At 37.2% G+C, this 72,089-nt stretch overlaps 1 protein-coding gene across 1 annotated transcript; it reads right to left on the bottom strand.

Moving 5' to 3' along the window:
- Positions 1–7,832: 7,832 nt before the first annotated feature.
- ICOS (inducible T cell costimulator) lies at positions 7,833–40,111 on the bottom strand. Its single transcript, XM_069075115.1, has 5 exons — positions 39,929–40,111; positions 14,825–15,163; positions 12,427–12,536; positions 11,115–11,205; positions 7,833–9,738 (listed from the first exon to the last, which is right to left on the bottom strand). The coding sequence occupies exons 1-5, from the start codon at positions 39,984–39,986 to the stop codon at positions 9,725–9,727; spliced, it is 612 nt and encodes a 203-aa protein (XP_068931216.1). The 5' UTR covers positions 39,987–40,111; the 3' UTR covers positions 7,833–9,724.
- Between the last annotated feature and the right edge of the window lie 31,978 nt (positions 40,112–72,089).

Consider the following 72,089-nt stretch of genomic DNA (forward strand, 5'->3'; position numbering starts at 1 on the left):
AAGAATGTTACTAGTAAACAAGAGGAAATGGAAGAGAACAAAATCCTAACAAATGAGTTTACAGAGGAGAGATTTCTATTCCTGAGGTAACTAAATTCTAACCACAGATTGGCTTAGTTGACAGCATTAGGAATACTCAATATCCCAGACTATTCCATGCCCCAGTTCTGACTCTAAGTATTTTCATTTCTTTTTTTAAGCTAGCCATACAGTATTATGACAAATACTGTCATCCTTGGGATTTTTCTACTTTATGTTAGTTCCTTCCTAGGACCAAGAATAGACTTTCTTCTTTTTCTGTTTCAAATCATACACACACACACACACACACACACACACACACACACACACACATTGGACCACCTCCAAAATTCAAGTTTCTGTTCTGAAGATGACTTCCAATATAATATCAACAGAGCAGAGATGATTGTCATACTCTGACCTCACTAACTGATCAAGCTGTTGCCACAGCCAGGAAGGCAAGAGCAATTGACCTGAAGGGCAGGAAGGCAGCAGGAGTTGCCAATAACCATGATGAGGGCATCAACTTCTTCTCTGGCCCCTGCTGAGGCAACTTGTGCCATGCTATAAAAGCAAAGCTAGCCCAAGTTTCTGGGCCAATTTTTATGCTGCAGAACTGACTATGTCAAGAGATGATAAGGTAAGACCTGTATGTGACAGATCAGTTTAGTTCTACAAAAATATAGGTAGCTGGTTAGCTCCTCCTGTTTGCTGGAATATAATGTTCTCCCTTGTGGTGCACTAGGACCCTTATAATCTCACAGAACTTTCTGGTAAGATTCAATCCCCTTACAAACTCCAAATCAAATTAGCTAACAGTGATACTGAAGGTTTCTGGGTAAATGAAGAGTGAACCCCAGCCCCTACAGCTAAAAAGCTAGTACAAACTAAGCATTGCCTAATTAATATCCAAAAAAAATCATCTAGGAGAAATTCTATGACTGTGAGAACAAAAGTCCCTAGTCCACCAGTAACCATCTTCCAAGTAACTGCCATTCATTATGCTACCCTGCATCTTAGGAGCTCTTGGTCTGGTGTTCTTTGACTGATTGTCCCTTGGCTTCATATCTTGTTTTCTTACCCATTTGGCTCATTTTTGTCCTAAAACTTGCCAAAGCTTTTCCTGCTTGACTTCAACAGATAGAAAAGAGAAGCTATCTAGTCCTTATTTTGTTTCTGTCTCTGTCAAGGAAAGATTTTTCAAGTTACACAAGCCACCTTTTTGGTGAACCCATGGCAGAGAGAGTCCCCTAATTCTATGGAGATGTGGGACTGACTACCTATGAGCCAGCAGGGAGCCCTTAGGCACAGAAGACTTATCACAACCATGCCAGTAAACTTTTCAAGAAATACAGATAGGAAGACAGGTTTATTTCCATTTTACTCAGTTCTTTAGGACTAAGGGCTAAAATTATTCCTCTTACTATACATCTATTATGTGTTCTATTAGTCCTTATTACAAAGGTTATTACAAAGTCCTTATTACAAGATTGACCTTGACCCAAAACTATACCCACGAATCTGTGTTCCAATATTGTTAATTGTGAAGAGGCAAGAAATATGCATTGTTGGGTTTTGGTCCCAGGGAGGCAGCAGCGGCCAGAGCAGACTTCAGGAGAGTGAATCACCAGCAACTGTGGTGGTTTCCAGGCTTTTTAACCCATAAACACCAAAAAGAAAGTAAAAGGTCAGTCAGAACTCTGTTGGAAAGGAAAGGTGTGGTCCAGCCCCTGCCTCTGGGGCAAGAGGTGGCAGAGGTCCAGTGGCTGCAGTGGCTGCCACATGGTTGCCTTGAAAGCTCCTGGCCTACAGATCGTTGAGGGACCAAGCACCCATTCAGAGGGTAATTGCTCTTGTTTTGACCTACTTCAATCTGGGTCACTTTCTTGGGCAGTGGTCCTGGGGTGAGAAACACCAGTTTTCAGTGTGGTGTTTATAGAGAGGGTGCCCTCCTCAGACCTCTGACAACATTTGAAAAACTCCCAGTGATTTGGGACAAAGTTCTCCTCTCTGGAAGCAGAGTTCTACCATGGCAAAGAGCTCAAAAGTCAAGCAATTGACTGGCAATATGAGCAAGCAGAGGAAGCACAAACAGACCATAGAATCCTTTTTGGGGGACAAAAAGGATCAAAGCATGGAATGGGAGGAAGCCAATGAAGTCAAAACTCCTGCATCAAAAGCTTCCAAGAAAAATATGAACTGGTTACAGGCCATGGAGGAGCTCTGGAAGGATTTTGAAAATCAAGTAAGAGAAGTAGAAGAAAAACTGGGAAGAGAAATGAGGATGATGCAAGGAAATCATGAAAAGAGAGTCAACAACCTGAATGAAGAAAATAATACCTTAAAAAATAGACTAACTCAAATGGCAAAAGAGGCCCAAAAAGCCAATGAGGAGAAGAATGCCTTAAAAAGCCAAATTTGCCAGATGGAAAAGGAATTTCAAAAACTCACTGAAGAGAATAATTTCTTCAAAATTAGATTGGAGCAAATGGAATCTAGTGACTTTATTAGAAATCAAGATACTATTAAACAGATCCAAACAAATGAAAAAATGGACGGCAATGTGAAATATAGCATTGGAAAAAAACCACTGACCTGGAAAATAGATCCAGGAGGGATAATTTAAAAATTATTGGGCTACCTGACAGCCATGATTAAAAAAAAAGAACCTAGGGGCAGCCAGGTAGCACAGCGAGTAAGAGCACCAGCCCCAGAATCAGGATGACCCGGGATCGAATCAAGACTCTGATACTTAGCAGCACACCCAGAAATAACTGACCGTGTAACCTTGAGCAAGTTACTTAACCCCAATTGCTTTAAAAAAAAAAACCTAGAAATCATCCTTCAAGAAATTTTCAAGGAAAATTGCCCTGATATTTTAAACAGGGAAAAGACATCATAAAGAAATTACTAAAATCTAACTATTTACATTCCTACATGGTAAAACAATAATTGTAACTTATGAGACTTTCTCAGTATGAGGATAGTTGATGGGAATATGTGTGTGTGTGTATATATATATATATATATATATATATGTGTGTGTGTGTGTGTGTGCATGTATACATACATATATGTTTATATAGGAGGGTATATGTGCATATAAATATGTATGTAAGTGTGTGTATATATGTGTACATGTATACATAGACAAAGGGCACAGGGATCAGTTGAATAAGAAGGGATGCTATCTAAAAAATAAAATTAAGAGGGGAGAGAGGAATATAATGAGAGTAAATAGGGAGAGATAGAATACGGTAAATTACCTCATATAAAAGAGGCAAGAGAAAACTGTTACAATGGAGGGGAAGAACAGGAAAGCAAAAGGGAATGGGTCAACCTTACTCTCATTGAATTTGGCTTAAGGAGTGAATAACATACACACTAAATTGGGCATCTTACCCTACAGCAAAGTAGGGGGGAAGGCGATAAGAGGGTGGGTGATAGATAGGAAGGCAGATGGGGGGGGCGGGTGATGAGGGGAGAAGAGGGGGGGGGGGGGGGGGGGGGGGGGGAGGGAAAGTCAGTTAGAAGTACAAACTTTTGAAAAGGATCAGGGTCAAAGTAGAAAATAGAATAAATGGGGGGCAGGATAGGATGGAGGAAAATATAGTCATTCTTTCACAATATATCTATTATGGAAATGTTTTACATAACTTCACATGTATATCCTATATTGAATCACTTTTCCTCCCAGTAGGGGCGCGTGATGAGGGGAAAAGGGAAAGAATCTGGAAATCAAAATTTTAAATGTTTATATATATATATATATATATATATATATATACATATAAATTTTTACATGCACCTAGGAAATAAGACATACAGGCACTGGGACATAGAAATCCATCTTCCCTACTAGAAAGTCAGAGAGGGGATAAGGGAGGATATAAGAGAGAGTAGATTTCGGGAAGGGGTATTCAATAGACTTGCTATTTTGGGGTAGGGGATAGGGGAAAGATGGGGAGAAAATTTGTAACTCCAATTCTTGTGGAAATGAATATTGAAAACTAAATAAACAAATAATAAAAATAAATATGCATTGTTTAGGTGATGGTTGACTCAAAAAGGTAACAAGACTATGTCTAATATCTAGTCGAGTGGCAGAGGTATAGCCTGAAATGGATGACATAGGAGTCAACATGCCCTGAAGTTGGCAGAGGCCTCAATGATCTCCTACCAGGTCCTATATTCAGTATTTACAGACGTGTCATATGGGGAGAAATGATGTTTGATTGCACAGCATCACTAGCCCAGCTGAAGCAGAAATGGAAACAATATATTCATTGGTCCATGACTACACTGACCAAGAAAGTTTAGGTGAGGGAAAACACTGCTTTCATAAAATGATGATTATGTTAGACAAGTTCTCTTTTAGGAGGCAATCTTGGTAACATGAACTCCTTATATCATGGTTGCCTCCTATTCCCCTATAAGTGTGATGACAGGACATTGGAGTAACTTCAGTGTTTTATGATATGATCTCTTAGTGTGGTTTTATTCACCACCCTGAAATTTGATTTTTATTGCTTGTAAGGATCAGTATAACATGAGTACTTCTTCTCCCTGCCAGCATCACATACAATCCCTTCTTTGGTCCAGTCTTCTTAGGTTCATATATTCCCTTGTCAGAAACAGTTGTCATGAGGGTCTTACGATCAAGTAACTTTTCAAGTTTCCAGTGAAGCAAATCATAGTTTCATCTATATGTTCCTTTTGAATAATATCAGGATTCAACTTCTCAATAAACATACATTCTTATCTAGTTTCCCAAATATCTTTGACAAATATTCCATAGAAATCCCTCTTGTGTCCAGTGGAGTCTATCTCTAAAGGACCCTCCTACATTTAAGTGTTCCTCAGAAATTCTCATTCTTGGCTAAGTCCAGCCTTTTTATTACTCACCTATTGTATGTAAAAACTTGGGACATAGCTTTCTTTTCCTTGCTGACATCCTCTCAAGTCTAGTGATTTGTTCAATCACTGGCATATGTAGAGTGCATTTTGCAATCTGACATATTTTCCTTTTTTTTTAACTTTAAAGTTCTAATCCACAGAATCTTCTTCACTCTGGAAACTCACTTCACCCTGGAACGTATTTCATCACTGGACTTCTCACATGGGAAATAAATTCCATCCCAGTGGCATCTTCCTATAATTGAATGGTTCCTCCTAGAACCTCCGTTTTATAAAGAATGTCCAAGCCAGACTTGTCTTCATTACTCTCCAGGCTATACTTCTGACTCTATGAACCTTCTCTACAATGCCCCCTTCATCTCACCACACACACACACACACACACACACACTTTTCAGCAGCCTTTTTGTGTTGTATCCTTCCGTTAGAAGGTAAGGTCCTTGAATGTAAAGATAATTGCTTTTTCTGTTTATAATTGTATTCTCAGTTCTTCGTACAGGACCTGGAACATACTGTGTGCTTAATAAACCTTATGGATTTGTAGATTTAAGTATATAAATGTTAGCTATTAAAATGACATTTAGGGGCGGCCAGGTAGCACAGCGAGTAAGAGCACTGGCCCCAGAGTCGGGATGACCTGGGATCGAATCCAGGCTCAGACACTTAGCACCCACCCAGAAACACCTGGCCATGTAACCTTGAGCAAGTTACTTAACCCCAATTGCTTAAAAAAGGACATTTAGACTAGTAGCTTAATGGAATGTCCTAGACATAGCATATCTTCATTTCATAAAGCATTTGAAATTGTTTTTCATGATGTTTGGGGAACTAATATCAAAAAATGTGAACTAGATAACAGTTTGATTAAGTGATTTTGTGACTGACTTATTAGAGTCAAAGAATGCATATTGTCAGATGGATGTCAACTCATTCTTTTTTAAAAAATTATTTGAGTAAAGATAATAAAGTATATTATTTATATATATATATCATATTTATAGATTACACAGAGCTGAATGGGCTAACTATAATGTTTGAATCAAGATTTTGAAACATGTCAGTAGCCTAGAACAATGGGCTAAGTAAGATAAGTCAAAATTTATCAGGGATAAATGTAAACTCCTGTACTTTAGCTCGAAAAGTCAGCTGGATAAGTAGAAGATTTAGGAAATGTGGGAGGTTTATTTGATACATATGAAAGGTCTCAGAGTTTTATCTGACTCTAAGTTCAATACGAACCACCAGGAAAACATGGTTGTCAAAAAAGCAAGTAATAGAACCCAATGATATCTTATATTGAATACATAGAAGCATAAAGTATAGAGTAGGAAAGCATAAAGGGGATAGTCACTGATCAGCTATAGCATGTCTAAAGGAGGTAAAATTAAGATAACAAAGAGTCTGGAAAATTTGTCATATGAAAGGTGGATTGAAAAGAACCTGGAGATATCCCTGAAAATGAGAAGACTTAGTGGAAACATAATTATTGTCTTCAAGTTTGTTCTTTCATTTATTCATTCAACAAATATTTATCAAGTTCTTCATCAGGTCTTCATGATCTCACATTTGGGCTATTGCAATAGCCTGCTAGTTGATGTCCTTGCCTCAAGTCTCTCCCTACTACAATCCATCTTCCACTCAGCTGTCTGACCATGTCACCTCCCTCTCTCCATTCAATAAACTCTAGTGATTCCCTATTGACTCCAGGATAAAATATAAAATCCTCTTTTGGGCTTTTAAATCCCTCCATAACCTGGCTCCTTCCTACCTTTCCAGTCTTCTTATACTTCCTTTCATGTACTCTGCTATCTACTGACTCTTACTTCCTAGCTATTCCTCAAACACAGCACTCAGTTCCCAACTCTGAAAGATTTTACTGATAGTCCTCCATATCTGAATTTTCTCCTCATTTCTGCCATTTAGTTTCCTTCCAAGTTTCAACTAAAGTCCCACCTTCTAGAAGAAGCCTTTCCCAGTTCTCCTTAATCTTAATGCCTTTCCTTGAAGTATACCTATACATATATGTGTGTATATATATATGTGTGTGTGTGTATGTATGTACATATATACACATGTGTGTTTCATGCATAGTTGTTTACATGCTGTTTCCCCCATTCAACTAAGAACTTCATGAGAACAGGGGGTGTTAGGTGATATAATGGATAGAGAGATGGGCCTGGAGTCAGGAAAACTTGAGATTAACTCAAACACTTACTGTTTGACCCCTGGGAAAGTTACTTTGCCTCTGTCCACATAAGTTTCCTCAATTGTAAAATGGGGATAATAGCATCTACCTCACTGTAAAGATTCAAGTAAAGTTCTTAGTACAATATCTGTCACAAGTACATGCTTAATAAATAAGTGTTTCCTTGTCTTCCTTCCCTTTATGTCCCTAGAGCTTAGCACAGTGCCTTACATATAAGAAGCACTTAATAAATGTTTGTTGAATCATTTAATTATTGAACTTGATTGTAAGTTAAGGGCAAAGGAACTTGGAAACTTGCTCTGCCCCTAACTGCCTGTGTGACATTGGGCAAGTAATTTCACCTCCCTGAACCTTAATATCTTCAGAGGAAAAATGAAAGGGCGTATCAAATGATCTCTAAATACCCTTCCATTTTGAACATTCTGTGATTCTGATTCAAGTGCTGACAAGGTAGCAATAATCTGAATTTGAAAAGTCAGGGACAGAAGTTGCTGCACTCTTGCCTATGATTGCCTCTATCCTAAAATGAAATGGTGGTGGATAGATCATAAGTGAAATAAAGATTCCTTCCCTGTCACCCCAACCCAGTCAGAAAGATACTTTGAGGGGAGTATTCCACACCCAAGAAAATAAGAAAACTGCCTAGAAGATAAAACAAAAAATAAACAAGAAACAACCTTTATCTTTATTACTTTTTAATTCATTTGAAAATCTGGTGACTGTGGAACCAAATTCATTTCACAGGAATTTTGCCTTTTAATAAATTTACTTTGAAATGTTCAATGCTGTTGAGAGAAAGATCATGTATTAATATGCCTGTTGACCAAAAGGCCAACATACTAAAGTTCAGCCTGTCTGTCCACTCTCAATGTCTTTAGTCAAAAAAAGACTCACAGAAAAATCTCTTCAGGACTAGAGAGTTAGTCCAGGTGAGTTGAAGGCAGTGAACATCAAAACTTGATTCAAATTACAAATTCAGTATTGTACTGTACAAACTCAACACTATGTATACTTAAAGCACATAGGTATACATAATGATATTTTTGATAACTAAAACATTAAAGATTCTAGACTATCATTTTGTATACTACTAGACACTCATTTCACATTAGAGACAAAATAGAACATACACAAATTTTTGTAACTTGGAGGCTGTGATTATGTTAAAAAAATAAAAGGGGATATTAGAGTCAATGATTGCATTTTAAATGTATTGCTGACAAAGGAGACATCAAAAGAACTATCTCCTTTGATAAAGAATTTGTCAAAAGAAATCTCTCATTCTATTCTAAGTAGTTAGAACACCATCATAAATGTGGAGTTATTCTATGGTCCTGTAAGAAACTCAGAGCTTCCTAGTTAGTTCTAGGGTGAACTGGTCTAGCTTGAGGTCCCTGTGACTCCTCAAGTTGTTTGCAAACCCTAAGGCAAAAGGATCTGGAGTTAAGGCATACCAATGGAAGTCATTCAACTTTTACAATAAAGATAGACCTCTAGTACTTATTCCAGGACCACGTGGGCTATAGTAGGTTTTTCCACCTTAACTCCTTGAGTCTGGGAATTCTTGGAACTCCTCTAGGATCTAAGGTTCAAATAGCAGTTTTATTTAGCTTATTGGCCATTTAGCCAGCCTAGAACTTTTCAAGCAAGTTACCTCAACTAGGAGTCCTCCACTTGGAGGGCACCACATTGCCACAGAAAATCCTCTGTTGGATCTATGGAAATGATATTGACTGGTAGCCACCAAATACAACTGTATCAGAAAGCTGATAATATTGGAGGAAGCCATAGCAATGCTGAGTAGTATTTCCTGTCATTGATGATACTGAAGTAGCTGATATGATTAGGTAAATTTGAAAGAACAAGATGGGGTTCTGTGACAGATCACTTGTTTTAGGGAAGACATTATATTTATCAAGCTCTCAATGTACAATATAGTATTTTTGAGCTTCAGACAAATATTATAGAAATATCCCCTTGACTCTGCTTGATAGACAAATAGATACATTGAAGGAAATGAGTAAACAAGAGAGTTTTAGAAGAAAATAAAAGATATTTAAGCTCTTTCTGAGCTGCATCCTGGAGTTCCTGAGATACTTGAAGTCAGAATAATACTGTAGCACTGCAGCACTGCCCATATCTTCAAAGTCCTTAGGTGTAGTTCAAGTGTTTCCCCCTATTGTCCCATGGGTATATTTCAAGTTTCTAGGGTGTTTGCTAATTAATGGTAAACTGGACTCCATAGAAAAGAAGAGGTAGTCTGTGAAGGATGTGAGGATGAGTGCTAGATATTTTCCTTAGAAGAGATTCCATAGCATTGGCTTCATTCTTTTCTGAGTTTCGTTTTTTGGATGTGTTTGTTTTTGTCTGGGGCCAATGTAGATAAACTGTATATTGACTCTGAGCTGGGCCCAACTATCCCAGCCTGTTTAAAAGTCATTAACAGATATAGTCACTGGGATCCACGTATAGTATAGTCAAATGAATTCAAAACCCTGGTTAAATGAGAAGCAGAATATCGAATTCCAAGTAGAAAGAATTGACTTGCATGCTTTCCAGCCTGGACGCCTGAGCTTCAGATTATGTGCTCATACCTGTGATGCAAATTTAAAATTAGTCATTAAGATTCCACCATTTGCCTCACCTTCTCTTAATGAATTACCTTTTAGAACGCTCTTTTCTTTCCTCTCCCACTATCAAAATCCTACCCATTCCTTCAAGATCTGTCTCAAATCTGACCTCTCCATTGATTCTAAAACCATTAAGGCTAGAAGAAACCTTTAGTTTTATATAGTCCAACCAGCTGCATATTACAAATGGGGAGACTGAGGTCTTCAAAAAGTCTTCCCCAAGCAACCCATTCCACATTTCTTTTACTTATAATTTTTGAAATTGCCAATATCTGTGCCATTCACCTGGCATTTAATGATATATTGACCAAAAGAGAATGTACGAGTCCCCCTTGAGGAGAGGGACCATTTCATTTTTGTCTTCATCACCTTAGTACCTAGCAATATTGTAGGTTCTCAGTAAGTCCTAACCTATTTTTAATAATATAATAATAAATTTAATAATAAAATAACAAATAATAAATATTATTGACTATTTATTATGATAAATGCTTATCATAAAAGCTTAACAAATGCTTATTTATTATATATTAAATGATTGATTGCTAGTTATATGACTTCTTCCAGGCCTGAAAGGAACTGTCCTAGGTGCTCTTCAGGACTAAGCAGAACTATATTTCCTATTCTGAAGAAGCATATATTACATTACCTTCTTTCAAAATTCTTTCATTCTTTGTACTTGTGTTCTCATTGCCTAGCATAGTACCTGACACATAGTATGTATTCAGTAAATATTTTATTTATTTATTGAAAATAGATTCTTATTTGAATCTTCATTCAAGATATTTTTTCTTTAAAACTCAGATGATACAGTGCCAACCAGTGATTATAAGTAGCACCTAAATAGAGTTGAGTCTAGAGTACTCATGGTTGAGAGAAAATGCTTATTAAATGAGGATATTGGAGGTCCCTTCCAGTTCTAGGTCTATGTTCCTATTATTTCTAAGGTTCTTTCTCGACCTATGGTTTCATGCTCATGTCCCTTTCCCAAAGTCAGTAGGATAGTTGCAAAATGCAGTGGCCCACAGTATAGTTATAACTCTCCTCACTATAATCCTGGAGATTTCTAAGTTTTTAAACTAATAGTGAGCTGCAAAGAACTAGAATAGGCAAATTTTCTGAGCTCTAGTTTTTGCATAGTTAACTGATTAATTTTTCTCACACTGGCGTTTTTTCTCAATGTACCACAGTGAGAGCAAACTGCACTCTGAATGTGAAAATTCTTGCTTCTTTCAAACAAACTAGAATCAAAGAAGAAAGTGGCCTTTACCCTTAAAAGAAAACAAATATATAGGCTCTAACACTCCCATCATTTATTAAAGCCCTGAATTGAGACCCACCTTTGAATCCGGGGTTTTTAGCTGCAGTCACTGCTGCCATAGGCATGTATTCACTATTAGTTTCATGCAAACTAGATTGGCTTTGGCTCATCTGAAAAGAAAGAGCATCCCATGAGCAAGGTGAGTCAGTTGCTCTCTGTTTCCTAACCTCTGTCTGCCAGCTTTGTTCTCTACTGTCCTTTTCCTATTCTTTGTTGGAAGTCCTTGCGAGATTCTGAGCCAGGGAAAATAATTCATTCTTTATGTGCTACATCAATGCCCTTGGCTTTTTCTAAGTCATGTTGGTCTTTGGGGTAGAAAAAAAGGGTGTTTCCAACAGGTAATGAAATCTCAGAACCTTCTAATGGGTCCCAGAGTTTTAAGAAAGCATCAAGTTAAACTTTTAGAACTTATTTACAGCAGAAGCCAAAGGGAGTCAGTAAAGAGGATGTGGAAAGAGAGTTTGGAGCCAGAAAACCTAGGTTTTAGCATTTGCAACTTGTGTGACTTTAGGTAAGTTATTTAACATCTCTGTTCTTCAGTGTTGTTATCTACAAAATAACAACACTCTTGCATTTATAGATTTCACAGAGGTTGCACTCAATTGCCATTAAGGTTTCTTCCAGTTCTGTATCTATGATCCTATATATCTGATAGTAACCCTTAAAGGAAGAATTTCCTGTATAAATATCATGCCATTATATCTTTTTTTTAAGTTCAATTTTCCTCATTTTCCCTTGGCTCCCTCTCCACATACCCTCTCCTGAAGTTTTATCCCACCCTCTCCTTTTTTCTCTTCTTCAAAATTTAGTCAATCATGGATTCTTTCATTTCTTTCTGTTGGAATAAGGAATATTTGTGTGTTACCGGAAGATTCTGTTCATTGAGGTTTCAGCTATTTGAATTCAGAGCCATAATGAACTATGAAGCTGAAACAAACCCAAAGAACCTAGGAAGGTGAAAGTCCTCTCCCTGTGCCCTGGCTCTCTTCCATGGTTCAAGTTCAAGAGGCCAGAGAGGTAAGTCAGTCTACTGTTATGTCTCTACTCCACTTATCATGCTGTGAACAAGCCAACAGCAGATTTCCTCCCTGAGTACTCTTGCTGATTAATATTAAGGGCTCTTCTTCCCTTCTGATCCAGATGATTAAATTAACCAGAAGCTACATCTGGAGAGAAGTTATTCTCATTTTCTTGAATTACTTTGGCAAATACAATTCATCCTTCCCCCTAACCAGCAAATCTCCCTGATGTTCCTCAGCCAACTCTGTCCAAAATACATCATCTATCTTACAGAGGAATGGTTTTTACAGGAAAGTACAGAATCTTCTCACCTTTTTTCTTACACAGTAAGAAAATGTGCCAACAAATATTCCAGTAAAAAAAAGGAGAAATGCAATTCCAATAGATAGCCATAAGACCAGATGGAAGCAAGACTTTGATTCTAAGTTGGAAAAAATAAGACAAATGTTAGTATTAGGAATGTAATTTTGAAAATCCTCTTTTCTATGCTAGGAGTCATAAGTCTAAGAGGAAACCTTAACAGACTCAGGCTATGCTTTTTAAATACTCATGACATTCAATAAATGTAGAATAATCTAAACATCAGCTTATGTTAACAACTCAGACACCAACAATTTTATACACACACATACATATATACACATACATGCATATACACCTACATATAGTTTATGTAGCTTGTGGTTGGTAGATAAGCCTTCTCTACATCTGTGTAAAAGGGGCAACTAAGTGCCACAGTGGATAGAGCATCAGTCCTGGAATCAGAAGGACCAGAGTTCAAATCCAGTTTCAGTAGCTGGATGACCCTAGACAAGTCACTTAACCCTATTTGCCTCACTTTCCTCACTTGTAAAATGAGCTAGAGAAGAAAACCACTCTAGCAGTTTTATCAAGAAAACCCATATGGAGTTATAAAGAATCAGATATGCTGAAATGACTGAACAACAACAAATATCAGTGTAAGGAATAAGCTTTGCATATGTTCAAAATAATTTTTATCCAATCTATTTTATTAATCTCATATCAAGTGACAGGTTATATTCTTATATTCCCTTAATTAGTAATAACTCACAATGAGAGCTAGTGTAATGTGGTGAGTAGAAAGTGAATCTTACAGTCATGAAGGTCTAAATTCAAGTCCTAACCACTGATAATACAGGCTTCATGACCACAGACGGATCACTTAAACTTTCCATCTAAACTTCAATTTAGCCTCTGAGACTATATGTTATGGGTCATTTGCGGATTTGCATCAGTGGAGGGAATCCCCACACTAGAAAAACCAATGTTATTGAATAACAAGTGACTAACATTTCTATAGCACTGTTAAGATTTGCAAAGCATTTCTTCACAGCATCCCAGACAGATAGCTATCGCAAATATTATTATCCCTATTTTCTGGATGAGAAAAAAAAGAATCAGAGAGTTTAAGTGATGTTCTTATTACAAACTCAACTCAATTGTACAAAACTTTATGGCTTACTCTGTGCAAGGCACCTGGGATCCAAAGTTAAAAGTGAAGCAGGCCCTGTCCCCAAAGAGTTGAAATCTACTGGGAGGAAACAATATCCATAGGCGTAAATAGATTCTTAAATTTGAGAAGAAACTGAGAATTAATAACTGGGAAAGCAGAAAATGTTTTGCCTAGGAGACAGTGCCTGCACTGTGCCTGGAAAGGAGTGAAGGGTTTTAAGAGCCAAGTAGATGATGGGGTATATGGTGGGGGCGGGGAGACCTAGGACAGGCAGGTTATCAGAAGTGGAATCTGAACCCAGGTCTCATAATTCCATGGCCATCACTCTTTCCACTATGCCACAGTCAGTTCAGCTACGTAAACGTTTTGGAAGTTTCTGTCTATGACCTTAGCTTTTAGGCTTATGCTATCATCATTTCACATATGGCATTTTTCTCAGTCGATTTTAAGTTCCTTGAAGGCAAAAACTGCTGCTTTAAATCTTTCTTACCCCCCTCCCAGGACCTAACACAGCACATTACCCTTAGAAGAGGCGAAAGAAATATATTTTGAATCCTCATAGATTTTTAGCTTTTAGGGACGTGCATTTAAAAGAAATATGATATTAGGAAACTAAATGGCACAATGTCAATAATACTAGAAGCAGAAAGACTTGAGTTCAAACTTTGGCTCTGGGTACTTACTAGCTATATGACCCAGACCAAATCATTTAACCCTGCTCAGTCTCAGCTTTCTCCTCTCTGCAAAAGATACCTATCTTGCAGGGTGTTGAGGGGGGGAAAATTAATGTGTGTGTGCTAGATACACACATATATACATACACACACATATATACATATCTTTGCAAATTTATACATATATATGTAAAATGAATGTGTGTTAGATACATACATATATACAGACACACATACACATATATACACATATCTTTCCAAACCTTAACGAGCTATATAAATGCTAGCTATTTTGGATTTGTCACTATCATTGAGTAAAAAATGTCCTTATTAATTTGTAATAAAAATAATTTTAAAGTTACCAACTTATGTTTTCCCACTAGAAAATAATTGTGACTTGGTGAGGCTAAAAGAATACCAACACCAAAGGATCTTGATTTGTTGAGATATTTTATAATAGTTGGCAAAATGCACGTGCAAATATCTCTCTAACAGAATGGCTCCCCCCCCCCCATTTTTCCATTCCCTTTTAAACAGAATAGATTTTGAAAGCTCTCTTACCATAGATATGTACATAAACTCCATTTGAAGTACTGTTCTTGTAAGGAGGAGGGAAAGTAATATGTAGACTACAGAAGTAATGGCCATTATGAGTGCTGTTCAGATCAGACAACAAGAAAATTACACTTGTCTTGGAAAGCTGGGGCTGACAAGATACGAATTCCTTGGTCATTTTAACAACTTGATTATCCTTTTGGAGTTCACAGATTTTTTGTTTTCCAGTCCCATTCAGCAACTGCATTTTAAAGTCCCGGGCATCTTTAGGGTAGTGGCAGGTGAATTTTAAGCCTCTGTAATGATATTCAATCAACTGCAGCTGAGCAGACTCATTGAAATTTTCTGTGGAAGGAAAAAAAAACAAGTAGCATTTTGTGTGTATGTATGTTTCTGAGTAATGGTGTAAGGATATAAAAATAATCACCTTTCATGTCTTAGCTTAAGTTAGAGTTTTACAAAGTCAATAACAATAACAGAAAATTATGACTTCAGAAAAAATGAATGATTATTGAAAGCAGGCTAGCTCCTACCAATGATATCCATTGAGTGGAAATTAACAAAAATGACATGACAATAAACAACAAATATTTATCTCATTAGTTCTATTCATGGTTTAACCTCTAATTTGGACTCACAGAATCTGAGTTGCAAAAATCCTCAGGTCATCTAGTCCAACCCATATCTATATAGGAATCATTTTTGCCTGGATAAGTAGTCATTCATGTTCCATATGGAGACCTCACTGCCTAGTCAGACTCATAATACAAGATGTCCAAAAAGTCTGTAGATATTAATAACCAAGACTGTTTCCCCTACAGTCAAAATGTAAAGTTAAGAGATGATACATACATGAAAATCTGAATAGGAAACTGTACATGTTGATTGCTTGCACGTTATGCATTCTATTTGGTTATAAAATCATTTTAAATTTGATGGAGTGGATGAGGCAGAGAGTAAAAGTGAGTGATCAGTCTCATAGCTATCTTGTCACTCTGTGACTTTGGGCAAGTTATTCCATTTCTCTAGGCTTTCTCATCTGTAAAATTAGAATGATGGACAAAATGATTGGTCCTTTCCAACCCTAAATCTTTGATTCTGTGCTCTGCTTTTATTCATTCAGTAGCAAATGGAAGAGGTCAACAAAGTTGTCCCTTCCTTGCTCTTTTAGTGATCTATATAGGTCAGTTGTTGGAGCACAAGGAGACCTTGGAAGTCTCTGGTTCTGTGCCTTGTAGTCTGGATTTAGACCATGTAAATTGCTAAAGTTCCAAGATTTCTCAGCAAATAAATAATATTTTTGAATCTTTCGTCCAGTGATGAGGAAATTGAGTACCCTCAGGCTATTAGTAGCACATTACTTGGAAGAGTCAATAAATACTTGAACAATTGTAAGCCGCCCAGTCAAAAAAGGAAAACCATAAAAAATAGGACTACATTAAAAATAAAATTCTAAAAGGACAAAATGATCCAACCTAAATATAAGTAGAGATAATTATTTTAAAAATTCATTCTCTCAGGGCAGCTAGGTGGCACAGTGAGTAAAGTGCTGGCCCCAGAGTCAGGAGGACCTGGGTTTGGATCCGACTTCAGACACTTCACACACACACACACACACACACACACACACACACACACACACACAAACCTAGCCGTGTAACCTTGGACAAGTTACTTAACCCCAATTGCCCTCCAAAAAGGCAAAAAAAAAAAAATTCATTCTCTCTCACTAGAGACCCAAGAGATCCAAAAAAAGCTCTTTTCTCAATATGAATTTTTGTGAATCAGGCCCGATCTACTGAAAAAACAGAGGGAGGGAAATGGAATTGAGAAGGCAAGAATAATCAGTTTCTTCATTCAATCAACAAGCAAGTGTTTACTATTTGTCAGAAATGGTGGGACTTTAGTGAATTCAACCCATATTTTATGGCTGGGCAAGACCCGGTATAAGAGCAGACAAAGGAGGAAGGTGTGGTTTTCCTGACTAAACAGCAGAAGTCTCAACAACAGATTAAGCTTGAATTCTAGAATGGTAAGTTTTGATTAAGTTTTTTTTGTCTCAAGAGTCCTACCAAAAATGCAATCAAATACTTCTGACCTGTGTTTTTTTAGAGAGTTTCCATGTTGAAAGTGATATTATCCAGAAGAAAATTGTAAGAAATATATGTCTTATGTAAACTAGCAAATGAATTTTTAATTTGAGGGTTTAATGCTAAAAAAAAATAAACAGGAGAAATAATGTTTGATAATTTATGGGCTTAGTCTTTTACAATCAAAGAAAAAAAAGAACAAAGGATTAAAGTATGAATACCTATATAGGCATAGCCTTCCTATTAGACATTAATTAATTCTATGCAAACCTGATGCTAAGCAGTAACAGTAAGACTAGTTGATATTTTTATAACACTTTAAAGTTAAAAGCCTTTTAAATATATCATATCATTTGATCTTTAATATCCCTGTGAAATATATTATTGGAGTTCAGGAATTGGCAGTTAGGCAAAGTAGACACAGGTGCCTCTGGTGGGAGTAGTTGTCACCCCTAAAACACTCATTCAAAGACTCTAAAAGAAGTATCAGGATCTTCCCCTGATGCTGGTATTTATGGCAGAAGTGGACATGTAAGTGAGTAGAAAGAATTGTGGTAAACAGATAAGAGGGTTTATCTATCCTGGCTGGGATGGAATTTTCTGATCATGCTGAGTTCAAGCAGCACATGTACCCTTGGCATGAACAATGAATAGATGCGTTTCTTGATGGAAGATGAAGATCAGTCCTTGCGTCAGGGAGGGTATATCACTGTTAAAGACTAAGCTAGTATATATGTCTGTATAAATGTACCCAGATGCAGATCCCTAAATAAATTTAAGGGACCGTGAACTTTCTTGCTTTTCTGAATACTCTGGAGGGTTAGGGGTACAGTATGTGTATACTGAGTCCCTGTACTTTAGGATTTCATCATTCCTTACATCAATCTCCTTCACGCCCACTTTATTTTATTTTTCTCTTTTCCCTACTTTTTTTTGGTAGGGGAGCAGTCTAGTAATTAAAAGACTAGTGAGATAAGGAAAGAATTAGGGAAATACCACATTTTCTCTCCATGATGCCACCTGAGGAGAGTTACTCTACTTTTAATGGTTCAGTCCTGCATGTCATGTCCTGACCCTCTTGGACTGTGCTGTGGCCCAGTATCTGTGTGAGCCATGTAGAACATAGCTACTCTCCTGGAATACAGGGCAGAGGCTAGGCAGCTTATTGGGTGTACACTAATCACAAACCACTGTCCCTCCTCTGGGAGGTAAATTGTAAGCTTAGAAAAAAAAACAACAGAGACAGCAACCCAGAAAAGGAAGCAGTATTAGTGTCAGGTTAGATCTCCATTGGTTTTAGACCTTTCAGGAAATCTAAGGCAAGAAGAACTGACTACAAGTGTAACCATGTAGGAAGGATTATGGCTCACATGTTAGATTTTAACAAAGAGAGAACAGAGCTGTTTTAAACAAAGAATGATTAAGATCAGTTTCTTTCCGTGTGTTTCTTATCCACTGATACTTGTCTTCCCAGAACTTTGTGGTTTCTAGCCACTACTCCCATCCCCCCCCCCAAAAAAAAACAGAAAAATTAGGGAAAAGAAAAAATATTAATTGGGTTTCCCTCTAAGCCTCAGGGGAAAAAAAAGAACCTGGGATGTGTTGATTTCTGCCAAAAGGGGGTGTGAAGGGATAATATAGCCCAATAACTCCTGAATATGTCTCTCGGTTGTTTCAAGTTTTATCAGTAATAATAATGCCAGGGGTATTCTGGAACCAGTTCAAACTGGCTCTCTGAAATCAGAAAATGCTACAAAATCAGGACTTGATTTCTTATGAGGTTGATTGTCTAGATTTAATAAAATGATGGACAAAATGTTAATAATGCAGATTAAACAAGTGTGCCTGCATATGTTTTCCCCTCTCAGAGAACTAGTTGTTAAACATTTGCTGGCACCCTCCTGAAAATAGGTATACTTTTCAGTTTATAAAGTTTCATAGATACCTATGTGTATATGTATACATTATATATGCATAAATAATACATGTATTTTAAAATAAACATAGATATCACATGAGTCCTAAATCTATCTTCTGATGATAGTAATACACATGTTTTTATTCCAAACTTAGATGAGGAAACTGAAGCAGGTGACTTCCTCAAGGTCCCCTGGCTGCTGTTAGAATTGAGACCTGAACTTGCGTCTTGCCTGAATTTGGTGCCCGTTGATCTGCAGTATTGCCGGTCCTTTTTGGCATGAGCCAGACAGAAAAACTTCAAGGTATAACAATAGTATGGAAAAGCCACTTGGTCACGAGTTGTTCGGGCTGTGGTCCGATGCTGCCTTTGCACAAATGAGCTATGTGGACTTTAGACAAGCCGCTTGGTTTTCTCATTTGCAAAATGAGGATAGTTTTGAGAGTGCTTGAGGAATAAATTGCCTCAATTGAAGGGGAGGAAGACAGCAAAAAGGAATAGAGATGCAAAGTGAAGGGGCATGGGGGAAAGGTGAGGTTATAAATAATATCATGTCTCTCAATGGTGGTGAGGAAAAGTTGAAAAATTTGGCTCCTTGATTTTTAATTAAAAATTAATTAATTTTAAAATTTTAACTTGTAAAAAGACATCAAATTTGGATTCAGAAGCCCTAAATTCTGATTGCTGGTCTGTCACTTACTGTGTGCGCTAACCTGGGGCAGGCAGGCTACTGTACCTCTCTATTCCTCCTCAGCTTCCTCGTCTGTGAAATGAGAAGACTGGACAAGGCCCCTTCCAGCTCTAAATCTGTGATCCTATGATAATATCTGCTCTGTTCTCACCAAGTGGTGAGAATAAAAAGAGATGGTGCATTCTGCTTTAATTAAAGCACAATTATATCAAGTGAAACATCTGTAAGGGAAATATTCGTAAGCATATGGAACTGATAGGAACCCTCTTCCAGAACCATATTGACTTCCATTATTTCTAATCCAGAAATACTTGTTGCTTTCTTTGAAAATATCCTTTTTGTTGGCTGTTATTTTTGGAATCTTCTAAGCAATTCCATCTTTGGTTGATAATTTTCCAGCCTCAATGGCAAAAACCAGTCCATAGCTACTGTTATCCCTTTCTGCAGTTGCAGAGATGTTTCTTCCTTTCAGTTTCTCTTGCCCGCTGAAAGTTTCTAAAAGACCTCAAGATTAATTTGGAGACAGTATTTTCCCATAGTCATTCCCAATGCCTATGGTTGTAATACCTTCTTTTAGACCAAAAATACTTACGAAGATTTTCCTGCCCCTTCCTCACCCCCATGATATTCTTGGCAGGCTTACTTCAAGCTCAAGTTTACCATTGAGTGTCATATTTCTAGCTGCTGTAATACTAGTCTGGGTGAAAAAGCTGGACTTCCACTTCTGGCTCCTGTTACTTAAATTTAATTTAAATAATAACTTAAAAAATAAACTTCAGGGGGGCGGCCAGGTAGCACAGCGAGTAAGAGCTCCGGCTCCAGTGTCAGGACGACCTGGAGATCGAATCCCGGGCTCAGACACTTAGCACCACACCCAGAAATAACTGGCCGTTAATAACTAACCTTGAGCAAGTTACTTAACCCCGATTGCTTAAAAAAAAAATAAACTTCAGGAAGCTGTGCCTCAGTTTCTCTCTAACAGAAAGAGTCAAGAATATTTTCTGTGTGCCTCAAAGAGATGTCAAGTGTTCATAATTGGTCAGGTGTACACTTTTACTTCTCTGTATTTCCAACATATTTTAATTTTAAAAGCTGGTTCAGTTTTTTTTTGCATAAACAATGGGCTTCAATGATTTCCAATAATTTGTTTATTTTTAACTGAGTTCAAGGAATGCTTGATCAACTACATTCTAATTACTCTACATTCTAGTATTTAAGTATTTCTATTGGATGAGAATGAGGAATGGGGATATGAAGAAAGTCTGTGATGTCTTTACTTTTTAAATGATTATGGTATCCTGTTCTCCATAACTGTTTTGGGCATGTATGAAATGTTGCTAAAGAGAGATAACCCTTCATTGCTAAAGCATATAACGTAATGGAAAAAGAGCATAAAAATAACTAGAAAACTGAAAGAAAAACTGAACTTACTAACCCTTAAAGCTTTGAATGAAATTTTTTTCTTAATCCCACTCCATTTTTTCTTATGGTTTTTCTGTCTCTTCCTTTTTCCTTTATTTGTTGGTTTTTCTCTATCCTTAATCTGTAGTTCTCCCCTTTATATTAATATATACACACCCTTCTTTAATATCTTCTGCTTTAGTTATCTTCCCTAGCACACAATCTGTCTATTATAATACCCACAACTTAATTGTATTCCAATCATACTTGTACATTTGATATCATTTTCTACACAAACTAATTCAAACTCACTTTCTATCATGGCTCATGCCTTCCTAAACCCTAACCTCCACTCTCCATCTTCTTTGTTCTTACTCTCATGTTATCTATTTACTTTGGAAAAAGTAACATAGCTATGATAACTGGATCCACTACAAATCTATATTATCTAATTTCCACTTGGCCCTCACTGCTATATGTCAGTTCTTTTATTTTTCCCCATTGATTTGTTATTATACTTTCCATAGTAGCTGTTCTAATACTTCCTCTCTCTTTAAATCTCCTCTATACTGCCCTCTAATCCTTCCCTCTCAGAAGAGCACCTCAGATCCTATTTTATTGAAAAAAGAGGTCTTCCCTTATGATATTCCTCTTCTGTCCTACTCCAGACTTGAAAGCCCCTCAACATAATTTACCATTTTTTCTTCCTTTGTGTTTGTCTTAGAGAAAGAGGTGACCCTTCTTTTTGCTGAAGTCTCTACTTCTCAATCCCATCCCTTCCAATAGTAATTTTCTCTGGGAGCTTATCCACCTTAAATATACCTTCTTTTTTATCTGCAGCTTCTCACACACTAGTTCTTCCCTTGTCACCTACAAGTATGCAAAAGTCTATCCTACCATTAAAAACAATTCTTTACTTTTGTTACTTTAACAACATAGTTCCTAGAAATGGTTATCTACACTAGTTGTCTCCATGTTCTTCCCTCACACTCACTTTTCAATCCCTTCCAATTCTTTTTGACCTTAACTTTTCACTGGAACTACTTTCTCAATGAATTACCAATGATCTAATTACTAAGCAATGACCTTTTCTCACTATTCATTCATTTATTCATTTATTTTCTCAGTATTCATTCTTCTTGACTTCTCTACACCTTTTGACACTCTCCTAGATACTTTCTTCTTCCTTGGCTTCTATGACACTACTCTCTCCTGTTCTCTTCCTATATTCCTGACCATTCCTCAGTATCCTTTCCATACCATCATCCATTTCTCAACCATAAAACACAAATGTTCTCTGAATCTCTGTCTTGGACCCTCTTACCCCCTCTCTAGATAGATAGATGGATGGATGGATAGATAGACACAGATAGACAGATGATAGGTAGATAGATAGATAGATAGATAGATAGATAGATAGATAGATAGATAGATAGATAGATAGATGATAGGCTGATAGATTGATAGATAGATTGATTGATTTTAAATGTAACTAGGTGGCATGGTGAATAGAGGAATGGTCTTGGAGTCAGGAAGGCCTGAATTCAAATTCTGTCTCAGATAATAGCTATGTGACTGAGCATATATCATTTAACTTTTATGAGTGTATATTTCTTTATCTGTAAGGTGGGAATAATCATAGCACTTATTACCCCAGGTTGTTGTGAGGACCAAATGAGACAGCACATGTAAAGCACCTTGCAAACCTTACAATGCTACATCAATGTTGTTGTTATTATTATCTTTCTTGGTTATTTTATCAGTTCTTATGGGTTAATGATAATTTCTATGCAGATGATTCCCAAATCTATATATTAAGTCCCAATCTCTCTTTTGAAAAATTGCAATGAGAAGCAGTTATGGTGTACTGGATAGAAAATGATCCTTGGACTTGAGAAGAGCTGGATCAAAGTTCCACCTCCCATAATCACTGCACATAATATTTAATCTCCTAGTGGCCCAGGTAACTATCTGAGACCATAAATTTCAGTACAGTTATTGATCTTCATTGGTAGAGGGAATTTCCTCACCAACCTATCACTACCCCCAATGAAATCTTAGTCCACACTCTCCTCTCTCCTGAACTCCAGTTCCAAATCAGCAGCTCCCCGTGGGACATGCCCATTTTGTTGTTTTATCAACATTTCAAACTCAAGATTTCCAAACCAATCTCTAACACTTGTGACATCTTTAAAAATGGAAATAATGATGGCGCTTGCCTCACGAGGTTGTTGTAGAGATCTGATGAGATAATATAGGCAAAATATTTTATAGAATTGGAAGTGCTATATAAATGTCAGCTACCAATAATTAATAACATCTCATTATATTGCTTCCTAAACACATCCTTCCTTCAAACTTCCTGAGTTGATGGAGCTACCATATTTCAAGTCAGTCATCCAGTCTGAGGTTTGCAACCTTAGGGTTATCTTTGACTCTTTCCTCTACACACAAATACTCAAAATCCAGACAAGAAAGATTAGAAGCCCTAAGGCAAGGTGCATATTTGATTTCAGAGGTAATATTGAGATTTAGTCAAATGAAACCTATGCCAGGCATATAGCTCTGGAAACCTATAGAAGGGAATACCTCTTTCAGATTTTGATAAGTTGTTAGAGATAAGGATGGAGGCAATGGGAGGTTTTGAGAGGAAGGGTTGTAAGAGACAAAGGATTTGACCCCAGTGCATAGACTGCCTCAGTACTTTGTTTCTCAGATATTCATTTGCTTAAGACCAACAGAGGAAATTTGAATTAAAAAAAATAAAAGGAGGATGGAAGACTAATAGTCATTTGGTGACTGTTAGGCAGAATATTTGAGAAATGTACTGAATGATTGACTAAGTTAAAAAGAGGTCTCTTGTTGAGGGAACAGAGCCTTGACCCAGAAAGAGTGTTTTGAAAATCAACTAGAGAGGCCCTACCTTTCCACAGTGCCATCTGCTGCCTGGCAGCAAGTCCAGCTGAAAAGAGGAAGAGTTCAGCATATGAGCAAAGCAGCAGAGTCTAGTTCTATAAGAACAGTGGAGAAGCCCTTCCAACAAAGGTGCCAGAGCCTGTGAAAGGCAAACCCAGCCTAGCATTAGAAAGAGCCATCCCAGGAGCAGGGCAACTCAGCCTAACAACAGAATCATTCATCGAGCACAGACACCTCGCCAGCAGTGAACTTGGTGGGGACAATTCAGGAGGAATAAAAGCCATCAAGGTGCTGCAGGTTTAGATCTTTGAGCTGCGTTGGCCACCTGTGTTCCTCTTTATCATGATACTTTAAGTTTATAGCCACTTTCCCCCACAGATATTGATGGGAGAATTCACTTCAAGTCTATGGGAGAAATATTTTGTAGTATTTCTTCTTACTATGCTATTTGGCTTTAAAACCTCCCTTAAAAGTTGTTTACTGGCTGAATGTTAATTGGAAGCACCCCAATGGAGTCTCAGGAGCTATAGTGTCATGATTGTGACTAACACCAGGGTTACCTCGGCAACCAGGGGAGTAACAGTAGTCTCCCCTTTGGAGATCCAACCTACAAGTGTGAATGTGAGTTAGTGTACTATACATTTAACCCTATTCCAAAGAAACAAGATAGAAAACAGATTCAATGCGGGAGCGGGGGAGAATAGCATTGTAGATTCAGAGTACTCAAATGAGGAAATATAGTAAATAGAGAAGGTAGCATTGTGAAGCATGGAGGAAAGAATTTGAATTAGGATTAATGAAGGAAATTCATAATTAATGAGAACATCTGAAGACCATCTATACAGAAAGAGGAAAGAAATGAAGAGTTCAGAAATGGATTACGAATCCAGTGCAGAGGCACAATATAATAGTAACAGAGCACTTCAGTTATCCAGAAATCTGCTAAAGCTCTTTCTCCTCCAAAAGCAAAGTAGCAATAGATCGACTACTTTAAGGATGATTTTATGTTTCAGAAGATGAATGAACCAACAAGAGGAAGTCCTATTCTGTGCTTGAGCAGCGACTTTGATAAGTTTGTTGAACTGAACAAGCATCATGGCAAACCTTGTGTGTGTTATTTGTTGCTCCAGAAATTTTTGTAAAAACAGGGAGGATATAATCCCAAATGCCCTGCCTTCCTCCTCCAAAAAGCAAAAAAAAGGGGGGGAGAGGATAACATGCATACAAATAACTAGGCTACAAAATGAAGTCTCAATTTAAAAGAGAAAGGAGCATACAAATAATTGTCAAGCTTTACTTGAATTCCTAGAAAAATTCTGTAACATGTTATTAAAGGGAAAGTTACCAAACATTTAGAAAAAGAAATGGTGATCACAAAAAACAAGTATGGCTTCATCAAGAGATCATGCCATATTAACCTTATTTTTTTTTAACAATTACTTAACTAGATAATTAGAGAAATTGTTGCCTAGATTTCAGCAAGCCATTTGCTGGGCCATCTCCAGTTATCCTGATCTATATCTGGCCACTGGATCCAGATGACTCTGGAGGAGAAAGTGAGGCTGGTGACTTTGCACAGCCCTCCCTCTCTTAAATCCAATTGACTTGCAAGTCACGGCATCATCTTCTGATGTCATAGTCCTCTTTGAGAATGAAGGACAAACCACAACCACACAAGTATGCCATTGAAGAAAGTCTCTCCCACTATCGTTGAGAACATGATGGACAGATGTGGACTAGACGGTAGTATAATTCAGTGGATTCGGATGTGGTTGTTTATAAAGGATAGGGTTGAAATCAAATTAGAGGGAAATCTCTAGTGAAGTATCCCAAGAATCTGTATTTGGTCATATGCCAATTAACCTTTTTAAACAATTATTTGGATGAAGATATCATTATCAGATTTATAGAAATGATCTTCAGAAGGGAAAGCTAATACAATGAATGACAGACTCAAGATCCCAAAATATTAGACTGACTCTAGCAAGGTGAAATTTAATAGCAAAATAAGTTCAGAAAATCAATTTAAAGAGTAAAATCTAGGGAAGATATGGCTACATAAATCTTTAAAAGAAATGGTAATGTTCTTAGGGCGCTGCAAGCTCAATATGGCAACCAAAAAAGCTTATGCACTTAGAAAGGCATGACATTCAGGCTATGGAGAAGCAATAGACCCTCTATCTTCTGCCATAGTCATATTGCATCTACACTGTTGTGTTCATCCAGGAATCTCCTTTTAGGAAGGAAATTCAATGATTTCTGAAGAACCTACAGAATCAAATCAATGAATCCAACCTTCTCATTATAAAGATGAATAAACTGAGGTATAGGGAGATTAAACAGTTTGCCCAAGGTCATAGACAGCAAGTGCCTCAGACAGGATTCAAACCCTGATCTTCCTGATTCTAAGTCCAGTGCTTATGCATTATACCACCCTGCTTCCATCTTCTCTTCCCTTGTCTTAACACTTTCTCTTGGTGATCTCCTCCACTTCTATGACATCAGTCACCATTTTTATTCAGTTGACTTCCAAGTCCATGTAGTCAGGCCCAATTTCTTTACTGAACTTCAGTTCTGCATTGCCAACAGTGTGCTGGGTATCTCCACCTGGACATCCACTAGGCGTCTCAAATATGTCCAAAATGGAACTCATTATGGGTTTTCCCCCAAACCCATACCTCCCACAAATTTTTCTGTTTCTGAAGATGATATGACTATATTTGCAATTACCAACATCTGTGACCTTGACATCATCCTTGAATCTTCCCTCTCCCTTATTTGTCATATCTAATCATCTCTCAAGTCAGTCAGTTAACAGTCATTTATTAAGTGCTTACAAAACTATGTACCAGGCATTGTGCTAAGCTCTGGGATACAAAAAAGGCAATAGACAGTCCCTGTTCTCAAAGAGCTCACAATATAATGAGGGAGTAACAGAAAAACAGCCATGCACAAATTATATATATACTGAATTGATTAGAGAGAACACATTATCATTAAGGGACATCAGGAAAGGCTTATTCTAGAAGGTAGAATTTTAGTTAAGACATGAAGGAAGTCAGGTAACTTGGCAGGCAGAAATGAATAGGGAGAGCACCCTAGGCATGAGGGGAAAGCCCATGAAAATGCCCAAAGTTGGGAGATACAGCATATCTAAGTCCTGAATAGTATGATAAAGAATCCCCTGAAGAGGTCAAATGGATTCAAATTCACTTTTTGAAATTATATTTACATAAAAGTCAGTAATTGGGTTCCAGGATTGTGTTCTTGGAATTGTGTTAGTACTGGGAATACAAGGATAAAATGAAACAGCCCCTTCCTCAAAGAATATTCTAAGACTTAGTCTCTCTATCAGTAAAATGGGAATTCAACACAATTCAATTAAACAAGGATCACTAATTATCTCTTTATTGCTAACTCAGTGGTTGTTTCTCAGGCCCCATCCTTCTTGACCTTCCAACAGAGGCTTTTGCTAATTCTCTCAATGATCCAGTGATGTATTTTGTATATGTCCTGTATTTACTCCTGTGAATCTATTGTATGTTTCCAGTAGAATATAAGCTCCATGAAGGTAGGAACTATCTCACTTCTGTCTTTGTGTCCCCAGTGCTTAGCATACACACAATTAGAGCTTAAATTGGAGAGAGGGGTTGATTGATTTTTTAAAAACCTTTAAGAAAAGTTTCTTTGCTTGATAACTTCCACAAGGTTCTTAATTTATTCAAATGCATAGTGACTGGGAAGACTCCTTAACCATCTATGTTATTTAGTGAAATGGGACAAGGGCATTCTTCAAAATAAGACAGACCTACTTAACTTCATCCTACTTACCAAATTTTCTGCAGGTAAATTAATTTTTGAACTGATTATGGGGCTTTCAGAGAAGCACATATTCAAGTTAAAGTTATTGATAGGAAGATTAAGAATAAAAGTTATCAATTGATAAGTACATTGAGAACACTTGATTTTATCAATGTGAATAGTCCCTCCAACAATGTAGACACTAACACACCTTCATCATCAATCAGCAAGCATTTACTAAGTGCCTACAGTATGCTAGGCACTGTGTTGGGTGTTAGGGATAGAAGTACAAAAATTGAAGCCCTTTCCATTGTCAATAACCATTTTTGATAAGAAACTGTGACCACTTTCTGGATAATGCTTTGGACCTGAGCATTTCTGAATTTAACCCTGGATGGTCCTCATACATACCCAGTCAATATACCCAGTGTAAAATTGGACTGAAAGGGGGACCTTTCTATCTCATCAAGACTTGCCAGAGCTTATTGGTTATTAGAACATCTGTCATGAATGCCAGATCATCTTCATACCATGATAAGGCACCAGATTAAGATTAGAGTAGAAGGGTTCAATATTTCTGTGGGAGGGGGAAATTTTTTAACTTCACAAGGGTGTATAATGAGGAAAAAATGAAAGAGAGACCTTCCCATAAAAATTGTTTTGCTTTGTGGTGATGAAAAAATCCCACAGGTATTATACTCAGGTGGCCAGAGCACCAAAGCAAATTATTCATAGACTTATTCTCTGATGTCAGTCACTACTTTGTGGTTTCTTTGAATGGTTGTTTTACCAGAAAGATATTGTGAGATTAAGTCAACCTGCCTTTTTCCCCTTGTAGGGTGAGTTATGACTGGAGTATGAAGAAAGAGAATTGAATCCATCACTTATGCAGAAGCAAGATGGCTGACCATTCAACAACCCAAGTCCCTCCCCACTGACCCCAAAAAATCCTGGTACACAAACCTAAGCTGGCAGGAATATAGTATTACATTCTTTCAGTCTCTCTATTCCCTCATGATTATCCTTCTAAGCAAATAGTCTAGTGGGAAAAACATTAGACTTCTAGTCAGATCTGCATTTAAGCCCTAGTTCAACTACTTATAAACTAGCGATTTGACTTGAAGTATTGTATAGTGAATAGAGCACTGGATCCAAAGTCTCTGACTCTGGATTCAAATCCTGCTTCTTTTACTTGCTACCCCTGTAACCTTGAACAGGTTATTTCCCCTCCCTAGTTTCTTGCTCAGGAAAACAAGAGGGTTGGTCTAAATTAGGGGGTTTTAGGTTTTTTGACCATGTATCATAGACTGCTTTGGCAGTCTAGTGAAGCCCTTTGGACCACTCTCCAGAATCATTTATTTTTGTTGCTGTTGAAGAAAATGCCAAATTTCATTAGCAGTTAGTGAAAATAATCAGGTAATGTTTCTTCTCATCCGAGTTCATAAACCCCCTGAAACCTATCCATTAAGAACCTCTCTTTTAAATGATCTTTAAAATCTTTTTGAGCTCTGACATTCTGTGATTGCATGATGTGGTAGTAAAGGAAGAAAGCCTTCCTCCGCCCCCCCCCCATACACATGGTAAATACTTGTCCTCTAGTACCAAGGAGAAAAACACACTTAATTGATTCCCCAAAGAGCCCACAGCTACCAAAATATCCAAGCTATTAGTGGCTGTCATTTGAGGGGTGTCATTTCTACTAGAAGCAGATGGCAATTTTGAAAAGCTTTGGCTGGTGAATTAAGCAGAAAGTTGGGTAGAGCCAGACCCCACTGCTTCTGTACCCAAAATATGGTACAGGAACACTTGAGCAGGATATAGGTGCTGAGGGCATCTGTTTGCCTAGAGCTCTGTTCTCAGGGGACTACTTGGTTCAGGTCTTTTAAAGTCTCTAAAGCTGGTGTACCTGACAAGCAGCACCAGACAGACTATGTCACATGGTAGAGACTGTTCTTTTGGGATGATGAATCTCAAGAGCTAAAACTAACTTACCTCAAACTTCTTGTCTTGCTTTTAGTTACATAAAATTAATACAATGCTGGGGTGGCTAGGTGGCACAGTGAATAGAGCGCCGGCCCTGGAGTCAGGAGGACCTGAGTTCAAATCTGCCTCAGCCACTTAACACAAAAACTAGCCATGTGACCTTGGACAAGTCACTTAACCCCAACTGCCCTCCAAAAAAAATATATAGTGAATCAAATTAGGGGTGGCTAGGTGGCACGGTAAATAGAGCACCCACCCCTGAGTCAGGAGAACCTGAGTTCAATTCCAGCCTCAGACACTTCACACACTTGCTAGCCACGTGACTTTGGGCAAGTCACTTAACCCCAAGTGCCTTTCAAAATGCAAAAAAAAAAAAAACCAACTAATACAATGGAAGTTTCCACTATTTTCTGTTAAAATTCTTTGTACACTTGTCTTTTCTCCCTTTCTATACTCTAAATTCCTTGAAGTCATGGACTGTTCAAATTATCTGTGTAGCCTTAGTGTGTATGCCCAAATCATATTATATATATATATATATATATATATACACCCCCACACATACATCTATATACATATATACATACACTCATATATATGTGTATATGTGTAGATGCATACAATAAGCAAATATATGTATATGTGATGTATATATAGATATATATTTATATGTATTCAAGAATTTCATATACTTAATTCTTAATACAGAAGCCTGCAGGTGCTGTCTATGTTACTTTGATGTAGTCTCATAAAAGAAACAGCTTCTTAGTCTGGCTTTTTAACAATTTGTCTTCAAACAATGGCTAAGGCAGAAGGGAAATGGAGGTTGGTGAAAGCAGGGAGAGAATTGGTGAAGTTTCTAAAATGAAGACTTGAGAAAGTAAAATGGAAGAGAGAAAAATATAGGAAAGAAATCAAAATTAAAATGACATCAGAAGATAGAAAGGAATAAAATGGCAAACTGAATATGGTAAACTCATATTTTTTGTTTAGATGAAGACATGAGGAAGGAGAATTTCTAGTAATTGCATCATTATTGTTATTTTTGTTGCTGTTGTTCTTATAATTGAGACTATCTCCCTAGCTCGTGAAGTTACAGGGACCACTCTTAGGGCCCCACTTAGGTCCCTACTACAGAGGCCACACACTTAGTCCACTACAGAAGCTTTTATTCCTTTCTGATCTGTGATAGTTTGCCATGCCTTAAGGTCTCTGGGTACTCCACTCCAGGAGACTCCAGAATTAGCGCTAATACCCCATTGATTTAGCCCCACTTCAGTTTATAACTCCCTAGCTCAAGCAATCGCTAGCCCCAGTAGCAAGGAGTGCTAGTATGTACCACCAGGCTCAGTTCAAATATGCTTTAAATATCCTTACTATTGTCAAGTGGATCTCCTCTTCCTGAAAGGTTTATCTATTACATACAGAATGACATTTCGGGAAATCATTTTTAAAATATCAAATTGCTTTACTCCTAACAAATTGATTTTACTAGTTTCCAGTTTCATTAACATTTCTTGATCATTTTCTTTGTTAAGAACACTGCACTCGTGTTTGAGAGCTTACAGAATTTGGGAAAGACATGGCCTTGCCTTCATGGGGTTTAAATTCTAAAGGAAAAATCCTACCACCGAGTTATTTGTGAAAAATTCCACAGATTTCAGTCACTGCAGTAGATAAACTTATAAAAGATACTTGAGTCTCTCTAGTGTCCAGTAAGAAAGTGGTTTTGATACAAAATTAATCTTGATTATAATGAATATGAAATCTCAGATTTTAGTAAAACAATAAAAAATTTTCCATTTTAACCTTACAACAACCTAGTGAGTTAAATAGATGAGGTATGATTATGCCCAGTTTATAGGTGAGAAAATGAGGGCTCAGAAACATAAGTAACTTGTTCAAAGTTATACAATTAGTTATTTGGTCATTACCACAAGTAATTAATTCTGTGAAAAAATCCAACAAACTTATTGATTAAAGGTAATGACTGAGTCATTAAAAACATTTAATCCAGTCATTTAAAACATTTAATCCAGTTACCTTATTTAGTCATAGCCAAGGTTTCATCCTAAATTCTGAATATTAAAGACAAAAAGTCAATATATGACTAATGATAACTTGGAAATACCCTTGGGAACCTGAACTAAGAGTAGTTCTCTTATATTTCCCAAAACAAAATTTTGAATTCCAATACAGTTCTTTCAAGAGCCATAAGTTATTTCAAGCAAAAGAATAAAAATAAAGCAATCAGCAAAATATGCCTTTGGCTGCCATTTTTAAAGGAACAAAATTGGTAGGACAAGAACCCCACAGAGACCCTACTTAAAGGAAAATTGTTGAGATTTTATTTGCCATTGTAAGCTATGAATGATTCATTAGGGATTATCGTGCCATTTTGTCCAAGCCTAATCAATCATTTTATAAATCTAACTAAATCTTCTTAGTATTATTATATCCATGGGTCTTGGTCATAACCATTAAAAGTCTAGTAAGGCCATAGGTATTTCAGCAGCTAGAGCTAAGATAAACATTTAAATTTTCCCTCTTTGTGTATGTATTTTGATTCCTCCCAGAAAAAAATTAATATTAATTATTAATTAATAATATATACATAATACACATATATATTTTAAAATACATTTTAATCCCTATCGGTGCTTTCATTATTTCATGTTCGGTCTTCTAGAATCTACTTATTGTGTGGTAAGTTATCTGAAATGGTTTCTGCAATATGTCTTAGATTGTGGTTTAAGGCTTATAAATTCTCCTTTAAAAGTAAAAACTTGCACTTGTATAATGATTTATGAAAAGATGTTTAACACAGCTTATCTCCTTGATCCTCATGATTCTATAAGGTTGTGAGCACAGTAATATCTCTATTTTTTCAGATAAGGAAACTGAGTCTCAGAGAAATTAAATGGCCTGCTAAAGGGTACATAGTCAGTAAAAATCAGAACCAGAACTCCAGCTCAAGTCTTCTGACTTCAGTTTCCTTCTCTTTCCACTTTGCCACCTTATGAACTCATAAATTTTCTTTCGTTATCCTGGTATTTGTAAAATTCAGGTGCATATATGCCAATTTATGTCTAATGGTAGCCTTCTCTACAGTTGAGGGGGGGAGGGAAGGAAAAAAAAGGAAAAAAGACATTTACATAACTTTATTATATATATAAAAGGAATAGTAATTTATGCATAATAGATTTACAGTTTCATATGCAAGCTTTTTTATTATACTATGTTACAGAAATGCTTGCTTTGTTTCATAAATTAAAAATGAAATAAACATGGAAAAAAATTGAGGTACAAATGATGGCTTCATTGAATCCAATTTTTTTTCCTACTTTTTCAATCCATCTGTTCTTATTCATCTTTCAGAATCATAGGACAGGAGTGTTGGAAGGAGCTTCAGAGACCATCTAGACTAATTCATCCTTAAAAAAAGACCCATCTCTGTATCCCACAGAGATCATAAAAAAGGGGAAAAGACGTACAAAAATGTTTATAGCAGCTCTTTTCATGATACAAAGAATTGGAAATTGAGGGGATGCCCATCATTTGGGGAAAGGCTGATCAAGCTGTGGTATATGAATGCAATGGAATACTATTGTTCCATAAGACATGGTGAACAGGCAGATTTCAGAAGAACCTGGAAAAACTTATATGAACTGATACTGAGTGAAGTGAGCAGAATCAGGAAAATGCTATACACAGTAATAGCAACATTGTGGGATGACTGACTTTGTTAGCCTTAGCTTTTCTGAGCAATGCAATGATCTAAGACAAATCCAAAAGACTCATTAAGGAAAATGCTAATCTATATCCAGAGAAAGAACTATGGAGTCTGAATGCGGATTGAAGCATACTATTTTCTCTTTGTTGTAGTTTTGTTTTGTTTTTTCTTTCTCATGTTTTTTTCTCTCTTGTTCTGATTCTTTCACATCAAGATTTATGTGGAAATATATTTTATATGATCATACAGGTATAGCCTATATCAGATTGCATGCTGTTTTAGGGAGGAGGAAGTGGAGGGAGGAGGGGAAATTGGAACTCGAAATCTTATAAAAGAAAATGTTGAAAACTAAAAATAAATAAGTAAATTTAAGTTAAGAAAAAGAACCCCTCCCTTTTACTATGTACCTGACAAATTTTACCTCTGTACAATAAGGATAAAAACAGCACCTTCCTCCCAGGGTTCTTATGGGAATATGTGAGATAATGTGCTTTGCAAACTTTAGAGCACTATATAAATGCTCTTGTTATTATTCTACTCATTGTCTCCCAGTTCTGCCCCCAGTACCAAACTGAACACCTGTTCTATGTGAGAGCTTTTCAAATGCTTAAAGATAGCTTTCATATCTTCCTACCCCAGGGATTCTCTTTTCTAGACTAAGTACTACCATTTCCTTCAACTGATCTCCGTATGATATAAGCTGTAGACCCTTCACTATCTTGGGAACTCTCTCCAGGATATATTCTAAGATTATCAATGCCCTTTACAAAATGTATTTCCCCAAAATGAATTATTTCAGATGTAGTCTAGTAAGGGCAGAGTCCAAGAAAGTTATCACATACCAGACTCAAAATATTCCATTGGATCTGTGATTTTATTGATTGGGAAAATTGTTTCGATGATGCAGTTTCAACTCATCCATTCTTGCCCATTCTGTGCAACTTTTGTCCATATGTTCCAATAGCCCTCGTAGCTAAATTAATTTCCCAGATGACTGACATCATCATGTCAATTCTGTGTCCAAAAACATTTTTATTTACTGCAAAACTAAGTCTAGGCTCGTCAACCTACTATTCAAAGCTCTTCATAAACTGACCCTGAAATAGACATTTAAACTTCTCCCCTATATTGTACCCCAATTCAAATCCTGGCCAAACCAAACGGAACTTCTTATTGTCCTGAGCTCAGCCCACTTATTTCTAATCTGCTTTTACTCATTCTGTTCCCTCAACTTGGAATGCCCTCTCTCTTCTTCTGTTTGTCTTTCAAAAATCCAGTTTTTGTCATAAGCTTTCTCTGAGCATTGCACCCTTTTCTGAAATTCATGTATTTTGTTTTGCTTTTTAGAGGGGGGAGGGCAGGGCAGTTGGGGTTAAATGACTTGCCCAAGGTCAAATGGCTAGTAAGTGTTAAGTGTCTGAGGCTGAATTTGAACTCAGGTCTTCCTGACTCCAAGGCTGGTGATCTCTTCACTGTGCCGCCTAACTACTCCCTGAAATTCTTTAACAATTGTTTTCCCTGGCATTTGATTTGGTTCATAATTATGCATTATTTCATATTTTTACTTAGTTGTTCCAAATACAAGTCCTCTGTCTTCAACCATATTAAAGATCAACGCCTTAACCAATGATTAAAAATCTGCCAGATTGATCTCTTCGAAATCAGTGACTGTATGTCACATTTCTTTTGTATCCCTCCCTGTACCTGGCATAGTATAGGGCTGATAGTTGGCATTCAACAAATAATTACTGAATGAAAAAAAGACTCCACTTGATTAACATGGAAGGGAGAGGAGGTGGAATGGGCCAATAGCTGGAGAATCAATGTCATAAAGAAGATAGAACACTGAACTTGTCAGAGAACCTAAATTATGGTCCCAACTGCATTGCTAACTAGCTGTGTGCTTATGGACAACTGACTTTACCCTCAGAGCCTCAGTTTCCTCATACATTAAATGGTAACAATATGTGCACTAGACATATATGGTTATTGGGAGAAAAGAACTACACACATTTGGGTTCTTTGAATTGTTATCACTACCTTAGTTTTTTACTTTATAATATGTATACAAAATACCTACATAAAATCTATATAAAAATCTTATAAAATGGCAACTAAATCGTATAGTAGATGAAGTGTGGGAGACAGAAAAAATTGAGTTCAAAGTAAAATATTTATTAGCTATGTACCTGTGGCAAGTCATTTAACCTCCATATGCCTTCATTTCCTCTTCTGTAAAAATAGGTATAATAATGGTACCTACACCACAGAGTTGTTATGGGGATAAAATGAGATAATATTTGTAAAGCATTTGAAAAATCTTAAAGCATTATATAATTGCTAACTCTTACAGTTATCATCATTATTGTTGTTGTTAAATCTTGTACTAAGTAATACTTCCATGAGTACTCATTGAAGAAGTGAAATGTGTTAATTATGCTAGCATGTATATTAATAGCCTTTATATTTTAGGATCGTGTTTAAGGAGCAAAGACCACCCAACTCTCTCTCTCTCTCTCTCTCTCTCCCTCTCTCTCTCTCTCTCCCCCTCTCCCTCTCTCTCCCTCTCTCTTCCTCTCTCTCTAGTCCTCTCCCTCTCTCTCGCATCCTCTCTCTCCCTCCCTTCCTCCCATCCTTTCTCCCTCCCTCTCCCCCTCTCCCTCTCTCTCTTCCCTCTGTCTCTCTCTACATCTCTGTCTGTCTGTCTCCCCCTCTCTCCTGCCGATGTGTGTATGCGTTCTCCAAAATGAGATAGACATGTTTGGCTTGTAGTTTGAGGGTGGGAAACCCTTGCACAATTTAAATCCCATTTCATTTGTAGACAAAGATATTTTTTACTTTCAGCCCCATGGGTACTAACTAGATCAAGAAAGAACAAAAGGTGCACTGTACTTCAACTCATTAACAAAACTGCCAGACAGCTTCTGACTCAAGAAGCTGTTATTGGGGATAGCATGAGGTGGCAGATGATACATTAAGTGGAACAGTTGGGTGAGCTGTATGCATGCTGAGCTGAGATATGTTACAGGCAGTTAGAATTTAGGAGAATGGGGAAAACTTAGTATACAAGTCACTTGTGGCATAGAAAGATGCTATTTTTATTGGATAACTTCTGGGTTCTTAACTCAGTGTCAGGATGAAGGGAAGTATTTTTCTCCTTATGAGCAGGAAACACATGAAGCCTGAGAAGTTGTGTGTAGAGTAGAAAGGGCACTGGATTAACAGCCATAACACCCGAATTCTAATCTCTGATCTGCCACTGACAAGCCACATGGGTAGCCCACTTTGGCCACATCACCGAATCTCGAGGAACTTCAGTTTTATCACTGGTAAATGTGGATATATTTGTACCATTCTTGACCTTTGCTCAGGCCATGAAGAACATGAAGGTTATTTAAATGTTGTAAAGTTTGCTAAGCATGGTGTCACATGCCTATAATCCTAGCTACTGGGGAGGCTGAGGCAGAAGGATTTCATAAACTTGGGATATCTGAACTGCAGTATAGATAAGCTGATAGGGTATTTGCACTAATTTCCTGTGAGGTGTGGGGTGGTGGGGGAGTAGACACCGGGGTGCCTAAGAATCATAGGACCAGGTCAAAATGAAGCATATCAAAGCTTCCCTGTTGATCAATAGTGGGTTAGGGCCCATGAATAGCCTTATGCTTTCAGCCAGGAAGAGATGAGCAGATGGGGATATCTGGGGGGGGGGGGAGAGAGAGAGAGAGAAAGAGAGAGATGTATGTATGTATGTATATGCATTATGTGTATATATTTATTATGTGCATACATACATATGATACATGTGTACATATGTATGTAAAGTTCTCTACAGATATCTATTGGTATTTTACAATGAATAATCATATTTACATTGTTTTAATGCTTTATGACAGAGAAAGGAATAGTATAGTGTTTTATCCATAGCAGTTTCATCTGTTAATAAATAAGCCTTTATTAAGTACCTACTATGTGCCAATAATTGTGCTAGAAATACGACAAAAACAAAATAGTTTCTATATAAGTGTTTGTTGAATGAATGAATGAAACTAGGAAAGCCTAGCTTCCTAGTAGCCTTTAAATGCAGTTAGAAGTAAGAAGTCATCTACTTACTCAAAGATGCTTTAAATAAGAAGGAAATAAACATTTGTTAGACACCTACTATGTGCTAGATGCTGTGTTAAGCACTTCCCAAATATCTCATTTGATCCTCAAAACACACCTGCAAGGTCAGTGCTCTTATTATCCTCATTTTACAGTTGAGGAAACAGAAAGATACAGATGTTAAATGACTTGCCCAGGGTCACATAAGTAGTAAGTATCTCAGGTGAGATTCGAACACAGGTCAGCCTGATTCTGAGGTCAACACTGTATCCTCTGTGTCACCAAGCTACTTCTTGCTCTTCTATGCAAAATAGATATGATAACCATAATTAACAAGACTTAGACTTAAACTTTTATTGGAGACTCAAAGAGAATTGGAATAAATAACCCCCCCCCCTTGACCAACCTCTCCTATTTAGGCATCTTATCCTGATCTATTTGCAATTTTTACATGAATTTCAGAAGAAACCTGGGCAGCCACATGGGAGTTAAAAGCCCTCCCTCCATTCCTGCTCTGCCCTCACTTCAACAAATTTTTATTAAGCACCTACTAAGTGTCAGTCACTGTAACAGGTACTTGGGACACAAAGACAAACTGTAATAGCCCCTTCCTTCTAGAAACCTAAATTCTACCAGACTGCTTGCATCCTACTTCTGCTTTGAGATCTTTGAATGGCAGCTACTGTGCAAATCTATAGAATTTGGCAGAGTGTTTTTAATATGATCATCATTATCATTATTGTTATTGTTATGTGTCCTTAGTCACTGGTGCTTCAGTTTCTTTAACTGTCAAATTAAAATAAAGATGTGCCCCCTGGTACTATTTGTACTATGAAAATCAGTGAATAGATGTCAAAATGGTGCTAGATTAATTGTACTCTAGAAAGATTAAATTACTATACAGAGTTAACAAATCACTCTGGTGACTTGAAATACCTCATCTAAGACTTGGTCTAAACTAGAAAAAAAAATGCTAATTAATTCAGAGTCTAGTTGACACACTCAGATTGATGTAGCATCCTTTGATGTTGTTTGACTGTCCCTCAAAACAAGACACTTTGGAAGTACGAAGAAAAATTAACAATCCTATTCAAATACAAGCATCCCGAGGCCATGTCTTAATTCATTCTTGCATCTCCCTCACCACCAAGCATGGTGTCTTGAATATAGCATGCCCTGAATAAACATCTCTTAAATAAATGAATATCATCCAGGTTCCATTCACCCTAACTAATCATGACTTTTCTTCATTTATAGAGAAAAACACAGGCAAATGTGTAACTATGGTGGCCTGGAAGTGAATTTTATACATTCCCTAGAAGCACAAGGTCTGTGTGTCCTAAATATTTCATAGGCTTCACTTAATCAGGTTTCTTTTTCCCTCCCATGCCATTGATTCATCCTGTATCACCACAGTCCCAGGCACATACATTTGTGTCAAGACAGAGTCATTTAAAAATTCGGAGGCAAATTAAAGTGTTTGTCTCTTATACCACTCCAAAACATATTTACTGATGTGATTAAGCCTGTCAAATTGTCTTCTTTCAACTCTGCTGTTAGCAGCACTTCCTTCTCATGTATCACTTCAGTTGTATGCCTTCCCAGCCATCAAGAATATGGCACAGAGTTGAAGAGCAAACAAAAATAACATGAAATGAGGCAGCATCCACTGTTTTCTGAGTTAGAGACAAGGACAGTTAAATCTCAACTCTATTAAAAAGGAGTCAAGTGAGAATAACTTTGGAGCCCTTTTTATCATTTATAAATAATGTATACCAGAAGTCCTCACCTGAATACCATCAAAATATTTAAGTGTTTTTGTGAGGGCCTCAGATGTACATTTTGTTGTTAAAAGAAAATAACCAGTGTAAAGGGGGATGATGGGTAAAGGGCCTCCAAAATAAAAATGTCATTTTGCCTTGTCCCATTCATTCCTTAAGGTCCTGTTATAGTGAAAACTACTATCAGCCAATGTTAAGGAAAACTCTGTGGCTAACTGGGCATACCACCGGAAAGACAAAAATATCAAAATGTTCCTCCTCAAACACCATCTATTTAGTTTTCCTGAAAAATAAGAATTCCCATTCCAGATGTGAGTGCTATTTATTTTAAGGAACTTAGCAGTTTAAATCCTGTTGATGGGAGCAATTTTAATTAGTATCTCTATAGGAGAGAAAGAAAGTAGAATTCTACTTTTGGGCAGTGAAAGGTAACTCTAAGAAGATAACAAGAATGTTACAAAATAGCCTGAGCCATTTTCCTTAGCAAAAGAAGACAGCAAAGGCAATAAATAATGGAAGCACAAAAACTGAATCTGACCTCAATGACAGGCCCAAAGTTGGGCACATAAATCTTCTCTTACAATTCCCAGTTCCCAAAGTCCATCCTCTAGTCCCAGGCTTCTCTTGCCATGATGTTCTTAATCTCTTCATGGGTTATAACCTAATAAGAAAACCATAGTAGGGTCACTCACCTGCTAGAATTTTAGCCTCGAGGGAGAGGAGAACAAAAAGTAAGATGTCTGTCTTCATATTTGCCTGAAACAGATGCTACCACCCTCTCTCGGGATTTTTCAAAGCTGACGGATGAATTCACGTCTTCAGTTGTTTTTCTAAGCTCTGGGGAGGAAGTGTGTTTTGTGGGGGTTGAGTTGAGAGTCATGCAAAAGCACTAAGTCAAAGGCTTTCACTTAGCTCCCAAAGGCTATATTGGTGTTATTGTGGCTTGTGAAAATGAAAGATAAACGTGTCCATGAATTACTGGCAGATTAACGTAGACATGAAAAGTCTGTTCTGAGTATGTGAACACGTGTTCCTGTGATACTGGACTGTTTGCCATAAAGCACACATGCATTTCTCTCAGAGTTAAATTTGTTCCCCCAGACACACTTTCCCTAAATTATCAACTCCTATGAATAACAGTATTTCTTAGGCAACTAACTGACAAATATTACCCATATTCTCATATATTCCAAGTTACTTTATTGGTTTTTAAAGTTGGGAGAGCCTTTGGAGAAAGATAAGAAAAATGGAGAGAAACTCACATTTATATAATGCTTAAATTTTATAGAGCATATATATATATATTCTCTCTATATATAATATTATATATATATATATTATGCTTAAAATTTATTGAGCACTTTCCTCTAACAATCTCATGGGATATGTAGGTGAAAATAGGTACTGGTATGCTTTTATTGTTGGTGTAGATATTGGTAACTCCTGGATAAGGGAACACCCTCTACCAATGCAGTTGGCACCTTCTCTAAAACTTATGGTCTTGACAGTTGCCTGTGGTTCTATGAGACTGTGACTTGTCCGGAGTCACTCTGAGATGAGTCATGAACCTACGTCCTCCTGTCTCTCAAGCCATCACTTTCTTGACTATGCCATGCTGCCCCTTTTAAGATAAATTAAGCATGTGTGATTTTACTGATGAGGAAACTGAGTGACTTGACAGTGGTCACACACTTTCTAAGTATTAGAACTAGAATTAACACCATTGGCCTGACTCCAAGGGCAGTGCCCTTTCCACTCTCCCACCATGCCTTTCATTAACTCGAACAGTCAGAATGTGGAATGGTTAGGGTACCATTCAGTTCAACAAATATTTGGTGAATAACCAATTGCATGAAAAATGTTGTGGTAGGCTCTAGAAATAAAAACATGAAAAAAAGATATTGTCCCTACAATATCACTACAGACATATTGTAGAGTTATAGGGGCTCAAGAAATAAGTAGAGTCTAAAACAAAAATAGGGTCCTAAGCATGAAAATGATGACCACAAAAATGCTAACAGGAGGCAATGTCTGGGATTTAGGCTACAATAAATAGTCCAAGAGACAAAATATTACATCAGTCTGCTATTCTCAGTTGATCTGCAAGCCCATGACCATTTTTATATCTAGAATTGGTCTCATGCATTGTCTTCTTCTAAAGCTTCTTCTAATGGTACACTCCAACTCCCATAGCCTATGGTAATGAAAAACCCTAAAAAGTCATGGAAAAGAAAATGATCAAGTATTTTTGTTTATTCCATTGCTTGTTGCTGCCATGATGGTGACTGAGACCCTTTCTGAGAATAATTAGCCAAATAATTAAATAATTAGCCATGTGCATACATATCTAATACCTTCTTGTGGCAAAAAGGATGGAAGCCTATGGACTCATCATAAGAGTAGTCATATATATGTTTTGTATTGAAATCTTTAAGCATAAAATCATGTATAAATAATTTTCCCAGCACTGGTAAATCTTGCCTGATGTCATTAATTGATCCCATAAAAACATTGAGTAAAACAATGTTAAGGAGACATAGGAAGAGAGCTTGCCAGATAGGATTCAAAGTGCAAGGAGTGTGGTACAAGTGAAGATGAGGACAAAGACAGAACCTGGCAACATCCTGTCTATGAGTGAAAGTTTCTTTTGTGAGACTACATTACAACATGAAAAGGTACATAAAGGGGGAGAGGGGAGCAGAGAGAGATGATGAGTGATGTGCTATCAGGGTCAAATCAAGGACTAGAAATGAGGAGAATATAAGCTCTGTGGTCTCAGAAAGAGAAGAAGCTACAGAACAGGAGGGGAGCAGGATGGGGAAAGATTGAAAAAGAGGGAAAAAAGAAGGAGGTCTTGCTTTTGAGGTGAGGTGGGTTCCAATTATGACTACTTCACAAATGAAGAGAGATGGTCAGTGAAGGGAAATGAGGACCTTAAACCGGATGAAGCCTGAGAGATTTGGTGCTTGAAAAATCTATTTATCCTGAGAGGGAGGGAACCTTGGGACCAACTGGCATCTGGAGAAGTGGGAGAGCATGGAAACAGGCAGGAGATTTCCAGGTAAATATGGGGGGGGGGTGTTCAACAAAAGAGAGTATAGATCAGAGTTGAGCTGCATAATTAAAAACTACTAAGAAAGTGGTCCTACCATGGGCAGTGTCCTCTCTGACACTTGCAATACTTGCCACTGTTCTGGAGGTGTGGCACAATGGAAAAGGGAAATTCATAGGGCAAACCCTACAAGGCAGTCACAGAAAGTGAATAGAGGAAAGACCCTAGAATAGATGCCCCTAGAATGGATACCTGGGAAACTTTGACTGCATTAAGAATACAGAGAAAAGAGAGAGACCAGATAATTAGAGGGGTCACAACTTAGAAAACAAGGATCCAGAAAAAAAAAACAGAAATAAATGATGGATAAATTAAGAGATTGAAAGAAATCCTTTTCAGAAAGGGGAACCAAAAAAAAACCCCATGAAAACTAAGGAAGAAGAGGAAGAGAGAAAGGGAGAATATTAAATAGAAAGGGGTTTAGGAGTGAGGGGAAGAGAGCTAGTGGAGACAGGGCCACCGTAAAAAAAAAAAAAAGATTAAAGTAAAGTAACTGAAGAACATAATACCATATCTACAGAAGAAGGGGGAACTTAAAACTGAAAAGCTTTATCAAAAACAACATTAATGCACCTAGGATAAGAAGGGAAATGGTCAAATGAGAGAGGATATTTGTATCAAATTTCTGTGATAAGGATTTGGTATCTAAAATATAGAAATAAATCTTATATTTATATGACTAATAGTCATTCCCAAATAGATAAATGATTAAAGGATACAAACATATAATTCTCAAAGGAAGAAATGAAAAGTATTAACTGCACAGAAAAATGCTCCAAATCACTAATAGGAGAAATATAAATCAGAACAACCCTGAGGTTTCACCTCATATCCTTAAAATTGGCAAAAATGACCCCCCCCCCAAATTACAACAGTCAATATTAGAAGATTGTGGAGAGATAGGCATAGTAATACATTGTTGGTGGAGATGTGGAATAGCACAATCATTTTGGAAAACAATTTGAAATTATGTAAATAAAGTGACTAAAATATCCATATACTTTGAACCAGTTCCATTACTGAGCTTTTGCCCCAAGAAAATCTTTATACACTTCAAAATATTTATAGCAGCACTTTTTCTGAATGGAAAATAAAGTAGATGTCCATCTCTTGGAGAATGGCTAAATAAATTTGGTGCATTAATGGAATGTAGTAAGAATTTATATGTGTTGAATACAGAGAAGCATGGAAAGATCTATATGAACTGATGCAGACTAAAGTAAGCAGAATTAAGAAAACAATATATGCAGCAACTACTAAAACTACTAACGACTAAAATGGTGTAAATAGAAAGGACAATACACCAAAAAATCACAAACAAATGTAACAAAATTATAAAGATCATGTGGGACTCAAATGAAGAAATATGAGAAGATATCTACAAAGTACCCTTTTTTGTTGAGGTAGAAGGTCCACAGGTGTTACAGTCACATTTGTTTTCAGACTCTTTCAATATATTGATCAGTTGTGCTGACTTTTTCCTCCTTTCAAAAAGTACTATTTGTTATATGGAACGGTGCTCAGAAATCAGGTGGAGAAAGAATACATGATGATGTAAGAAACAGAAAATATCAATAAAAAATTATTTTTAAGTACAAGGAAACATATTCAAGCAAAACAAGTACTTCCCATGAATGGATTCTAATCAAGTCTCTATGACAGTCCAATGGACAAAGAACTTTTCTGAATAGAGATTGTGCTGACTAAGCAGTAGGGGCAAGACTAGATAGAGCAAAGAGTTCCTTCTGTTGAAGACTAACTGGGCAGGAGGATCAAGGTGGAAAAAACAAGCTATCTAGGCTCTCTGAGACAACATTAGGTTGGGATAGAGAGAAAGAAGAAAAGGACATTCTATAAGGAGATTATTGTTTAGCAAGAATGAGCTCTAACCACTGGCCAACATTAAAAATTTGGGTTTGGGATTTGTAATACTCAGGGGGGCAAATAAATTTCAGTCATATAACCTACATTTTCCAAAGTATCCTTCTCAAGCTCCTTGCCTTAGGGAACAATCCCTTATAACAAAGAATAAAAAAGAGGGGGAAAAACCAATTCAGCAAAACTAACCAATTCCTTGAAAAAGTTTGGCATTACATGTCATGTTACACATCCATTGTTCTCCAATTCTGTAGAGAAGTAAAGGGAAGGGTCTTCTAACCTCTCCTCTGGGGGCCAAGCTTTACTGTAATTTTATAACGTTAATGTCAATTATTTTATTCTTGTTCTTTCCATTTATACTGTTGCAGTCATTGTGCATACTGTTTTCCTGGTTCTTTCCAGGTTCTTCTTCTTTTACTTTACATTGGTTTCTATGTCTTTCCACACTCCTTTGTATTCATCATATTTACCATTTCTTACAACACAACGATATTCCATTATATTCATGTACTACAACTTATTTAGCCATTTCATAATTAAAGGGTATCCACTTTGTTTACAATTTGTTTCTACTACTACAAAAAAAAGTGCTGTTGTATATGGTGCCTTTATTTTTGTCACTAACCTCTTTGGGGCATGTACTTAGCATTGAAATCTCTTAATCGAATGATTTCAATGTTTTTAGTCACATTATTTGCGTAATTCCGACTGCTTTCAAAAATGGTTAAGTTCAATCATAGATTTATCAACACTACATTTGCGTGCCTAGCTTTCCATAGCCCCTCCAACACTGGCCACTTCTGTCTTTTGTTATCTTTGCTAACTTGATAGCTGTGAGGTAAAACCTCAGAGTTGGTTTGATTTGCATTTCTCTTATCAATTTGGAGCATTTTTATATGATTGTGAAGAGTTCACAATTCTTTGTATAGGTGTTTGATTATATCTCTTGGCAACTTATCTATTGGGTCTGGTCATGTTTTAATGGCATTATTATAAAATTAGATTTGCTAAGTAAATGTCACATGGATTATGAGCTCCATGGAAGTCAGAACTCTTTTACCTGTCTTTTTATCACCAGCACTTAGCACAGTGCCTAGCACATAGTAAATGCCTAGTAAATGTTTTATAAGTAAACCTGCTTAGTATACATTTACCCTTGCACACCCATGATTTTAGACATTTTAGACAAAATGACCTCTTTTGGCTAATATAAGAACGACTACCCATTCTGGAGAATGGTCATTGTACCACAGTGGTGATCCTGGTCAGAAATTACTTTAAACATCATCTTTTTCTCTTATCTCAGTACTTTCTTTGGGGTACTAAATGAAGCCCTAAAATCCTGAGAGAGAAAATTTTTCAAAGAAACAAACTAAAACAGAACTTTAAGCAAACACATTGAGGGGAAAAAGAGGTCATTTAAATTATGATTCCAGTAAGGTTGGACATGGTTGGGACGGCAAAGAAAGATGTGGAGTTTTATTTTATCTGAATCTCTTTGCCTTTCCATAACAGTCCGATTTCTTATTCTTCAGAAGTTTCTGACCAAATATCCTGTACCAAATACCAAATACCCATGGTCAAACATGATCTTTGAGTAGCCATAACACTAGCCCTTAATTAAATTATACTTCATGTTGAATGGTTTCACATGTGTTCTTTCTCATTCCCCTCAACTCTCCAAACATCACCAATTAAATTGCTTGTAGTCTCCAATATTCAGGTTACTTTTTTATGTGACTGGAAATTTAACCCAGTAAAAATTTCCATTTACCCCACAGGAAGCCTTTTTGTTTGTTTTTGTTCATTGTATGACTTACAAGTGTTTGATTTGTATATGTAGATGCCTGAGGTGGGAGTGTGTGGTATGGAAACTTTGCTACACTGAGAATTGAGAGGAATGTTTATTAATTCTTGCCTTTCAGGCACTGGAGTTCAAAACCAAAAGCTCTCCTAGATGCTACAGGTGAATACCTTTCTATTTCATAGTTTGAACCCCTGGTTTCCTTCAAAATAGCTCCAACCCCAACTGTTACATGAAGTCTGATATTGTCTTTCCCAAGTGAAGGTAAGTTCCTTTGTGGCAGGGACATTTTGGCTTTTTCTTCGTATCTCAGTCACTTAGCACAATGCCTGGTGCATAGTAGGTATTCAACTAACATCTGTTGGTTAATTGAAATATATTGTTTGTGGCATAGAGTAACTGATTTTCAACTTGAATAAAAGTGGAATAGGGATGGTGTTCACAGGACCAAACCCCCTACACACACACACACACACACACACACACACACTAAATCTGAATGCTTCATACAAACTTGGTGAAACTATACAAACATGATTTGCCATCCTCATATAGAAGCACCAAAGCAAGCTGATTGCACCCACATATTCTTGTCTCCTAGTAGGATGAAAATACCAGAGGGGAGCATAATTACTAAGGTTTTACTTTCTGGATTATACTGTGACATAGGACTAGCAGGGAGTGCAATTATTTTAACTTAGCATCATTGTAAGGAAAATTTATTTAACACTTCCAGTGACTTATGGTATCACCAGTAGAGAGCTGCTTCTTCCGATGGCTCAGACAGTGAGATCTCCACCCCTCCCCCCCTTAGCAGATGGTCTCTTGAGTCATTGTGGTCAAAGAATCTGTCCCTTAATGGCCAGCCAACCCAACCCATGATGAACTTCTTGGAATTTAGTTAAACTAGTTCTTGAGTGACATTCTATCCCTGTCCTTGAGGCCTATCTAGCTCACTAGAATGTTCCAGAGTTTGTTGCGACTTCAGCAGATCTTTGAAGAAAACTATCAAATCCTGATGAGGCATCAGTGTGAGAATTTAGTGAAATGTTAAGGTGTAATAACAATTAACTCAGGTTTACTCTTGGGTTACCTGTTTCTTTTTCCCATCTTTAACTGAAACATAGGAGAAAATTTAATTTTAAATCAACCTGGAATGTTTTGAAGTAGTTTGTTTGTTTTATCTCCAAAGTAATTAATTTGTCCAAAAAATTTCAATATCCTTGTCAGATAAGGCTACATGTTTCTAAAGAAGATAGAAAATCAACCCTGTGAGGTGCAACTACATAATCAGTTAACAGTTAACAAGAATTTATTAAGCCCTTACTAAATGCCAGGCCCTGGACTAAGTATAGGAATATGACTCATTTTGAAATAAACATGTGGGAACTTTTATACCTAAATTAGTGTTGCCTTTCAAAGAAATCATAATGGGAGGCTATGTCAATGGTTTTTCTCATACTCAGGACATTTCCTGAAGCACTTCATTTAGAATTGTCTTTAGGGCTTGAGACAGTCTTTTCAAAATACTAATGGTAGCAAATCTTTGTCCTTCAGGGCTAGATTAAACTTTTGGAATCCGCTAGAAGTCATTCAGAATCAAGACTAGTGAACAAGATGAGTGATCAAACTGGGAAACACCAACATTTGCTGCTTATGCCATAAAAAAATAGAGCAATTCTACAAGTGTTTTGAGCAACATGATCCCACCAAATCATTGAAATAAGTACATAATCCAAGGTTGTGAAAGACAACAATCAATTTGGGTAAGGAAGTTCTATAAAAATTTTGTGGGAGGGAGAGTCTCAACAATTCCTAGTCACCAAAGGCCTTCGTGCTCTGCCAGCCCCTAATTTTGTTTGGTGAAATGCTTCGCTGAAAAATCTAAGTACTGGTAGATTTGAATCAAGTGTTAGCCTTTAGCAACCTCTTCACTAACGTACTGATGTATTTTTAGAATTGAATGATGACAATTTCATGCCCATCAAAGTCATTCATTTTCCTCACCATTAGACTCCTTGATGACAAAGACTACTGGACACATAACATCTCAGATTTGGAGCTACCAGAGCCTATAGAAAAAGATTATTGACTTCCAACTGTCCTTATTTTATAGATGAGAAAGTTGAAGATCACAGAAGTGACATAATTTACTCAGGGTCACATATCTACTGTCTGAAACAGGAGTGAGTATTACCATACTTGAGATGAAAATAATGAAAGTCAAGTTATCACACCTGACTTAGTTATGTAATATTTAGCTATACTAGCAATTAATTCAGATTGATTCCTGGGGTGAATGGCAGGGAAGATTAAGAGCAAGGATATTTCGCGATAACCATAGGTGTTTAAAGGATAAAGATAGGATTCAGTTTTGTTATGGACAATCCTATAGAAAAATCTTTAGAAAAACTGGGATCACAGTCCCTAGGTTCATATGTGTATACACATACATATGTATATATTCAGTGAGACTGGGGTTTTACCAACTTCAAATTTAGAACCTTAAGCCATTATGACATGCTCTCTCTGAAATCTTTAGGACCCAATTCTGTTTGCTGCACTCATGGAACTTCTGATAGGGGTTCAAATTGAAAGGCTAAAATTTAGTAGAAGTAATATAATAAAATATTGTATTGAAAATGATATAACATAAAGGCGAAATGAAAGAGAAGTGTCAATAAAACACAAAAAAGAAACAGTAGTGGGCAGAAGGTAGCTTAGGAAGAAACAGATAAGCACAGCAGTCTTGTTACAACCATGTTTAATTTAATATATTCTTTCTTTAAAAATCAAAAGACATTTATTTTGCACCTGCTATATACCAGGCATTATGCTAGGCCTTGAAGATACAAAGATAACGTGAAATAATTCCTGAAAACTATTCATAACATTTTCCACAGTTTCATAGACTTCCCTCATTTGTATTCTTCTTTCTGTAGTTAGGTTCCTATTAGTGAGAACAATAAATCCCTTGATGTGGTCTGGTCAAATGTAGTTGAATTCACACTATTTGAAGCCATAATTATGTAATATATAATAATTGGTTCCAGCCCAATGGAAATATCAAGTGTGAATTGGAATAATGCTACCATCTCAGGAGATTCATTATTCCCACTGATCAGCCCCAACTGTATATTGAAATGTTCCAATTGGTTGTTTAAGTTCATGATAAAAGGGAAATGGATATTTTTAAAAGGAATACAGTTTTATTTTGTTTTTATTACTGTAGAGGGCTCAACTGGGGGGGGGGGGAGAAGTGGTACCATGTTTCCAAAAAATGATAGTAATAAAAAAGCACCAATAAAACTGTTTAAAAAAGAAAAAATAGCATTTAACTCAAAAACGACATTTTGTGAATGAGTAGTAGTGTCTTCTGTTTGATATTGCTTGAAGGTTTTTTTTTATGTGAATGACTGACACCTACTGGCATAATCAGTACTGGGTTCTGTTGTTTTGGATTTTTTTTTTTTTTGGTGGTTTTGGTTGGTTTTGTTTGTTTGTTTTCAGAAGAAAAAGGAATTACTATCTTGGGCTGAGAATGGGAGCGGCGGGGAGAAGCGTCTGTTTTGCACAAGTTAATAGTCACTTGCCTTTACCAGAGAGATAATTGTGGGTACTAACCTAGAGCATTTTGAAATCACTTTATGTAAAAGGAAGAAGACAGGATGCATAGGACATAAATCCATGAGACATCAGTAAGGAGTTGAGTCCTGGGGGTTCACCACACCTAAAAAAGCTTTCATCTAGACCAAAAATTTCTTAGCCTGGGTCTGTGAACTTGATTTTTAAATATTTTGATAACCATGTTAATATAATTGGTTTACTTTGTAATCCTATGTATTTTATTTTGTGCATTTAAAAACATTCTAAGAAGGGATCCATAGGCTTCACCAGACTGCCAAATAGGTCTATAATATAAAAATAGACTAATAACCCCTGATCTAGAAGGAGAAAGGAGTCTAGAAGACACAAGAAAGCTGGAAAGGAGTTTCCATGGGATAAAACAAAGAAAGGCTTCAGGGGGAAAGTGTTCTAATCATCTTGGAATTAAAGTTGACTATGGAAGATAATTTGAAATAGTAAGGACTGGATCATGTGATCATAGATTTAGAACCAGAAAGGTTAGAAATAATTGAATCCAACTCTCTCCTTTTACAGGTGAGGAAATTGAAGCCCAGAGAAACTAAGGAACCAGCTTAAGGTCGCACAACCAATAAGTTTCTGAGGTTGGATTTCAACCCAGGTTATCTTGAGTCCAAGTCTACTGCTTTATCTACTATTCCATGCTGAAGATGGAATCAGAGGACATGTGCAAAGTGTCCTGGAATCAGACAAATGGAAGAGGCTGGTAGCAGAAATTAGAGAGAAAAAGTTGGACTAGGTGTTAGGAAACACACACACACACACAAATTAAATTGTTCCTGCCCTCAAGGAGCTTACATTCTATTGGTTAGAGAGAACATATACACAAGTAAGTATATACAGAATAAATATGAAATAAAGGAGAATTTAGGAGAAGAAGGAAAATTGAGCTTTTCCTTATATTATTCCATGGAAACCCAGTCTTTGGACATGTCCTAGACCCTTAGCTCCTTGTAGAACAGGAGTTCATACTGGTTTTTTTTGGAGGGGTTGTATTTTGAACCTTTTTGGCAGTCTGGCAAAGCCTATAAACTCCTCAGAATAATGTTTTTAAGTGCATTCCCGGAATAGAGGACAACCGGTGCAAATGCTTGAAGACCCAGATGCAATGTTGTGTATCAGGAGCAGCAAGGCCAGGCTGGCTCAAATAGAGAATATAGGAAGGGCAGTCACATACAATAAGAATGGGAAGAAAGGATGGGGCTGGGTTTCGAAAGACTTTAAATGACATGCATAGGAATTAATATTTTATCCTAGAGGTAATAGGGAGCCCCTGGAGTTTATTGAGTAGGTGAGTGTCCTGCTCATACTAGTATTTTATGAAAATCACCCTAGCAATTAGGTGGAGAATGTGTTAGAGAGTGGAAGGCCTCAAAACAAAGCAATAGTCCATCATGAGGGCCTGAACTAAAAAGGTAGCTTTTTAGTTGAAAGAAGATCCTTTTCCAACTTGAGAGAAGTGATGGAGGAAGGGTTGATAAGTTGGGAATTGAATGAGTATGTTGGATCAGGGACACCCCAGTAAAAAGTCAAGAGTAGCATTGAGGCTGTAAGACTGGGAAATAAGATGATGTTTCCTTCTACAGATTATAATAATGTGGAATAGCACTGAGTTATAAAACACATAGTAGACATTGAAAGGATATGTCTTGATTTGGGAGAAAAATATATTTTCTATAAAAATAATAGTTTTATTTATATAATTCTAAACATCTGGACAAAAAAAGGAAAAACTTTGGAGTCAAAAGACCTGTCTTTTCTATTTATTACTTACGTGCCTTTAGGTAAGTTACTTAGCCTTTCTGGGACCCACAGTCTTGATCTGTACAGGAAGTTTTGTCTACATAATCATGAATTTTCTTTTCAGCTTTAAATCCATGATCTCAGTCATTTAGCTTTTTTGTCCAGCTAACACCAAATATTTCACTAGTTGACGAAACTGTTCTCTTTTAATTTGAATGTTTGGCATTACATAGGCATGGTTTAACAAGCCAACTCTGTACTAGCAGAGGGGCGTGCAAAAAGTAGAAAGCGACATTTAGTGTAGCTTATTCCTTTCTTAGAAATCTGCACCACTGAAATAAGCCTTGGAAAAGGTAATAAGGTTGATGGAAAATATAAAATATTCTGCTGCTTCTTTCTAGGTCATTTTGATTCAAGAGTCTATGTTTTGGATTGAGTCAGGATGGAAGGGAAGGAAAATCTGATTACACATAATAAGGAGATATGCTTGAATTCTCTTACTTACCTATAGATTTCAGTTGTCCTTTCTATCCCTATCCTCCATCTCTATAAACAGTTTTCATTCTGTGTACTGAACTCTTTTTCTTTTGACAAATAAAAGGGACTCCATGGCAACATTTTCCATTATTTCATATATAAAGTCATGTTCTTTTCATTTATTTTGTTGAATTCTATTTTCCTACTACCACTATAACCCCTTCTACTGAGGACTTCTAAATTTCCCTATGTACCAGAAGAGAAACACTACTTAAACTGGAAAGACCATTGAACTTTGAATCAAAAGAACTTGGTTTAAATGCTAGCTCTTCTACTTAATAACATGGGGTTCTAATGGGAGTAACATCTACTAAGGTTCCCTGCTATATTGGCTAGTTTCCCCCTCCCCCCAAAAAAGGTCATAAAACTGTTCTCGAAGCTTAATTGATCCAAAGGGACAATGATCATAATATTGACATCTTCCTTGTGGCCAAGAAATGAAAGCCAACATAGAAGGAACCACAGGTTCCTCCCTCATTCTTGACCATTATGCCACCATGGTCATCATAGAGGCAGGGAAGTTGGATTGTTTCTGTGTATTAGATGGATATACTTTCCATCTTATGTCTAAATAAACTTAATTTGGTCAAAAAGTGTCTCATTTTGTTCCAATACTAAACCACCAGAACCACCTAAGATAACATTGTACAGAAGAAAGCCCTATACAAATCCAAGGTATTTTTTAAATTTTATTTTATTTTCAATTCATAGAACAAAATAAGCAGTTCCATAACATAGTACAGTAAAACAGATGATTGCACATGAAACTGCAAATCTACCATGTACAACTTGCTATTCCCTCCAAATATACAACAAAGTTATCATGTAAATTTCCTTTTTTTCTTCCCTCCCATCTTCCCCACTAGATATAGCTACCATTAGACACAAATAGGCGTGTATGTATGTAAAATTATTCTACATATATTTATATTTATCAGTTCTTGCCCTGAATGCAGATGTCTTCAATATGTCCTTTATTTTTAGTTTGTATGTTTATCATAGTTAAAATGACTTAGTCATTCTTAAAACAATACTGCTGTTACTATGTATGCAATGTTCTCTTGGTTCTGCTCATCTTTTCTCTTCATCATTTCATGTAAGAATTTTCATGCCTTTCTAAGATCGAGCTCATCATTTCTTATACCACAGTAGTATTCCATCACAACAATGCACCACAGCTTGTTCAGATATCCCCTAATTAATGGGGATCCCTGTAATTTCCAATTTTTTGCCCCTACAAAGAGGGATAATATAAACATACTATTCACACACAAAGTTATAATTACTATTTGTGAATTTTCCTCCATCTTATTTTTACTCATTATTGTCTATCTCAACCACTCTTTTTACCATATCCCTCTTACCTTATCTTCTCCCCCCCTATCCTCCCACCCTGCCAAGGTATTATTTTTAACAGAGGTTTCCAATGGTGTTGATCTGTCCATCTTCTCAATGCTCTAGTTCTAAAGTGAACTCAGACCTTCTAAATGTAAATGGATGCCCTGGACCCCATATTAAGGTATCTTTTGATTTATAGATGAGAAAATAGAGATTCTCCTTCCCACCCCCTAGGATCATCTAGGTGGTTTAGTGGATGGAGTGTTGGCCTGAAATCAGGAAGACTCATCTTCCTGAGTCCAAATCTGGCCTCAGACACTTACTTACTGGGTGACCCTCAGCAAGTCACTTAACCCTGTTTGCCTCAGTTTCTCCTCTGTAAAATGATCTGGAGTAAATGGCAAACCACTCTAGTATCTTTGCCAAGAAAACCTCAAAGGAGTTCATGAAGAGTCAGATACAACTGAAACAAATGAACCACAGCAACTCCACCCTAGATATCCTTTCAGCAACAACACTACAAAAGAAAACCTGCTTGGGGTAAAAGAGGGTTCTGTAATTAATACCTTTTGTCTGTTTCCTGGGCAATGATTCGCAGACTGATCATGCACAATTCATTTTAAATGTTGAGCCTTGAGAATTTTTTCTCCCATCTTTACGCCTTTTGACAAGTTGTCTTTCATATCTGAGCCATGCCTGGAATGAAACCCCTCTTCACCTCTGCCTCTTAAATCATTATTTTCCCTTTAGATTCAGCTCATATACCACCTCCAATGCAAGCCTTTCTTCATCCCCACCCTTATTCCAGTTGCTGTTCCTCTCTCCTTCCTCAAAATTATCTGCTGTTTTTTTTTCCTACATGTATAATATAACTCCCAAGATACAAGGTCCTTGAGAACAGAGTACAGTGATTGATAAGTGCTTGTTGATTTGAAGTGAATTGAATTTTCTCACCACAAAAAGTGAGATAGAAGAATAAGAGTCTTGAGTTCATTCAACCAAGCTTAGGTAGACTATGCTCAAACCACACAAGGCAGATTCTTCCCTACCCTCTTCTTAAAAATCATCAGTAGGATGGCTAGGTGGCACAGCGAATAGAGCACCAGCTCTGGAGTCAAGAAGACCCAGGTTTGGATCTGCTCTCAGACACTTAACACACAAAAAAATAGCCATGTGACCTTGGGCAAGTCATTTAACCCCAATTGCCCTCCAAAAAGCAAAAAATAAAAATCATCAGGGGCAAAAATTCCATGACTTTCCAAGTACCAGATTCCAGTATAACTCTTCTGTTTCATATTCTCTCACTTGGTCCCAAATTAAATCTTTCTTCCTATACTATAAATTATAGAGAAAAAATGTAAAAGAAATAGTTACTGTAATGCAATATTCGAAAGCAATGGACGAATTTATTATAAGTGGATTTTGCTACCCCAGGTTTGATTATGCCCTGTAGTGACTTTACTGGGATATTTCATTTAAAAATCTAATAAAGCAAACCACAAGTGAGCAACCAACTGGGAATGTACACTAGGTAAAGGCATAAAAACAAGTGAACATTCTACCTGCTTTGATCTTTAAAGATAGGAGAGGACTGTTAAACACAAAATATTTTACTACTTGTACCTGCATGTGATGTTATTGAAGTTTTTTTTAAGATTTTTCTTTTTTTGCTTTTTGGACAGGGGAAGGTAGAGCAATTGGGGTTAAGTGACTTGCCCAAGGTCACATGGCTTGTTTTGTATTAAGTGTCTGAGGCCGGATTTGAACTCAGGTCCTCCTAACTCCAGGGCTGGTGCTCTATTCACTGCACCACCTAGCTGCCCCATTGAATGATTTGCAAATGCTTCCATTAATATGATGTTCCTCTGTGTTCTGGAGATAACCCTGTATCCTTGAAGTTTTGCCGATAGAATGTAAGTTCTCACAGATCTTACCAAGCTGAGTGGACATCAAGGACATGCCTAGTGATGTACCATTTGTATGACATATGGAAAACAAGACCAAATTCATAGGGATTCATCCACAGCCACTGAATGAGCCAACTACTAAGGCATGCAGAGGTTGTTTCTTTAGGAGTGCCCATACCGATGAAATAACAAATTGTTTAAAAGTAAATGGTATAAGATATTGTTCTATGCCCAGTTTCTCTCATATTGCTTTCCAGTTTTCTCAACAATATTTTTTTACCAAATAATGAATTCTTATCCCAAAATCTTAAATCTTTGCACTTGTCAAATACAAGGTTATTATATTTATTTTCTGCTGTAGGTTGTATGACTACTCTATTCCATTGATCTACCTTTCTATTTCTTAGCCTGTACCAGATATTTTTGATAATTACTACTTTACAATATTCTTTAAGATCTGTAACTGCTAAACCTCCTTCCTTTATGTTTTTTATTAGTTCCCTTGATAATCTTGACTTTCTGTTATTTCAAATGAATTTTGTTATTTTTTCTAGTTCAGCAAAATATTTTTTGGTAATTTAATTAGGATGCTGTGTCCCCACCAGAACTCACAAATATACAGAATAAGGGACTGTCTGTGTGATAAATTTTCAGGTGTAATTCACATGGTTTTAGTCCCTAAAATGACAAGATGAAACAAGGTACAATTTGGGGGAATAAGGGAGAGATTTCTTACAAAATCTTCCTGTTTTGAGTCCTCAGATAGGAAAAACAGAGTAAATAATACCTGTCTCATAGCCCCACACAGAGAAATGCCAGGAAAGTCTGTACCTGGCTTGTTTTGCCTTTCCTGAAAGGGTACTGAGTTCCCCCATAAGCACTCAGTCTACAAAATATCAAATATAGGATAGGTTTTATTTAAACCAACCAAAAACCTCAGCACCACACAGAAACAGCTCATACCTGAGCCACTCAACTCTCAGGTGTGCTCCTCCTCATTTTCCTGAAGTCATTAAGTCACCTGCCCTCTGGTTGGCCCCACCCAGAGTCCACATGGCTCATGGCACAGGTTGCCACTGGGATGAGCTCTCCTTCAAGCAAGGTAAGGTCAATGAATTTCCCCTTCCCTGTTGTGTCTCCGATGCCATCCTAGTGTCTCTGTGTGGTGTCAGTTCCTCGGTGTGCGTGACTCTTGGTGGAGGGGGAAGGTAGGGCAATTGGGTCTAAGTGACTTGCCCAAGGTCACACAGCTAGTAAGTGTTAAGTGTCTGAGGTTGAATTTGAACTCAGGTCCTCCCGACTCCAGTGCCAGTACTGAGCCACCTAGCTGCCCCAGTGTTCATGACTCTTGGTAGAGAAATGCCTAGGTCTTTCACCAGGTCTAATGCAACTCAGGCTCTTTCTATTTTCCGTGACCCTGAAGGGCTTTTTTTTTATGTGCTCTTTTGAATTCACTCTTTGAATGAGGGGAAATAAAGGGAAGGAAAAGGAAGAAACATTTATTTTTTATTTTTTATTTTTCTTTGTTTTTTGGAGGGGGGAAGGTAGGGCAATTGCAGTTAAGTGACTTGCCCAAGATCACACAGCAAGTTTTTGTGTTAAGGGTCTGAGGCCAGATTTGAATTCAGGTCCTCCTGACTCCAGGGTCTGTGCTCTATTCACTGCACCACCTAGCTACCCCAGGAAGAAACATTTATTTACATGACATTTACTATGTGCCAATGACTGTATTAGGTGCTTTACAAATATTATCTCATTTGATCCTTGTAACAATCCTTTGAAGTTGATGTGGTTTTATTCCTGTTTTATAGTTGAGGAATCAGCAGCTAGGTGGCACATTGGATAGAGTGCCAGACCTGGAGTCATGAAGATCTGAGTTCAAATCTAACATCAGACACTTAGTAGCTGTGTGACCTTGGGTAAGTCACTTCACCCTGTTTACCTCAGTTTCCTCCTCTGTAAAATGAACTGGAGGAGGAAATGGCAAACTATGCCAGCATGTTTGCCAAGAAAACCTTAAATGCTATCACAAAGAGTTGAAACAAAAGAACAATGATGAATAGTTGAGGAAACTGAGATTTCTTCAAGTAACCTCTCTTGGATCTCAGTTTCTTAGTCTGTAAAATGAGGTCATTGAACTAGATGGTCTATAAAATCTCTTCCAGCTCTAAATCTATGTTCCCATTATTTTAATAAGCTAACAGGGGTTGTAGGACTATAAAACATAGTCTAAATCCAAATGGAAAAACCATTCTTAGCTCTAGGGTCACACAAAAACAAGCTTGTGATTGTATTTGGATGTAACTTGCCAATCCTTGAGCTAGAACATTGGGATAAATCTAGAAAGAGGAAATTTAATAGGAATAAATGTAGTATTATATCTGGGTCCAAAAAATCAACTGTACAAGTGTAAGATGGGGGATGTGGGACTAGACAGCAGTTCATCTGATAAAGACCTAGGGGTAGTAGTAGAACGGAACCTTAAAATGAGTCAACAATATGATGCATCTTTAGGCTGTATTAAGAAAGGCATATTATCCAGAGCTAGGGGGATGGAAAAGGAGAGAGTACCACTCTACTTTATAGTAGAGTTTACTCTATAACTAGAGTACACTCTAGTTATCTCATATATGTAGCATTGTGTTCAGATTTAGGAAACAACAAATTGATAAGCTGAAGGGTTTTCAATATTTTGAGACCATCTCCAGGGAGACTCATGTGAAAGAACTGCACTGGATATCTTTACCTGGAGAAAAGAAGTCTTTGAGAAAACATAATTCATTAGCTGTGATTAAGTACTTGAAGACTGCCATGTAAAAGAGAGGCCACTAGGTGGCACCATAGTGCATAGCCTAGTGCATAGACTTGGAGTCAGGAAGACTCCAAGTTCAAATCCAGCTTCAGAAACTTACTAGTTATGTTACCCTAGGCAAGTCACTAAACTCTATTTGCCTCAGTTTCTCATCTGCAAAATGATCTAAAGAAGAAAATTACAAACCGCTCCAGTACCTTTGCCAAGATGTCACAAAAAGTCAAACATCACTGAAATGACTGAACAACAACAAATATAAAAGAGAGATTGAGCTCCACAGAATCACAAAATGTCAGACTTAGAAAAGTGCCCAATTTCCGTAGTCTAACTCATAAATTAAAAACAATTCCTGCTATAACACACTAGAAGACTTCTATTGAGGACAAGCCCATTTATCTACTAGGCTGTTGGACATTGAGTCTCTACTGGTATTGCTCTATTGATCTCAGATAGTCTGGTGGAAATGACTTGGTACATTTTCTTTCCTGGCCATCACTCCCTGTTATTAGCCTCTGACCTTTATGTCTTTTGAGCTACTTGTTGACCATCTTATCTCAGTTTTCTAAGACATAGCAACTAGAACCTCTTACTGATACAGGCAGGATAACAGCATTAAACCCACTGAACAAAATTGAGCTAGATTAGGTCTTGTTCAGGGTTAATCATAGTCTTCTTTTCTGAACTATTATCTCACTTAGGATTTGACATTTCCAAGATACTCTCCAACTTAGTATGTAATGAATTGGAGGCAAGTAAAATAAAGTAATCTAAAGAGGGAAGGTCATTTTTCTCCATCTATCTAATTCCCATTTCTGTCTTTATTATGAATTATCTGTGTCATTAGTGAAACCTTAATTTTGGTTTAGTTCTATCTTTTGACCAATGAAAAATCTCAATTTTTCTTCACGTGAAGAAATGGGCATATAACATTAATTTAACAGAGAGTGGAATACTCATTGTCCATTAGGTGGGGTGTGACTGTAAAGGAAAAAAAACATAATGATATCTGGGTTTTTTTTGTTTGTTTTTTGCTTTTTGGTAGGGCAACTGGGGCTAAGTAATTTGCCCAAGGTCACACGGCTAGTTTTTGTGTTAAGTGTCTGAGGTCAGATTTGAACTCAGGTCCTCCTGACTCCAGGGCCAGTGCTCTATTCACTGTACCACCTAGCCACCCTAATGAGATCTATTTAGTGGGGAAAACAGAGACAGAGAGATGTTCACATGGAATTTCACAAGGTGTAAATGGGAGTCTACTCCTGTAGGAAAGAAATATGATACCTGGTCCTACTATTACCAATAGTAATCAATTACCTTACCAATCAAAGATGGAATTCTCAGTCACACTTTCCCGGTGTCCTCTGAGGGGCAGGGGGGAGACCTGAAATTGTGATGCTAGAGATTGTACCTAAATTAAGTTCTGCAACTAGAACTGTTTGAAGGGAAATATTGAATAAAAAACATTTATTAGGGGACAATGAAGTCAAAATATCCTTCCTACTGTTCGTTGACTGGCTTCTAGTAAGGGCTCAGAGACTGGGCTTACGAGGTGGTTAGCTCTGTGATGTGAAGTAAGTTGTCAGGTTTCCCTTCTTTCTGTAGTTAGTTGGTCAGCTTCTACCTTTTCTGCAGGGAGTCAGAGACTGGGCTTGTATAGTGATTAGATCTGTGATGTGAGTCATCGTGGTGGGCTTCCCCTCTTTCCTGTGGTTAGTTGGTCAGCTTCTACCTTTCCTGCAGGGGGTCAGAGACTGGGCTTATGTAGTGGTTAGATCTGTGATATGAGTTACCTTGGTGGAGTTCTCATGAAGGGTCTAAAATCAAACTAGTAACTGACTGCTTTTCACACCTCAAAGTGTAGCCTGCAATAATAGTAAACAAAACCTTGTGAAACTTATTATCAAGTACTTTAGAAGCACTAAGCATAGTAAAAGAACAAAAATGTTAAGCATGGGTTAGGAAAAGTTAGGAAAAATAAGAAAATAAAATATTTAAAAATAAAATATAAAATAAAAATAAGCAATGGTGTTCAAGACTTGGGTCCATGAAGTTTTATTTTCTTAAATCACAGGGAAATCTATGTTTTCCTGGCATCAAATCTATTTCTCTATCCAATAGATCACATACCAGCATAAATCTTAAAATTGCATAAAATATAAAAATTAAAAGGGCCTATGATCACTAATCTCATTTTTAAAAATCTGATGCATTTACACTGCATTAATTTCCCAAATGTTCTTCTCCCCCCCCCCCCATTTACCTCATGAGCATTCTCTGGTAATGAATTTTTTTTTTAAGTTCATCAAAATCATACAGCATCTCAATCCAATTATGATAACATAAATAACATTCCACACCTATAGTTTCTCTAGTTTCCCAGATAAAGAACCTAAGAATCATTATTCTAGTCTCAAGAAGTTCCATCAATAGTGGGGGGGGGGGGCGGAAATTGTCCCTGGGCTCATTAATTTCCATTCATTTCATTCACACTTCTCCATATTAGATCAATAATGCAAGGCATTGACGATACCAGTTACAAGGATTTCAGCCCAATTTCTCTGACTCCAAATCCAGCAACCAAAAGCCTGAAGGTTTATATGTAGACTTCGGGTGAGATTCTGCAAATTGGTAGGTTGTTCTTTGTTCTTGAAGAGGACCAAAATGGCACCACTATGTTGGAGTCAAATGACAGTGTCTCCAACTGGGGCTGATCAGACCAATATGAGCCCAGAACGTTCTACCGCAGTTCGAGCACAAATAGACCATGTGAACGTTTGGGGTGGATTCCCTAAATTTGCACGGCATGCATTTTTTCTAAACTACTTAAAGCGAAATTGAAGCAGCTCTGCAAATATAATATGAATCGCCATGATAATCATAGGAAGGTAAAAGTTGGTCTATCTAAGGACTATGCAGTAGAAGATTTTATAACCAATGGAACCAGAGTAAACTCAGATATCCCAGTGGGAAACTAGGGTGAATTGCGTCAACAAAAGTAGAAGTCAGGCTTAATGACAGAAGGACCAAAATTAGAGGAATACTCTGAATCATGTTTGAGGGAGCTTTTATCTGGATTAAAGGAAGAGAGAAAAATAGGCAGATCATATATTTTGCCTTTATTTTAAAAGGAGATGCAGATCTGAACCTATGATTTTATTAGCATAGGGAATTTTCAGTAAAGAAAATCCCTCTACCACCACAGACCATTAACTATTCTGCAACTTCTAATTCAAGAATTATTTGTAGACATTGAAAGGTTAAATGACTTACATAGGTGGATAAACTTTTGTTTGGATTTTTAATTTATTAGGGGTAGAATCTGAATTTATGACTCTTTGATTGAGACTAGCTCTCCATTCAATATGTTAAGCTACCTCTTTTTTAATTTTTTTTAATGTATTAGGGAAAGTTAGGGAGAGGGATCAGTTATGTGTATTTAAAGCTTTTTTTTTTTTGCTCTTTTGGAGGGGGAAGGTAGGACAATTGAGGTTAAGTGACTTGCCCAAGGTCACACAGCTAGTTTTTGTGTTAAGTGTCTGAGGCTGGATTTGAACTCAGGTCCTCCTGACTCCAAGGCTGGTGCTCTATTCACTGTGCCACTTAGCCGCTCCATTTAAAGCTATTTTGAAAGGAGAAATGGAAAGATGTAAAAAAAGAAACATTGCCTCCAAATGCAAGAATTAAGATGATTTGGAGAATTTAGATCCTGACTTTGCCACTTACTTCCTGTGAAACTTTGGGCAAGTCACTTAATTTCTCTGAGATATAATTTCCTCAACCATAAAATGAGGTAGTTGGATCAAATGACTTGGAAGGTTCCTCTCAGTTCTTAATCTATGACCCTTTCCATTTTAGGAAAAATCATAATTACTAATTGCTATACTTCGAGGGGGGTCAATTCACTAGCCTAAGAAAATCCAAGTCACTTGTTTTTTATGAATCAATTTTTTTGTTGTTGCTAATAGATACAAGTTTCAGAATTAATGGTGGGCCCCTACTCCACCTCCCATCACTTCAATATCACTGGAGTGTTTGGTTTATAATATGACTTGCAGGTTTTTAAAGCTAGAAGGAACATTCATGATCATCTAGTCCAATAACCTCTTTTTTTATAGATAAGGAAACAGAGGCCTAAAGAGAGGAATAAAGCTAAAAAAGTTTTTGCTATCAAGGCATAACACTTAGATTCCTCAAACTTAAGTTTGAAGAAAACAAATCAAGTTTCCACAAATTCAGGAATTTCTTTATTGAATGAAAACATTAAAATAACAAATTTTTAAATTTAATCTTTGGCCCAAGAGCTCACTAAGAGACTATGAGATATGGGATTCCTCTTCTGGCATGAGCTGAATAATGTTGACCTCCTCCAAAAACAAATACAGCTTGATTCTTGTTGCCAACACAGGATGCCTGCTGCAAAGGAAAAAAAAATCTTCTCATATAGGGAATAAGAGATTCACACAAATATAAAATTAAAATCAGGAGTAGAATTTATCAGGAAAAAGAAACAGGGATAGTAATCATGACCTCAAACAATGTTAAAGCTAAAATAGGCTTAATCATAAGAGAAAAATAGGGAAATTACACCCTTTGTCAGTCATATTAATCAACATTATTTTAGACTATTTAAAATAACTACACAGTATTAAGGATGGAATATTGCCGTGGTGGAGGAAATGATGAGTTGGTAGACTTAGAAAAATATGGAAAGTCTAAGGCTTATAAAGGAAAAGGTTATCCACCCTCAGAGACACAGAGGACAAACAAGTATAGTATAGTCTTGCAGAGATGCATATGAATGTATTTGTCTATATGTAAGTATGATTATAGATATCTAAGTGTATCTATGTGTATGTAAGTGTATACATGTATATATATTTGTGTATATGCATGTATATGTCTTTGTGTGTATACATGTATGGGTGTATATGTGTATGAATATGTATACATGTATGTAGAAATGTGTGTGTGCTTAATTTACCTTCAGTGGGGGAGAAAGAGGGAAACAAAGAACAAAGTAAAAAGTGAACAGCAGGGAAGCAAAGACAAGATGGAGAGCTCTGAATATGAGTAGTCTTTATTATATAGACTTTCTTGAAATAGAAATTTATTGCTGTATATTTTGAATCTATTCTTAAGTCTCACTGTGCACATGACAATGCTTTTGTTATTTTCTTTTATTCTTTTGTATTTAAGGTTATAACATATTTTTCTTTTCTTATTGTATATTTAAGTTTAAAATAACTTTAAAAAAAACCTACTCATAAGCCACAAATGAAAACCTTGTAAAAAGGAACAAACCAGTGGCAGGAGTGGATATGGAATAAATATAGAAACAACAAAACACACAAATAAATGAATGAAGGAGTGAATACACACACACACACACACATATGGGAGAGATTCCACTGTTATCAAGAATTCCTTGTGTGATGTTCCTTTGGATGAAACAACTAGATTAAAATAGAAAGTGCAAGTCAACGTATGTCTCCCTGCATGGCGACGTTTTAGATATAGCCATACAATACAGAAGAAAGTGTATTGAATTTGGAGTGTCCCCATAAAGCACCTGGGTTCAAGCCCCACTTACCTGCCACCTTTATGACTCTAGGTAAGTCATTTAACCTGTCTGGGCTTCAGTGTCCTTATCTGCAACATGAAGGGACTGGACTGACTGGCTTTAAGTCTATGACCCTGTGAATTTAAATTTTAGTGTTATCATAATATTTCCTGGGAAGTTGGTGAACTGTGTGTGACGTAGGAAGTAATATGTTCAGTTAACCAGTGCATTTGATTATGCAGAACACCCTGTTATCTGGTCACAGCAAATGACAGTTTATTTGTTTGCTTAGACATATCTGTAATTTTTGAGTCATTGCTTTCCCATGTGTTGGCAAATGCTTGGCATGCATGGCATGTTGATGATTCTGAAACCTGACTGTCCTTGACTAAATGCAGAATCAGCTCTGTCAACCAATATCCACTTCAGTGGCTTAAAAGTAGTGTTTTCCATTCCTCTGGGCAAACCTAAACTTGATTTTTGGTTACTGTGTCACATTTTTCTAGGGCCAGGAAGAGAGCATGACAGGGCTGAATCTGGAATTCAAAGTTTTAAAATCAAATGTTAAAAAACATATATATATATATATAATACTATTTTACATGTAATTGGGAAATAAGGTATACAGGCACTGGGGCATAGAAATCCACCATGCCGTACTGGAAAAGTCAAAGGGGGTATGGGAGAAAATATGGGAGAGAGCAGATTGGAGGAGAGTATATATCCTGTAGGATTGCTATTTTGGGGCGGTAGGTCAGGGGAAAACGGGGAGAAAATTTGAACTCAAAATCTGGCAGAAATTAATGATGTAAATCAGAAGTTAATAAAGCATTCAAAAAATGAAAAAAAAAGTAATATAGTTTACTCAGGATCACATAACTAGCAAGCACCTGAGATGGGATTTGAACTTCAGTCTTCCTGATTCCAAGTCCAATACCACATGCACCAAATCTCTTCCCTTTCATGGTTTCAATTATCCCTTTTATGTAGATGACTCCCAAATTTATATATCTAGCCTTAATCTTTCTCACAGAATCATAACGTTAAGAGCTGGAGAGGATCTTATTGGTCATATAATCCAATTCATAAGAAATCTCTTCAATATAGCATACCCATCTCTCTCTGAGCTACACTCCAAAATTTGCAGTTGCCTTGTGGATAGTTCCCACTAGCACCTTAAAATCAATAAATCATGCAACACTGTACCATTCAGAATTGAAAACTGAGTTCTTCATCTTCCTCCCCAAACGTCCTTGTTTTCCCAATTGGAACCTCAAAAATCAATACATTCAAAGCTACATTTTCCATCTTCCTCCAAAATTTTCTCTTCACCCTACCCTACTCCCTCCAACTTCCTTTTTTTCTGTATTTGGCATCACCATTTTCATGGCCACCTAAATTCAAAATCATTATTGGCTCTTTCCTCCTCTACCTCCATTTCCAATTATTGGCCAAGTTCTATCAATTCTGCCACCACCATATCTCTCATATCCATACCTTCTTATCTTCTCCCATGGCTATCATTATATATCCAGCCTCATTATTTGTCATTTAGACTCTGAGGATAGCATCCTAACTGGTTTTCCTGCTTTCAGTCTCTCCTTCCTCCAGCTAATAAATTAATCGTCTTAATTCAAAGTTGTCAAGGTCCTACTCCAAAGACTTCAGTTATTTCCATTGCCTATAGAATCAAATACGGACTCCCTCATCTCATGGTTGAGTCCCTTCACAATCTGCCTTCAACCCACCTTTCAGGCCCCATTTCCCACTATGCCTGTGTTTGTTTATTCATTCAGTCTTCCAACCAAACTGGACACTAAACTTTTCACTAATCTCATGTTTCATCTGCACTTTCCCACATCTATCCATCCATGAAATATGTTGAAATCCTCTTTCTCCAGGGTCTAGCTTAGGCACCACCTGCTCTATGAAGCCTTCCCTGTTTCCCCCAGCTATAAAGCAATCTTTCCTTCCTGATTTCACACTTTGTCTGGGATCTCGCCTTTGCCATTTTTACATTCTTATTAACACCATACTTAATTTGTATACATCTTTTTTTTCTCCTCCAGCTCATTTTACAAATGAGGAAATTGAGGCAAACAGAATTAAATGATTTACCCAGGATTACCCAGCTAGCAAATCTCTGAAGCCTGATTAAAACTCAAGATGAGTCTTCCTGACTTCAGGCCATATCTACTGCGCCACCTAGCTATCCACTATTTGGCACGTGGCAACAATGAAATGATTGACTTTTATCCCTCCAGGTGCTCTGAACACCGAAACATCCCCTAGATGGCTAGAACTGGTGTGAGTTCTTCTGCAGTTACTAAGACTGACCACAAGAGTGTGCTGCAGAATTAGAATTTCTCAGTGCTCCATGACTTGAGGACATGTTTGCTTTTGCTGTTAGAAATTAAACCTTTCTGTAAAACTGCACATAGAAAGAATCTCTCTTAAGAGGTGAAGTAAACCAAGAGTATTTTTATTTTATTTTTTATGCTGAGCTTGTCAAATACCACACAAAATGAGCATTTCCAGATACATTGTAGAGCAGGAAAACTGAACCCTTTACATTGTGTCCCTCTTGCTTTTAAAACTTTTTAAGTATGTAACAAACCCAACCTACAACTTTCAAAGCTGTCCTGCTTGTCTGCGATTCTTTTTGGACTTCTTTCTGTTCTCTTCTCTTGGAGGTGGTAGGGGGGATTTTTATTCCTTTTCCCCCTTCTCTCACCCACCCCCAAATGAGGGGGGAAAAAGAAGAGAAATGAAAAGAAAAGAAAGACCTTGTAACAAATATGCATAGGCAGGCAAAACAAATTCCCACATTGGCATTATCTATATCATTCTACATTTGGGAGAGGGTGCAGTTATGGCATAAGGAGCCATCTTTCAGGAGGTGGGTAGCATAGTTCACCCATGGTTGATACTCTAGATATCAATAGTTTTTACAATGTAAGAGAGGAGTGTTTAGCTTCTGAACGTGATACATGCTTATACGAACTGTCTCTATTACTTGTTCTTTACAACTTGAAAATTTGCCCAAGTCTGAAGGGGGTGTGCTCTTATAAAGGCACATGCAGACAGACAGACACACACACACACACACACACACACACACACACACACAACTTTCTTTCATTCAAATTTTCACCCTGCCAGGAGTAGGATGCCTTGGACTGCTAGGTTGTTGGGGATTAGGGGGGAGGAGATTTTCAATAACAGACTTGCCACAAGAAGTAATTTCCCTGGGTCTGTCTTCTCTTTGCTTGGGGGTAAATTAAAGGAAGATGCATTACTCATTTGATATGTGAATGTCTGCCACCTCAAAGTGTCACATTTAGAGGGGCTGGTGAACAGAGGCAAGATTCCAGAAGAAAAAAAAGTTAAAATCTCGTATCTTTTCGTATATTTTTTCAGGAGCCTATGCACAAAGTTCTGAGAAAGAAGTACAGTACCCCATAGTGAACACAATGGCCCAGTGAGTGTTAGACAGTTAGCTGAAGTCCCCTAGGATTTGCCAGAAGGTTTTTGGTTGCATTCCCAAATTCTGGAACCATGGGCACACAACTTATTCTTCTTGAAAAACTGGCCTGCTCTCTAGGTGAAGACCTAGCTGCTTAAAATGGGAAGGCACTGCTCAGAATGCTGGGGAAAACAGAGAGAAGCTAGAAGAGGAACTCTGAACAAAGGCCCATTTGAGGGAGCACAGTGCCCCCATTTGGGGAGGTCAAGCACCACATGGAGGGAAAGGGTGCAATTAAGTGACAAACAGTCCCCAGTTTCCAAAAGGGTTGCATTCCAGAGGTTCATTTGCAAGTCAATTATTTGGAATTTGGAACACATTTTCCTATAGAAACAATGTTTGAATGTTTGCATGGTGGTTAGGTTGCCAAGCTAACCTACTAAAGTCTATTTTTTAACTCATAACATAACAAAAGTATAGTTGTGATAATATTAGCTAGACTTTGGAATGATTTGGGGGTAAGGAGGAGAATCAAGCAACAAGGAGTGACAAAATTGTTAATGTAATGACAGAAATAATAACAAATGTAATATGGACTGCCACTCCCTTAAGTGACTCTTGTAATATCAGAATTTCAGTAATGTCCTTACCTTCCTACGCTTAAGATATTTAGTCTTGATTAGGTTGAGCTGAACCACACCCTAGGACTCCCCATCCTGAGATCTTGCTTTGTGAGGGAACCTGGCTCAAGTTGGATCTAGGTCTTTGAGATCCTTGCCCCCTTCCATTGAGATTCATGGCATGAAGGGCAAAATAGCCCGAATGAAGTGGCTTTCCTTGCCCGGATTGCCAAAAGCCACTTCAGTATCATGATACTGCCTCCTCCTTCTTTCCTTCTAAAGGTACAAGAAGTTTGCACATAGGTCTCAGGGTTGGGAAATCCACAGGACATCTCCTAGGGTGGCAGGTTTGCTACCCTTTTATCTCAATCAAAAACTCTTTGCTCCTCAACTCATGGCTTTTGATTTATTTTGGGACTTGACAGAAGAAAACAGCCTCCTTCCCCTTCTATCCTTTTTTTAGGCACAGGGCTGGCCCAAGTTGAAAATTTTGAAATAGACAAAGCATATCTTATTCATCTTCCACCTCCTTTTCTCTAACCCAGGGGTGGGGAACCTGCGACCTCAAGACCACATGTGGCCCTCTAGGTCCTCAAGCATGGCCCTTTAACTGAATCCAAAATTCACAGAATAAATTCTTTTGTTCTGTGAAGTTTGAAGTCAGGCAAAGGGACACACTTGAGGACTTAGATGATCACATGTGGCCACAAGACTGCAGGTTCCCAACCCTTGCACCTTTTCGTTATAACACAGTAAACTTCCCCTTAAGGTCATAATTCCTTCAATCTGTTCTAACTTTCCCATTGGAGAACCATCTCAAGCCTGACCTATCCTCTAAGATTTTTCATGCTCCAAATTGTCAGCTCAACTATCCTTCAATCAATGCCACCTCCCAATCACCTTTATTTTCCCTCTGCATTTGTGTTAGAAAGAAGCAAGTCTGATTATACTAATTTACTTGGAGCCTGGAAGTATTTGTTTAAAAAAAATAGGATCCTTATTTCAAATTATTACTTTGTAGGTAGAAACTCATACAATTATAGTTCACTCAATTATTCAAAAGGATTTTTGATCTTGTCTGTGGGTATTCTCTACAACTAGGCAGATGACAGCCCATCCATACCTTTCTATCTTCTGTAACTGTCTTGTCCACATACAACTTCCCTACGAGGGGTACACAATTTCCTCAAATGGACTCTCGATTGGTTAGTCCTTGATCTCACCACCAGCCTGTGACCAATCCATCATCTTTCTCATTCGCATTTTTGGAAAGACAGCCTTGCTCAAGACTCTGTGCCATTTCCCCTTAAATCACTCTTAATCTTCAAAGTTCCTCCCCCTTCTAAAAGTTCTAAGTCTTTGAGCCAAGTATGGTAGCAATGAAAGAGAAGAAAAGGAACAAGGATCATGCTGAGGAAGGGTAACATATAGTGTTATGTGTACAGTTTGAATTGAAGAATGCCTGTACTTGTGTTCTATTCATATGGAATAAGGCCACAAAAGAAGGGAGACAGGAAAAATTATGTCCTCCCTTCCAAATATAATTTTGGCATAAAATGCCACTTCATTGAATGCTTATTAATAAAATGAAGTATCCTCCATGTAGCATATTGGATAGAAAGATAAAAAGTTATTTTTATAAGTAGAATTTGTCTTCCAGGAAGAAATTCTTCAGGGAAATATTTCATATAACAGCAAATGCTATGAAGACATGGGATGTAGTCCTGGTTCTACCACTAATGAAATATGTGATTTTTGAACAAGTAATCTAAGTTTTATCACTCTGATGTGAATCTTTGGGAAAAATCCATTTTTAGATGCCAATTACTACCCATCTAGTAGTCCTATATACAAATTAGGGAGGAAAAAAAGTTCAGGCCTATCAAAAATTTTAGTGGCCTGGAAAACTTCACATTTTTCTGTGTAACTAGTTTAGTGATCACAAAGTTCCTGAGGATGATAAACTTTGTAAATGCAGTAGTAATAATGTAGTAGTGAATATGTATCAGAGGATCATAGATTGGAAGGGTCCTAGGCCCCTCATTTTTACATGTGATGAAACTGAGGCTCAGTTGAGTTACTCAAGGTCATACCTGTAGCAAGCTATAGAGCCAAGACCAAGTCCTCTGGAACCAGATCTAATACTTTTTCCTCTATCCCATGTGTACTATACCAAGATATTTTCTTTTGTTTCTTGATTAATACAACATTTATTTAATCTCTAAGCTTAAAAAGTATTTGGAAAGTTCTTGAAAATATACAAATTGGCAAAGGAATCAGCCTTTTCAAAATGATTCAATAAAGGAACTTCAGTGGTGGTGTGGCTAGCCTCAACAGGTCAGTGTCTAACTAGTTAAGACAGAATTTCATTGATTCTACTTAGAATTCTGCAGGGATAAAAATATTTCATATCTCTAATTATCCCATTTCAAAGTTTTGATTTTTAATTTTTTGGGGGGGAGGTAGTAGGTAATAGGGGTTAAATGACTTGCTCAGGGTCATATCACTAGTAAGTGTCTGAGGCTAGATTTAAACTCAGGTCCACCTGACTCCAGGACTAGTTCTCTATCCACTGTACCACCTAGCTGCCCCTAATTCTTTTTCTGATGAATAATAATTTACCTTTTCTCCTTCCCACCTTCTTCTATGCCCATTGAAAAATGGGAGAAAATCTGTTTTACAAATATGCCTCATCAAGCCAAACCTATGTCCACATTGATCATATCCAAAAAATATACATCTCAATTTGTACCCACATGGCATTGTTGCCATGATGAGAGTAGCATGTTTCATCATTAGTCCTCTGGAACCATGACTATTCATTGTCTTGATCAGAGTTCTTATCTTTCCAAGTCATTTGTCTTTACAATATTATTATTATTAAAAAAAAACCTTCTCCTGGTTCTGTTCACTTCACTTTACAAAATTTCATCCAGTCTTCCCAGATTTCTCTCAAACTATACCCTTACTCATTTCCTATAGCACAATGGTATTCCATTACATTCAGATACCATAATTTGTTTGACCATTCCCTAACTGATGTTTCCATAAACTCCTTAGTTTCCAATTCTTTGCCATCACAAAAAGAGCTGCTATAAATGTGTTTATACATATGAATCCTTTTCTTCTTTGAACTCTTTGGGTTATAGGCCCTACTCTGAGTTTAGAAAAAAAGTTTAGAAACTTTTTGAAATTTTTCCAGAATTACTAGACCAATTTCACAGCTCCAATGTAGTTTTTTTAGGACACTCCAACATTTATCATATTCTGTTTTTGTCAAATTAACCACTATGGTAGTGGGAGGTAGACCTGCTCCATTGTTAATCACCTTAGAATCTCAGGAATCCATTCTTGTGTTTGGGCAAATATTCTGTATTTCTTCCTAGTTTGACCCCTTTGGACTTATGGTCAACGTTCTTCAAGAAATAACTCTTTGTATCCTAAAGTTCTGTCATTAAGAATCCAAGTGTCATTTGGTTAAAATTCTGTCATTATGTTCTCATCTGTCACGTAGGGTCTCAAATAATTCTACCTAGTCTGTGAGCCAAGACTCAATACAGATGACAAATCTATCTAATTAATATGGCCAGCTAAACTAAGTGTCCCTCAAGACATTCCACATTCAATAGTCCATGCAGACCAGAGGGACCAGAAAAGAACTTTATTCACCAATGAACATGGAAAAGGTCAAAACCTGTACTAATCCAATTACCAACTTTCCCCCTTCCTGGGAAGGGTATACAGTATTCATACAGCAAAAAAAAAGACTGAGACCTCCATAGCTCAAGGAGTCAGCTGGGTTCATACTTTGGGCTCAAAGTTAATCCACAATAGCAGTCTAGGTTCAGTGCTAACATATTGGAAAAGCAACTGTAAACTGAGGCATCCAGAACTGCAGAAATGATGACCAGCAAAGATGGAAACTTTCTGCTGATTCTTTTAGTTCCTATTATTGCAAGGAACAGCAGACATTGGCTGGTTCCATTCAGCTGGGAGATGGTAAATACAAGAAGTTGTTAGCACATAGGTACAGACAGGTACATGCCTAAATAACCCTATCTATACAACGTTAACAGCAGGGATGATGTCAATATTTATACACAGATCTCATTTTTTCATCTTCTAATAATGCATTTAATTCATTTAACTGCTTCCTCCTGGCACTATGGAGAAGGCAAGTGACAAGGTACCTTGGTAAGGAATATATGAAGTCAGGAAAAACAGATGTAAACTATAAAATAGAGGCAGAGGATTATAGATAATATTGGAGTTCAAGGGAACCTTTTAGGGGTGGCTAGGTGGCACAGTAAATAGAGCACTGGCCCTGGAGTCAGGAGGACCTGAGCTCAAATCCAGCCTCAGACACTTAACACACACACACACACACACACACAAAAAACTAGCCATGTGACCTTGGGCAAGTCACTTAACCCC

This window comes from Petaurus breviceps, unplaced genomic scaffold, assembly GCF_028583685.1.
Source record: "Petaurus breviceps papuanus isolate PSGF00001 unplaced genomic scaffold, PetGlider_PUasm1.0 90903, whole genome shotgun sequence".
In the NCBI taxonomy this organism is placed as follows: Eukaryota; Metazoa; Chordata; class Mammalia; order Diprotodontia; family Petauridae; genus Petaurus; species Petaurus breviceps.

Excerpts from the sequence above, each read along its gene's own strand:
- ICOS (XM_069075115.1), bottom strand. The coding sequence starts at position 39,986 with ATGAAGACAGACATCTTACTTTTTGTTCTCCTCTCCCTCGAGGCTAAA. Across the intron at positions 15,164-39,928 it reads CGAGGCTAAAATTCTAGCAG|AAAATTTCAATGAGTCTGCT; the intron begins GTGAGTGACCCT and ends TTCCTTCCACAG. Across the intron at positions 12,537-14,824 it reads AGTTTATGTACATATCTATG|AATCAAAGTCTTGCTTCCAT; the intron begins GTAAGAGAGCTT and ends TTTCCAACTTAG.